The sequence below is a fragment of the Rattus norvegicus genome, chromosome 1 (assembly GCF_021556685.1).
Source record: "Rattus norvegicus strain SHRSP/BbbUtx chromosome 1, alternate assembly SHRSP_T2T, whole genome shotgun sequence".
Lineage (NCBI taxonomy): Eukaryota > Metazoa > Chordata > Mammalia > Rodentia > Muridae > Rattus > Rattus norvegicus.
This window is the reverse complement of record NC_141534.1, coordinates 93,123,153-93,195,241: the sequence shown is the minus strand read 5'-3', so window position 1 is coordinate 93,195,241 and position 72,089 is coordinate 93,123,153. Positions and strand designations below refer to the sequence as shown.

The following is a 72,089-nucleotide window of genomic DNA, read 5'->3' as shown; positions in this document are numbered from 1 at the left end:
ATTTCTGGGTCTTCAATTCTATTCCATTGGTCTATCTGTCTGTCTCTGTACCAATACCATACAGTTTTTATCACTACTGCTCTATAATACTGCTTGAGTTCAGGGATAGTGATCCCCCCTGAAGTCCTTTTATTGTTGAGCATAGTTTTAGCTATCCTGGGTTTTTTGTTATTCCAGATGAATTTGCAAATTATTCTGTTTAACTCTTTGAAGAATTGGATTGGTATTTTAATGGGGATTGCATTGAATCTGTAGATCGCTTTTGGTAAAAGGGCCATTTTTACTATATTAATCCTGCCAATCCATGAGCATGGGAGATCTTTCAATTTTCTGAGGTCTTCTTCAATCTCTTTCTTCAGAAGCTTGAAGTTCTTATTGTACAGATCTTTTACTTGTTTGGTTAAAGTCACACTGAAGTACTTTATGTTATTTGGGATTATTATGAAGGGTGTTGTTTCCCTAACTTCCTTCTTAGCTTGTTTCTCTTTTGTGTAGAGGAAGGCTACTGATTTATTTGAGTTAATTTTATACCCAGCCACTTTGCTGAAGTTGTTTATCAGCTTTAGTAGTTCTCTGGTGGAACTTTTGGGATCACTTAAGTATACTATCATATCATCTGCAAATAGTGATATTTTGACTTTTTCTTTTCCAATCTGTATCCCCTTGACCTCCTTTTGTTGTCTGATTGCTCTGGCTAGAACTTCAAGAACTATATTGAATAAGTAGGGAGAGAGTGGGCAGCCTTGTCTAGTCCCTGAATTTAGTGGGATTGTTTCAAGTTTCTCTCCATTTAGTTTTAGGTTAGTGACTGGTTTGCTGTATATGGCTTTTACTATGTTTAGGTACGGGCCTTGAATTCCTATTCTTTCCAGGACTTTTATCATGAAGGGTTGTTGAATTTTGTCAAATGCTTTCTCAGCATCTAATGAAATGATCATGTGGTTTTGATCTTACACTTTGTTTATATAATGGATCACGTTGATATTTTTCTGTATATTAAACCATCCCTGCATGCCTGGGATGAAGCCTACTTGATCATTGTGGATGATTGTCTTGCTCTGCTCTTGGATTCAGTTTGACAGATTTTTATTGAGTATTTTTGCATCGATATTCATGAGGGAAATTGGTCTGAAGTTCGCTTTCTTTGTTGGGTTTTTGGTGGTTTAGGTATAAGAGTAATTGTGGCTTCATAGAAGGAATTTGGTAATGCTGCATCTGTTTCAATGTTGTGAAACAGTTTGGATAGTACTGGTATTAGGTCTTCTATGAAGGTCTGATAGAATTCTGCACTAAACCTGTCTGGACCTGGGCTCTTTTTTGTTGGGAGACCTTTAATGACTGCTTCTATTTCTTTAGGAGTTATGGGGTTGTTTAAATGGTTCATCTGTTCCTGATTTAACTTCATCACTTGGTATCTGTCTAGGAAATTGTCCATTTCCTGCAGATTTTCAAGTTTTGTTGAATATAAGCTTTTGAAGTAGGATCTGATGATTTTTTGTATTTCCTCTGATTCCATAGTTATGTGTCCCTTTTCATTTCTGATTTTGTTAATTTGTACACACTCTCTGTGTCCTCTGGTTATTCTGGCTAAGGGTTTATCTATCTTGTTGATTTTCTCAAAGAACCAAATTTTGGTTCTCTTGATTCTTTCTATGGTCCTTTTTGTTTCTACTTGGCTGGTTTCAGCTCTGAGTTTGATTATTTCCTGCCTTCTACTCCTCCTGGGTGTATTTGCTTCTTTTTGTTCTAGAGCTTTTAGGTGTGCTGTCAAGCTGCTGACATATGCTCTTTCCTGTTTCTTTCTGCAGGCACTCAGCGCTATGAGTTTTCCTCTTAGCACAGCTTTCATTGTGTCCCATAAGTTTGGGTATGTTGTACCTTCATTTTCATTAAATTCTAAAAAGTCTTTAATTTCTTTCTTTATTTCTTCCTTGACCAGGTTATCATTGAGTAGAGCATTGTTCAACTTCCACGTATATGTGGGCATTCTTCCCTTATTGTTATTGAAGACCAGCTTTAGCCCGTGGTGGTCTGATAGGATGCATGGGATTATTTCTATCTTTCTGTATCTGTTGAGGCCTCTTTTTTGACAAATTATATGATCAATTTTAGAGAAAGTACCATGAGGTGCTGAGAAGAATGTATATCCCATCCTTTTGCTTTAGGATAGGATGTTCTATAAATATCTCTTAAGTCCATTTTGTTCATGATTTCTCTTAGTATGTCTACCTCTGTTTAATTTCTGTTTCCATGACCTGTCCATTGATGAGAGTGGGGTGTTGAAATCTCCTACTATTATTGTGTGAGGTGCAGTGTGTGTTTTGAGCTTTAGTAAGGTTTCTTTTATGTATGTAGGTGCCCTTTTATTTGGAGCATAGATAATTAGGATTGAGAGTTCATCTTGGTGGATTTTTCATTTGAGGAATATGAAGTGTCCTTCCTTATCTTTTCTGATAACTTTTAGTTGAAAATTGATTTTATTTGATATTAGAATGGCTAGTCCACCTTACTTCTTCAGACCATTTGCCTGGAAGATTGTTTTCCAGCCTTTCACTGTGAGGTAGTGTCTGTCTTTGTCTCTGAGGTGTGTTTCCTGTAGGCAACAGAATGCAGGGTCCTCATTGCGTATCCAGTTTATTAATCTATGTCTTTTTATTGGGGAGTTGAGACCATTTATGTTGAGAGATGTTAAGGAATAGTGATTATTGCTTCCTGTTATATTCATATTTGAATGTGAGGTTATATTTGTGTACTTTTCTTCTCTTTGTTTTGTTGCCATTATGATTAGTTTGTTGCTTTTTCTAGGGTGTAGCTTGCCTCCTTATGTTGGGCTTTACCATATATTATCCTTTGTAAGGATGGATTTGTAGATAGATATTGTGTATATTTGGTTTTGTCATGGAATATCTTGGTTTCTCCATCTATGTTAATTGGCAGTTTTGCAGGATACAGTAACCTTGACTGGCATTTGTGTTCTCTTAGTATCTGTGTGACATCTGTCCAGGATCTTCTGGCTTTCATAGTCTCTGGCAAAAAGTCTGGTGTGATTCTGATAGGTGTGCCTTTATATGTTACTCGACGTTTTTCCCTTACTGCTTTTAATATTCTTTCTTTATTTTGTGCATTTGGTGTTTGAACTATTATGTTATGGGAGGATTTTCTTTTCTAGTCCAATCTAATTGGAGTTTTGTACACTTCTTTTATGCTTATGGACATCTCTTTATTTAGGTTAGGGAAGTTTTCTTGTATGATTTTGTTGAAGATATTTATTGGTCCTTTGAGCTGGAAGTCTTCACTCTCTACTATACCAATTATCCTTAGGTTTGATCTTCTCATTGAGTCCTGGATTTCCTGTATGTTTTGGACCTTAGTTTTTTTCTGTCTTATATTATCTTTGACAGATGTGTCAATGATTTCTATGGAATCTTCTGCTCCTGAGATTGTCTCTTCTATCTCTTTTATTCTGTTGGTGATGCTTGTATCTACGGCTCCTTGTCTCTTCTTTTGGTTTTCTATATCCAGGGTTGTTTCCCTGTGTTTCTTCTTGATTGCTTCTATTTCCATTTTTAATTCCTTCAACTGTTTGATTGTGTTTTCCTGGAATTCTTTCAGGGATTTTTGTGATCCCTCTCTATAGGCTTCTACTTGTTTATTTATGTTTTCCTGTGTTTCTCTAAGGGAGTTCTTCATGTCTTTCTTGAAGTCCTCCAACATCTTGATCAAATATGATTTTAAATCTAGATCTTGCTTTTCTGGTGTGTTTGGATATTCAGTGTTTGCTTTGGTGGTAGAATTGCGCTCTGGTGATGCCATGTAGTCTTGGTTTCTGTTATTTGGTTTCCTGTGCTTGCCTCTTGCTATCAGATTATCTCTGGTGTTACTTTGTTCTGCTATTTCTGACAGTGGCTAGACTGTCCTATAGGCCTGTGTGTCAGGAGTGCTGTAGACCTGTTTTCCTGTTTTCTTTCAGCCAGTTATGGGAAAGAGTGTTCTGCTTTCAGGTGTGTAGTTTTTCCTGTCTACAGGTCTTCAGCTGTTCCTGTGGGCCTGTGTCCAGAGTTCACCAGGCAGGTCACTTGGAGCAGAAAAGTTGGTCTTACCTGTGGTCCGGAGGCTCAAGTTTGCTCGTGGGGTGTTGCTTATGAGCTCTTTGCGAGGGCAGCAACCAGGAGGACCTGCGTCGCCCTTTCCAGGAGCCCCCTTGCACCAGCGTCCCAGACGGCATTTGGTGTTTTCCTCTGGAGTCAGAAATGTGGGCAGAGTGTCGTCTCTTCTGACTTCCCAGGTGTGTCTGCCTCTCTGAAGGTTTAGCTCTCCCTCTCACTGGATTTGGGTGCAGAGAACTGTTGATCTGGTCGCTTCAGGATCCGGCGGTATCTGGGGCACAGGGGACCTGCAGCTCCAGTGCCTCATATCCAGTTCCCAGAGGCCATATATAGTTTCTTCTTGGGCCAGGGATGTGGGCAGGGGTGGGTAGTATTGGTGGTCTCCTCCGCTCTGCAGCCTCAGGAGCACCCACCTGTCTGGGCGGTGAGCTCTCTCTCCCATGGGGTTTGGGAGCAGTGAGCTGTGGGCAGGGATCAGCGAGGTTTTGAATCCAGCTAAAAATTGGAAGTGTCTGGTTCTAGAGGAATTTGGCCTCTGTGTGTCCTGAGACCACCAGTCAGGTTGCTTGGAGCAGTAAAGTTAGTCTTACCTGTGGTCCCACGGCTCAAGTTTGCTAGTAGGTGTTGCTTTTGAGCTCTCCACGAGGGCAGCAACCAGGAGGACCTGCGCTGCCCTTTCCGCGAGCCCCCCTGTACCAGGGTCCCAGATGGCGTTTGGTGTTTTCCTCTGGAGTCATAAATGTGGGCAGAGTGTAGTCTCCTCTGGCTTCCCAGGCATGTCTGCCTCTCTGAAGTTTTAGCTCTCCCTCCCACAGGATTTGGGTGCAGAGAACGGTTGATCTGGTCCCTTCAGGTTCTGCCGGTGTCTGGGGTGCAGGGGACCTGCAGCTCCAGTGCCCCTAACTACTGGTTCCCAGAGGTCGTATACAATTTCCTCTTGGACCAGGGATGTGGGCAGGGGTGGGCAGTATTGGTGGTCTCTTCCCCTCTGCAGTCTCAGGAGTGCCCACCTGTCCGGGCGGTGAGCTCTCTCTCTCACGGGGTTTGAGGGCAGTGAGCTGAGGGTGGGGATCAGCAAGGTTTATACTACTTCTTGATGATTAGGGGAATCAAGACCCTTGCATCATGTTTGATCCTTTTGGTCAGGATATCTAAATTCTTTAAATTCCTCTTCTTCCTCTTCCTACTTGTCCACCTAAAACCCCTTCTTTTTTCTTTTCTTGAATTGGATAGTTTATGTATTTACATTTCAAATGTTAACTCCTTTCTCTGGTGCTCCCTCTCCCATGTCCCCACCTCCTGCTTCTATGAGTATGCTCCCCCTCCATCTCACACACTCTCACCTCAACACCCAGGCATTCCCCTTCACTGGGGAATAAAGAGTTTACAGGACCAAGAGGTGCTCTTCCTATTGATGCCAGACAATGTCATCCTCTGCTATATATGTAGCTGGAGCCATAGGTCCCACCACGTATACACTTTGGTTGGTGGTTTTGTCTCTGGGAGATCTGGTAGGATCTGGTTAGTTGATATTTTTATTTTTCCTATGGGGTTGCAAACCCCTTCAGCTCCTTCAGTTCTTTCTCTCTTTCATTGGGGTCCCTGTGCTCAGTATGATGGTTAGTTGCAAGCATCTTAATCTGTATCAGTAAGGCTCTGGCAGAGCCTCTCAAGAGGCAAACAGGTCAGACTCCTGTCAGCAAGCATTTCTTGGCATAAACAATAGAGATTGGGTTTGTTGGCTACATATGGAATGGATCCCCAAGTGGGACAGTCTCTGGGCAGGCTTTCCTTCAGTCTCTGTTGTACATTTTGTCTCCATATTTCTTCTTGTAAGTATTTTGTTCTCCTAATAAAAAGTACTGAAACATCTATACTTTTGTTTCTTCTTGAGTTTCATGTTGTCTGTAAATTCTATCCTCTTATCAGTGTGTACATACCATGTATGTTCTTTTTGTAACTGGTTTACCTCACTCAGGATGATATTTTCTAGTTCCATCCATTTGCCTATGAATTTCATCGAGTAATTGTTTTTAGTAACTGAGTAGTACTCCATTGTGCAAATGTACCAAACATTCTGTATCCATTCCTCTATTGAAGGACATCTGGGCTCCTTCCAGTTTCTTGCTATTACAAATAAGACTGCTATGAACATAGTGCAGCATGTGTCCTTGTTATATGTTGGAGCATCTTTTGGGTAGTTGCCCAGGAGTGATATAGTTGGGTCCTGAGGTAGTACTATGTGCAACTTTCTGAGAAACTTCAACAATGCTTTTTAGACAATCTCAGAGTTGTATTGATTTGCTTTTCCCTGATGACTAAGGATGTTGAAAAGCACCATTTTAGGTGCTTCTTTGCCATTCGATATTCCTCAGTTGAGAATTCTTTGTTTAGAACTGTACCCCATTTTTAATAGGATTATTTGGTACTCTGGAGTCTAACTTCTTGTTCTAACTTCTTTGTATATATTAGACATTAGGCCACTATCAGATGTAGGATTGGGAAAGATCTTTTCCTAATCTGTTGGTTGCTGTTTTGTTCTATTGACAGTGTTCTTTGCCTTACAAAAACTTTGCAATTTTATGAAGTCCCATTTGTCAATGCTTTATTTTAGATCATAAGCTATTGGTGTCTTGTTCAGGAAAATTTCCCCTGTGCCTATATGTTTGAGGCTCTTCCCCACTTTCTTTTCTATTAGTTTCAGTGTATGGTTTTATCTGAAGGTCTTGGGTTCACTTAGACTTGAGCTTTGTACAAAGAGATAAGAATAGGTAGATTTGCATGCTTCTTCATGCTGACCTCCAGTTGAACTAGCACCATTTTTGAAAATGCTATCTTTTTTACATTGATGGAAAAGATCCTTTGTCAAAGATCAAGTGATCATAGGCATGTGGGTTCATTCTGGGTTTTCAATTCTATTCCATTGATCTACCTGTGTGTCTCTGCACTAACACTATGCAGTTTTTTGGTCAGGATTTCTCTGTAATACAACTTGAGGTCAGGGATGGTGATTCCCCCAGAAATTCTTTTATTGTTGAGGATAGTTTTCGCTATCCTTGTGTCTTAGTTAGGGTCTTATTGCTGGGAACAGACACCATGACCAATGTAACTTTATAAAGAACAACATTTAATTGTGGATGGCTTACAGGTTCAGAGTTTCAGTCCATTATCATCAAGACAGGAAAATGACAGCCTTGCAGCATCTGGGCAGGCATGGTACAGGAGGAGCTGAGTCCTACACGTCCACCGGAAGGAAGACAGGAACAGACTTAGTATCTCCAGGCAGCTAGGAAGAGGTTCTCCAGAGTGACACACTTCCTCCAACAAGGCCACACCTTCTAATAGTGCCACTTCCTGAGCCAAGCATATGGAAACCATCCCATTCCACTCTCTGGCTTCCATAGGCTTGTTTAAACACAAGAGTCCGTGGAGGCCATACATAAACTTAGCATAATAAAAAAGTACATTTACTTCAACTTCCAAAGTCCCCATAGTCTATAACAGTATCAACAATGCTAAATGTCCAAAGTTCAAAGTCTCTTCCAAGATCCATCTAATCACTTAACTGTAATCTCAGAGTTAAGACAGGCAACCAGCTGAGCAAACTTCAAACTCTGCGATCTCTATGTCTGATGTGAAAATGGTCTTCAGATCTTCATCTCCTTTTTCATCTTTGTTACTACAACAAATTTCTTTCTCCTGAGCTGGTTCCACTCCCTGTTAGCAGCTTTCCTCAGCAGATAGCCCGTGGCTCTGGCATCATTAACATTTTTGGGTCTCCAAGGCAGCTTCAATGTTACAGCTTTTTTCAATGTCTTGGATCCACACATGATCCTCCAAAGGGATCACTTCTCCAGTTCTGTCCTCTGTAGCAGTTTAACTTCAGGTTGATCCACACTGTTGTTGGATCTTGATCTTAATGATCATCCCATAGTACTGGCATCTCCAGTATACTTGGGTCTTCCGTTGAATCTAGGCTTCACCAATAGCCTCTCCTAGGCTCTCTTCATGGTGCCAACCCTTAACTCCTTTATCTTACATCTTCAGCCCTGGACCATCAATTGCAAATGAGGGTGCACCTACACCAATGGCCTTCCATGGCTTCTCACAGTGCCCAGGTTCAGCTATTCTTCACGATCCCTTCATGACTTCAAAACCAGTACCACCTGGGTGACTCTTACACATTACCAAATCCAGCCACAGCACAAGGTACAATCTTGGCATCTCTGGAACACAGCTCTCAAAAAACATTTCCCAGATGATTTCACCTCAGTAATGCTGATCTCTTTCTTATCTCCAGGTAACCAGCATCAATTGTCCCAGTAGTCTTCTTCTCTTGAATACAAAGCCAGAGACACATGACTATGAATATAGTGGAGCATGTGTCTGTATGTTGGAGCATCTTTTGGGTATATTCCCAGAAGAGGTATAGCTGGGTCCTCAGGTACTGGAATGTCCAATTTTCTGAGGAACCTCCAGATTGTTATGCAGAGTGGTTGTATCACTTTGCAATCCCATCAACAATGGAGGAGTGTTCCATTCTCCACATCCTCAGCAACATCTGCTATCACCTGAGATTCTTATCTTAGCCATTCTCACTAGTTCTGATGACTAAGGATGTTGAACAATTCTTTAGGTGCTTTTGGCCATTTGATAATCCTCAGCTGACAATACTTTGTTTAGCACTGTACCCCATTTTTAATAGGGTTGTTTGGCTCTCTGGAGGCTAACTTCTTGAGTTCTTTTTATATTTTGGATATTAGCACCCTATAAGAAGAAGGATTGGTAAAGATCTTTTCCCAATCTGTTGGTTGCTGTTTTGTCCTAATGACAGTGTCCTTTGCCTTACAGAAGTTTTGCAGTTTTATGAGTCCCATCTGTTGATTCTTGATCTTAGAGCATGAGGTAATGGTGTTTTGTTCAGGAAATTTTCCCCAGTGCCCATGTGTTTGAGACTCTTCCCCACTTTTTCTTCTATTGGATTGAGTGTGTCTGGTTGGATGTGGAGGTCCTTGATCCACTTGGACTTAAGCTTTGTACACGGTGATAAGAATGGATCAATTTGAATTCTACATGCTCACTGCCAGTTCAGCCAGCACCATTTGTTGAAAATGGTATCTTACTTCCATTGGATGGTTTTACCTCCTTTCTCAAAGATCAAGTAACCATAGGTGTGTGGATTCATTTCTGTGTCTTCAATTCTGTTTCACTGATCTATCTGCCTGTCTCTGTACCAATACCATACAGTTTTTATGACTATTGCTCTGTAATACTGCTTGAAGTCAGGGATGGTGATTCCCCCAGAAGTTCTTTTATTGTTGAGTATACTTTTTGCTATCCTGGGTTTTTTGTTATTCCAAATGAATTTTCAAATCGCTCTTTCTATCTCTATAAATAATGGAGTAGGAATTTTGATGGGCATTGCATTGAATCTATAGATTGCTTTTGGCAAAATGGCCATCTTTACTATATTAATCCTGCCAATCCATGAGCATGGAATATTTTTCCATCTTATAAGATCTTCCTCAATTTCTTTTTTCAGAGACTTGAAGTTCTTGTCATGCAAATCTTTCACTTGCTTAGTTAAAGTCACACCAAGATATTTTATATTATTTAGGACTACTGTGAACGGTGCCATTTCCTTAATTTCTTTCTCAGCCTGTTTATCCTTTGAGTAGAGGAAGGCTACTGATTTGTTTGAGTTAATTTTATACCCTGTCACTTTGCTGAAGTTTTATATCAGGTTAAGTAATTCTCTGGTGGAACTTTTGGGGTCACTTAAGTACACTATCATATCATCTACAAATGGTGATATTTTTATTTCTTCCCTTACAATTTGTGTCCCTTTGACCTCGTTTTGCTTTCTGATTGCTCTGGCTAGGACTTCAACTACTATATTGAATAAGTAGGGAGAGAGGGGGCAGCCTTTTCTAGTCCCTGGTTTTAGTGGGATTGCTTCAACTTTCTCTCTATTTAGTTTGATGTTAGCTACTGGTTTGCTGTATATTTCTTTTGCTGTGTTTTGATATGGGCCTTGAATTCCTGATCTTTCCAGGACTTTTAACACGAAGGGATGTTGAATTTTATCAAAAGCTGAGAAACAGCATCTAATGAAATGATCATGTGGTTATCTTTGAGTTTGTTTATGTAGTGGATTACATTGATGGATTTTCATATATTGAACCATCCCTGCATGCCTGGGATGAAGCCTACTTGATCATGATGGTTGATCCTTATGATGTGTTCTTGGAATCAGTTTACGAGAATTTTATTGAGTATTTTTGCATCAACATTCATAAGGGAAATTGGTCTGAAGTTCTCTTTCTTTGTTGGGTCTTTGTGTGGTTTTGATATAAGAGGAATTTTGGCTTCATAGAAGGAATTCGGTAGTGCTCCATCTGTTTCAATTTTGTGGAATAGTTTGGACACTATTGGTATGAGGTCTTCTATGAAGGTCACATAGAATTCTACAGTGAACACATCTTGACCTGGGATCTTTTTGGTTGGGAGACTTTTAATATCTGCTTCTATTTCTTTAGGAGTTATGCAGCTGTTTAGATAGTTTATTAGTTTCTGCTTTAAATTTGGTATCTGGTATCTCTTTAGAAAATTGTCCATTTCCTCCAGATTTTTCAGTTTTGTTGAGTATAGGCTTTTGTAGTAGGATTTGATAATTTTTTTAATTTCTCCAGTTTCCATTGTTATGTCTCCCTTTTCACTTCTGATTTTGTTTCTTTGGACACTCTCTCTCTGGACCCTCTGGTTAGTCTGCATGAGGGTTTATCTATTTTGCTGATTTTCTCAAAGAACCATCTCTTTGTTTTGTTGATTCTTTGTATTCTTTTTTTTGTTTCTTCTTGGTTGATTTCAGCTCTGAGTTTGATTATTTCCTGCTTTCTATTCCTTTGGGTGTGCTTGCTTCTTTTTGTTCTAAAGCTTTTTGGTGAGCTGTCAAGCTGCTAGTTTATGCTTTCTCCAGTTTCTTTTTGGAGGCACTCGTAGCTATGAGTTTTCCTCTTAACACTGCTTTCACTGTATCCCATAAGGTTGAGTATGCTGTGCATTCATTTTAGTTAAATTCTAAAAGTCTTTAATTTCTTTCATTATTTCTCACTTGACCAAGTTATCCTTGAGTAGAGTGTTGTTCAGCTTCCATGTGTATGAAGGCTCTCTTGTTTTTGTTGTTATTGAAGACCAGCCTTAGTTTGCGGTGATCTGGTAGGATGCATTGGATTATTTCAATCTTCTTCTATTTGTTGAATCCTGTTTTGTGACTGCTTATATGGTCAAGTTTGGAGAAGGTACCATGAGGTACTTAGAAATAGGTACATTCTTTTGTTTTCATATGAAATATTCTATAAATATCTGTTAAATCCATTTGGTTAAGAACTTCTGTTAGTTTCACTGTGTCTCTGTTTAGTTTATATTTCTATGATCTGTCAATTAATGAGAGTGGGGTTTTGAAGTCTCACTCTATTCTTGTGTGTGGTGCAATGTATGCTTTGAGCTTTCGTAAGTTTTTTTTTTTAATGAATGTGGGTGCCCTTGCATTTAGAGCACAGATGCTCAGAATTGAGAGTTCATCTTGGTAGATATTTCCTTTAATGAGTATGAAGTGTGCATCTTTATTTTTTTGATAACTTTTGGTTGAAAGTCAATTTTATTTGATATTAGAATGGCTATTCCAGCTTGTTTCTTGGAGCCATTTTCTTGGAAAATTGTATTCCAGCCTTTTACTCTGAGGTAGTGTTTGTCTTTGTCACTGAGGTGTTTTTCCTGTATGCAGCAAAGTGCTGGGTCCTCTTTATGTATCCAGCCCATTAGTCTATGTCCTTTTATTGGGAAATTGAGTCCATTGATGTTAAGAGATATTAAGAAATAGTGATTATTGTTTCCTGTTACTTTTGTTGTTAAGGGTGAAATCATGTTTCTGTGGTTATCTTCTTTTGTGTTTGTTGAAAGAAGAGTACTATATTGCTTCTTCTAGGGTGTAGTTTCCCTCCTTGAGTTGGAGATTCCAATTTTTATTCTTTGTAGAGTTGGATTTGTGAAAAGATATTGTGTAAATTTGATTTTGTCATGGAATACCTTGGTTTCTCCATCTATGTTAATTGAGAGTTTTGCTGGATATAGTAGCTTGGGCTGGCATTAGTGTTCTCTTAGGGTTAGTATGACATCAGCCCAGGATCTTCTGGCTTTCCCAGTCTCTGCTGAGAAGTCTGGTGTAATTCTGATATGCCTGCTTTTATATGTTACTTGACCTTTCTCCCTTACTGATTTTAATATTTTTCTTTGTTTTGTGTATTTGGTGTTTTGACTATTATGTGACTGGTGGAATCTCTTTTCTGGTCCAATCTATTGGGAGTTCTGTAGGTTTCTTGCATGGTCATGGGCATCTCTTTATTTAGGTTAGAGAAGGTTTTCTATTATTTTCTTGAAGATATTTTTGGCCCCTTAAGTTGGGAATATTTGCTTTCTTCTATTATCCTATTATCCTCGGGTTTGGTCTTCTCATTGTGTCCTGGATGTCCTGAATATTTGGGGTTAGAATCTTTTTGCATTTTTTGACAATTGTGTCTGTGTTTTGTATGGTATCTTCTGCCCCTGAGATTCTCTCTTCAATCTCTTGTGTTTCTGTTGGTGATGGTTGTGTCTATGACTCCTGAACTCTTTCCTAGGTTTTCTATTTCCAGGGTTGTCTCTACTTGTGATTTTTTTTATTGTTTTTCTTTCCATTTTTAAATCCTGGATGTTTTTGTTCAATTCCTTGACCTGCTTTGTGGTGTTTTTCTGTCACTATTTAAGGAATATTTGTGTTTCCTCTTTAAGTGCTTCTACTTGTTTACCTGTGGTCTCTTGGATTTCTTCATGAATGTTATTTATGTCTTTCTTAAAGTCCTCCACCACCATCATGAGATATTATTTAAATCCAAATCTTCTATTTCCTGGGATATCCAGGACTTGCTGTGTTGGGAGAACTGGGTTCTTAGGCTGCCAAAGATTCTTGGATTCTGTTGCTTAGGTTCTTGTGCTTCTTCTCACCATCTGGTTATGTCTGATGTTATTTGGTCTTGCTGTCCCCAACTGTAGCTTGTCCCTCTTGTGGGCCTGGGAGCCTGTGATCTTAAGAGTGACAGCACTCATGGGAGGCCTGTTCTCTCTGGGCAGGCTTAGAGTCCAGACAGCCTTAGCTCTAGGTGCAGATGGAGACTCTAAGGATCCTGTTCCAAGTTGCTCTGTGATTCCTATGCCCTGTGTACTCCTGGTGGGTGCTTCTTTGGATAGTTAATAGAGTGAAAGTGGAGTCTCACCTGTTGGCTTAGGAGTGAGAGCACTCCTTGGAGACCTGCTCTCTCTGGGCAGGTTTTGTGTCTGGAGGGCTGTGGGATAGCCTTCATCTCCCTTCTTCTTATTTCTTCTCCATTCTTGAATACTTAATAAGCTGTGACCAACAAAGACCAACCCCCCACCAATGACCCATCCTCTCAGGACCCTAGCATTAATATACCTTCTAAAAAGTCCCCAGAATTCCAAATGTAACATAATTGCAGTAACTATCTGCAGTTGTCATAATCATGCCAAACCAGTCAATTCCTGTGAATAATCTGAAGCAGCCCCATATCCTACACCTGGGAGTCAAACAAAAACGCATTCCCATAATATTTAAGTGTTTTTTAAAGAATCAAAAACTCCAAAATTGTCACTACAGAGAACTCTTCTTCTTGCTCCATTTCCTTGTCAGCATGAAGTGTCATTTGTGTTATAGTTCTTACCCATTCTGAAAAGTGTAAGATAGACCCAGGAAGGTTATGAATAGGCAAAAAGAGAGACAGGAATCTTCCTGGGAGGGACAATAGAATTGACTATATGGGTGAAGAAGTGACAGCAGTGGAAACAGGAATGGGAGGATCAGATGAGGAGGGAAGATGGTTTTGAGGGGTACAATGTGGGGAGAGACAGCTAGAACTAAGGGGCATTTGAAGGGTTATAGGAAACCTAGTATAGTAGAAACTTCCTAAAATATATGAAGGTTATTCTAATGATGTCTCCAAATCATGAGAGAGATGTAGTACCAAATGTCCATTTCTTATCACCAAATGAAGCTACTCATACCAGGAGTTGGTTACATTGAGTTGTCAGCCAATGGGGTCTCATAGAAATCTCCAAACAACCCCGTATATTGCCAAGACAACAGGTTTCTCTCCACAAGTGACAGCAAGGACCCATTTCTGAAAGTAGCATCTTCACCACTCACTGTACACAGGGAGCTGGTGCTTACAGAGAACTATCATCTGCATGCTCTAGTATCCTTGATATGGAATGTTCTTTGCAAACAAATGAAGGAGAAATACACACACCAACTCGGCCATGCAGCTTTGATTAACAGTGGTGTTCAGACTGCAAAATGTGCTTGGTTGAGCACAATGGTGGCATAAACCTTGCAGGAGTAAACATTCAATGTCTTTGAAAAAGAACCAGTGACTCAATAGCCCGGAGACTTAGGACAAAAGCAGGTGCTACTGGTAAAAGAAAATAACAGTAAAATGGATCTTAAAGATATTTTGTTATAATCATAACTTGTTGTCTTATACAACCATCGTTAGAGAGACTTTTGCCTGAAGCAGATGAGAACAAATGCAGAAAACAACAAGACATCACACACACACACACACACACACACACACACACACACACACACACACAGGGGCATGGGAGGGGGGAGAGTGTGAGACTGAACTTGGAACCCAGAGGTCTAAATGGGATGTCTCCATCAAATCCACCCCCTCTGCGCTCAGGGAACCTGAGGACTAGGAGGTAGAAAAAGTGGAAGAAGAGATTGGATAGAGGACTTCATATCTATGTGATCAATGCTTATATGAACACATAGATTGAGGGTACACACAGAGAGCCTCATGAACCTGCACCAGGTTTCTAGTGTACAAGTTATATAATTCAGTTCAGTATTACCATGCGATTGCTGAGTGTATGAATGGGTGGGTAACTAGTTCTTTAGCCTTCTCTTGGGCTCTTTTCCTTTTGTTGATTTGCATTGTTCAAATTCAATTTGATGAGTTCTGTCTTATTGTATTATATTTTATTTCATTATGGCTTGGTCTTATCTCTTAGAAGCCTGTTCTTTTTTAATGAGTAGATCCCGATGGGAGAGAAGGTTAGGAGGAACTGGGAGGAGTAGAGAGAGGGAAACTGTTACTGGGATATATTGTGTGAGAAAAAAGTCTATTTGTAATAATGGGGAAAAAGAAAGACATAAGTCTAAAAGATACAATTGATGATTATGATGCAACTAAAAAGAATTGATGAATTGTTTTGGTCATTACAGTCCCAAAAGCAAAGAAGCCCTCTTCTGCTATTTTTAGGACTTTGAATAGGAAATACTGGTAGGCTTTAAATATGTCATAGGCTTTCTGACAACCAAATACTCTGTGCTCCCATTTCTATTACTCTGTTATTTCTTTTTTGAGCAGTGGTGGAAACCTGAATTTGCACTGAGCTCATTTTGTTCTCTGTAAAGATGCTCTTTACTTGGGAATTTAAACATGATTTCCCCTAATGATAAAAGGAAAAAAGAAATGAGGGCTGGAGAGATTACTCAGTGGTAAAGAGCACTGGCTGCTTTATCAGATGACTTGAGTTCAATTCCCAGCACCCACATGGCAGATCACAGCTATCTCTAGCTCCAATTCCAGGAGACTTTAGACAAACATGCAGGCAAAAAACCATGTACAATAAAAAATAAATAAATAAATATAAAAAGATAAATTCTTCAAAGAGTTAGATGGAAAAATTTGCAAATTCATCTGGAATAACAAAAACCCAGGATAGCTAAAACTATCCTCAACAATAAAAGGACTTCCAGGGGAATCACTATCCCTGAACTCAAGCAGTATTACAGAGCAATAGTGATAAAAACTGCATGATATTGGTACATAGACAGACAGATAGACCAATGGAAGAGAATTGAAGATGCAGAAATGAAGCCACACATCTATGATCACTTGATTTTTGACAAAAGAGTCAAAACCATCCAATGGAAAAAAGATAGCATTTTCAGCAAATGATGCTGGTTCCACTGAAGATCCACATGTAGAAGAATGCAGATCGATCCATGCTTATCACCCTGTACAAAGCTTAAGTCCAAGTGGATCAAGGACCTCCACATCAAACCAGATACACTCAAACTAATAGAAGAAAAAGTGGGGAAGCATGTCAAACACATGGGCACTGGAGAAAATTTCCTGTACAAAACACCAATGACTTTTGCTCTAAGATCAAGAATCGACAAATGGATGTTGGCCATGGCGCAGGGAGCGGATCGGGCGGGCGAGCGGCGGATCTAGAGTGTGGAAGCGGCCACGGGCGGCGGGGGGCTGTTTTGGGGCGGGGTGGGCGCCCATGCTGGGGCCAGGGGCAGTGCGGAGGAGGAGGGGGAGCGGGCCGGCCGTGCTGCACTGAGGAAGGAGGTGGAGGAGGCGGCGGGAGTGCTCCCCCCTCCCCGCCCGCCCCGCCACCGCCGCCCGGGCTGTTCCTGTAAGGCGGGGAGACAATGAGTAAACTCTCCTTCCGAGCGCGGGCGCTGGACGCCGCCAAACCGCTGCCCATCTACCGCGGCAAGGACATGCCTGATCTCAACGACTGCGTCTCCATCAACCGGGCCGTGCCCCAGATGCCCACCGGGATGGAGAAGGAGGAGGAATCGGAACATCACTTACAGCGAGCTATTTCAGCACAGCAAGTATTTAGAGAAAAAAAAGAGAGCATGGTCATTCCAGTTCCTGAGGCGGAGAGCAACGTCAACTATTACAATCGCTTGTACAAAGGGGAGTTTAAACAGCCCAAACAGTTCATTCATATTCAGCCTTTTAACCTAGACAATGAGCAACCAGATTATGATATGGATTCTGAAGATGAGACATTATTAAATAGACTTAACAGAAAGATGGAAATTAAACCTTTGCAATTTGAAATTATGATTGACAGACTTGAAAAAGCCAGTTCTAACCAGCTTGTAACACTTCAAGAAGCAGAACTGCTGCTGAATGAAGACGACTACCTTATTAAAGCTGTATATGACTACTGGGTGAGGAAAAGCAAGAACTGCAGGGGGCCGTCCCTCATCCCCCAGATTAAGCAAGAGAAGAGAGATGGCTCTACCAACAATGATCCTTATGTTGCCTTTCGGAGGAGAACAGAGAAGATGCAGACTCGGAAGAACCGTAAGAATGATGAGGCTTCTTATGAAAAGATGCTGAAGCTGAGGCGGGAGTTCAGCAGAGCCATAACAATTTTGGAAATGATTAAGAGAAGAGAGAAAACCAAACGGGAATTATTGCACTTAACGCTGGAAGTTGTGGAAAAAAGATATCATTTGGGAGACTATGGGGGTGAAATCCTTAATGAAGTGAAAGTTAATAGATCAGAAAAAGAGTTATATGCCAGTCCAGCAACTCTTCATAATGGAAATCATCACAAAGTTTAAGAATGTAAAACTAAGCACCCTCATCATTTGTCTTTGAAAGAAGAGGCTTCTGACGTGGTCCGTCAAAAGAAGAAGCACCCCAAGAAGCCTAAGGCAGAGGCTGTGCTAGCCCCGCCGCAGCCCACTCCTGAGACAGTGCCTGTGATCAATAAGAGTGACATTAAGCAATACGACTTTCAGAGCTCAGATGAAGATGAATTTCCACTGGTACCATCTCCAGCATCAGAACCTGAAGAAGAAAATGATCCTGATGGTCCCTGTGCTTTCAGAAGGCGGGCAGGATGCCAGTATTATGCTCCGCGTTTGGACCAAGCTAATAACCATCCGTGCGAAAGTTCAGAGTTGGCAGACTTGGATAAGTTGAGGTATAAGCATTGTCTCACAACACTTACAGTTCCAAGAAGATGTATAGGGTTTGCCAGGAGGCGAATTGGCAGGGGTGGAAGGGTCATAATGGACCGAATATCCACAGAACATGACCCCGTCCTAAAACAGATAGACCCTGAGATGCTGAATGGGCTTTCAAGCTCTTCCCAAACTATAGACTTTTCTTCTAATTTCTCTCGGACCAATGCTTCCAGTAAACCTTGTGAAAATAGACTGTCCCTTTCTGAAATATTAAGCAATATCAGATCATGTCGACTACAGTGTTTCCAGCCAAGGCTACTAAATGTACAGGACATTGATAGTGAAGAATGTACCTCAAGAAAACCAGGGCAGACTGTGAGCAGTAAAAGGGTTTCTGCAGCATCTGTAGCTTTATTGAACACCAGCAAGAACGGCATATCAGTCACAGGGGGCATCACAGAAGAGCAGTTTCAGACATATCAACAGCAGCTAGCTCAAATGCAAAGGCAGCAACTCGCGCAGCTTCAGCAGAAACAGCAATCCCAGCATTCCTCACAGCAGACACATCCAAAAGCACAGGGCTCAAGCACCTCGGACTGTATGTCTAAAACACTTGACTCAGCCAGCGCCCACTTTGCTGCATCTGCAGTGGTCAGTGCTCCTGTTCCAAGTCGCAGTGAGGGATCTAAGGAACAGAACACTGGCCACAACAATATGAATGGTGTTGTCCAGCCTTCAGGACCCTCTAAAACATTATATTCCACCAATATGGCTTTATCATCCAGCCCAGGGATTTCAGCTGTACAGCTTGTAAGGACAGTTGGCCACACTACTACAAACCACTTGATCCCAGCGTTGTGCACAAGCAGTCCTCAGACACTTCCCATGAACAATTCCTGCCTGACCAATGCAGTGCACCTCAATAATGTCAGTGTTGTTTCTCCTGTCAATGTGCATATCAATACACGGACTTCAGCACCATCGCCAACAGCCTTAAAACTTGCCACAGTTGCTGCCAGTATGGACAGAGTGCCAAAGGTTACTCCCAGCAGTGCCATCAGCAGCATAGCCAGAGAGAACCATGAACCAGAAAGACTGGGTTTAAATGGAATAGCAGAGACAACAGTAGCTATGGAAGTGACATAACGTAAAGTGTGTGGCTTTGACCTGTGTGGACGGTTGCAGTCATTCATATTCCAGCGGAATACAAAGGCGACACTCTGGATCACAGAGCAGAACAATGGACCCAAATGGAGTACAGTATACCGGAAGTTAAGTCGATGTATGATGTATATTTTGTAAAATTGGGAAAATCACTACCTTGTAAAATAGTTTATTTGTATCATCAATATTATTTCTGTTACTTGAATAGTAGATATTCATCATCATGCTTTTGCACTTGAATTTGCAACTGAATGGATTTTAAAAATAATTCTTTAATGGGATCATGAGCATGAAATGGGATCCTGCATCACTTGTTTTAACTATTTATTTTGCCATGTTTACATTTTGTATCTTGTAAAAAAAATAAATCCAACTTTGTGTCTAAAAAAAAAAAAGAATCGACAAATGGGATCTCATAAAACTGCAAAGCTTCTGTAAGGCAAAGGACACTGTGGTTAGGACAAAACGGCAACCAACAGATTGGGAAAAGATCTTTACCAATCCTACAACAGATAGAGGCCTTATATCCAAAATATACAAAGAACTCAAGAAGTTAGACCGTGGGGAGACAAATAACCCTATTAAAAATGGGGTTCAGAGCTAAAAAAAGAATTCACAGCTGAGGAATGTTGAATGACTGAGAAACACCTAAAAAATGTTCAACATCTTTAGTCATAAGGGAAATGCAAATTAAAACAACCCTGAGATTTCACCTCACACCAGTGAGAATGGCTAAGAACAAAAATTCAGGTGACAGCAAATGCTGGCGAGGATGTGGAGAAAGAGGAACACTCCTCCATTGTTGGTGGGATTGCAGACTGGTACAACCATTCTGGAGATCATTCTGGAGGTTCCTCAGAAAATTGGACATTGAACTATCTGAGGACCCAAATATACCTCTCTTGGGTATATACCCAGAAGATGCTGCAACATATAACAATGACCCATGCTCCACTCTGTTCATAGCAGCCTGACTTTTAATAGCCAGAAGCTGGAAAGAACCCAGATGCCCTTCAACAGAGGAATGGATACAGAAAATGTGGTACATCTACACAATGGACTATTACCCAGCTATCAAAAACAATGACTTTATGAAATTCATAGAGAAATGGATGGAACTGGAAAATATCATCCTGAGTGAGGTAACCCTAGCACAGAAAAACACACGTGGTATGCACTCATTGATCAGTGGCTATTAGCCCAAATGCTTGAATTACCCTAGATGCACAGAACACATGAAACTCAAGAAGGATGACCAATATGTGAATGCTTCACTCCTTCTTTAAAAGGGGAACAAGAATACCCTTGGCAGGGAGTAGGGAGGCAATGTTTAGAACAGAGGCAGAAGGAACACCCATTCAGAGCCTGCCCCACATGTGGCCCATATATATACAGTCATCAAACTAGATAAGATTGATGAAGCAAAGAAGTGCAGGCTGACAGGAACCGGATGTAGATGTCTCCTGAGAGACACAGCCAGCATACAACAAATACATAGGCGAATGCCATCATTAAACCACTGAACTGAGAACGGGACTCCTGTTGAAGGAATCTTAGAAAGAACTGAAAGATCCTGAAGGGGCTTGAGACCCCATATTGACAACAATGCCAACCAACCAGGGCTTCCAGTGACTAAGCCACTACCCAAATACTATACATGGACAGACCCTGGGCTCCAACCTCATAGGTAGAAATGAGTAGCCTAGTAAAAGCACCAGTGGAAGGGGTAGCCCTTGGTCCTGCCATGACTGAACCCCCAGTGAACGTGATTGTTGGGGGGAAGGCAGTAATAGGGGGAGGGTGGAGGGGGGAACACCCATAGAGAAGGGAAAGAGGAAGGGTTAGGGGGATGTTGGCCCGAAAACTGGGAAAGGGAATAACAATTGAAATGTAAATAAGAAATACTCAAGTTAATAAAGATGAAAAAAAGAAATGAAAAGGGAGACATAACAACAGAAAGTGAGGAAATTTAAATTAAAAAATATAGGATCCTACTACAAATCCTATACTCAACAAAACTGGAATATCTGGATGAAATGGACAATTTTCTAAAGAGATACCAGGTACCAAATTTAAATCAAGATCAGCCAAAAAATTTAAACAGTCCAATATCTCCTAAAGAAATAGAAGCCATCGCTGAAAATCTCCCAACCAAAAGCAGCTAGAAACAAATGGGTTTAGTGCTGAATTCTATCAGACTTTCAAAGAAGACCCAATACCAATACTCTTTAATTTTTCCACAAATTAGAAACAGAAGGAACACTACCCAATGTATTCTTTGAAGCCATAATTATGCTTGTACCTGAAATGCACAAAGACCCTACAAAGAAATTGAACTTCACACCAATTTTCCTTAAGAATATTGATGCAAAAATACTCAATAAATTTCTTGCACCCAGAATCCAAGAACACTTCAAACTAATTATTCACCACAATCATGTAGGCTTCATCCCAGTGATGCAGGGATTGTTCACTACATGGAAATCCATCAATGCAACCCAGTATATAAACAAACTCAAAGAAAAACCGCACTATGATTCCAGTAGATGTATGAGAAAGTACTTGACAAAATGTAACATCCCGTTATGGTAAAAGACTTGGAAAGATAAGAAACTCAAGTCCCATACCTAAACATAGTAAGAGCAATATACAGCAAAGCAGTCACCACCATAAGACTAAATGGAGTGAAACTTAAAGCAATCCCACTAAAATCAGGGTCTAGGCAGGGCTGCCACACTCTCACTACCTGTTCAATATAGTACTTGAAGACTTAGCCAGAGAAATTAGAAAGTAAAAGAGGTCAAAGGGATAAAGATTGGAAAGGAAGAAGTCAAAATATCACTATTTGCAGCTGATATGATACCACACTTAAGTGACTCCAAAATTCCACCAGACAACTCCTTAGCTGATAAAGTGTCAGCAAAGTAGCTGGATATAAAATTAACTTAAACAAACCAGTAGCCTTTATCTACTCAAAGTATAAGTAAGATGAGAAAGAAATTAGGGAAACAACACCCTTCGCAATAATCATACAAAATATAAAATACCTTGGTGTGACTCTAACCAAGCAAGTAAAACATCTGTATGACAAGAAAATCAAGTCTCTGAAAAAAGAAATTGAAGATCTCAGAAAATAGAAAGGTTTTCCATGCTCATGGATTGGCAGGATTAATATAGTAAAAATGGTCATCTTACCAAAAGCAATCTACAGATACAATGCAATCCCCATCAAAATTTCAACTTGATTCTTCATAGGGTTAGAAAGAACAATTTGCAAATTCATTTGGAAGAGCAAAAACCCAGGATAGCAAAAACTATTCACAACAATAAAAGAACTACTGGAGGAATCACCATCCCTGACTTCAAGCTATATTACAGAGCAATTATGATAAAAACTGCATGGTATTGGTATAGAGACACAAAGTGGAATAGAATTGAAGATCCTGAAATTAACCCACATACTTATGGTTACTTGATCTTTGACAAAGGAGCTAAGACCATCCAATGGGGTGGAGGGAAGCATTTTCAACAAATTGTGCTGTTACAACTGGAGGTCTGCATGTAGAAGGATACAAATCTATCCATGATTATAGCCTTATACAAAGCTCAAGTCTAAGTGGATAAGGACATCCACGCAAAACCAGATACACTGAAACTAATAGAAGGGAAAATGGGGGAGAGCCTTGAACACATAGGTCCAGGGGAAAATTTCCTGAACAAAACACCAATGGTTTATGCTGTAAGGTCAATAATGTACAAATGGGATCTCATAAAATTACAAAAATTCTCTATGGTAAAGGACACTGTCAATAGGCCAAAATGGCAACCTAACAGACTGGAAAAAGATCTTTATTAATCCTACATTTCATAGAGGGTTAATATCCATTATGTACAAAGAACTCAAGAGAGATATTAATGAGCAGTGATTGTTGCTTCCTGATTCTATGTTGTTGTTGTTGTTGCTGCTGCTGCTGTTGTTGTTTTTGTTGTTGTTGTTGGGGGGGTGGGTCGTGGTAGGAGTGATGGTGGTGGTGGTGGTGGTGGTGGTATGTGTGTGTGTGTGTGTGTGTGTGTGTGTGTGTGTGTGTGTGTGTGTGTGTGTGTGTGTTTGCCTTGTTTTTACTGGTATGGAGTTATTTATTTCCTGTGTTCTTAGATATAGTTATCCTCCTTGAGTTCAAGTTTTCTTCTAGTATTTTCTGTTGGGCCGGACTTGTGGATAGATGTTTAAATATAGCTTTCACTTGAAATATCTTGTTTTCTATGGAGAAATAATCCAGAAATTATTAATGTGGTCATTTCTCACTCTCCCATGTTTAGAAATTATGCCTGGTTCTGTCTCCTAGCACTATGCTCAAAGATATAAGTCTCAGATTCCAAATGTATTTACAAATATATTGATCATATAGCTAGGCTCTATAATGACTAGATCAAAACTTAGATGTCCCAATTATTTTAACCTACATTCTGTCACCTGCCTGGTTACCTATCCTCAGGTACCATGTGTCCATCTCTTCACATCTCCCCTGGAAAATACTCATGCCAGACTCAGTTCCTGAATTATTTCTCCTCCCGATGTGTCACCTTCTATTTTTAGGTTATGGGCTATGTAATTGACAGGTGATGCATCTGAACATTAGACAAGATATTCTCTCTACAATTCCTCTTTTTAGTTCAATAAAAGGCTCTTTTTTTAAAATAGAATTTGAATACAATTACAACAATTATGAAAGCTATAAGGTATGATATACATTTACAATGACTAGTCCATAGTAATTTGCAACTTTTGAAAGTTTTCTATTATCTCTCCTATTTTGTTGTCCTTAAAATTTTGTACTTAACTCAATTTCTATCCTAATTTGCATTACGGTCCTAGAAACATATTCTTAGTTTTAATACATCTTCTTAAATCCTAAACAACTTAAGTTTATACTAAGACTATGACTAGTCTTTACCCTATCAGAGACCTGAGAAGGAATAAATATTACATGAGTATGCAGGAAATACAAGGACAGAACTTCCAAAAATTATAGAAATGACAGAGATAGCTGACTACCTGGACAGTCCCCATTATTTTCTATGCCATTGGAGCATCTATCTTCAACCTTCTGTCCCAATATTTCTGACAGACTTTTGTGAAGCAGGAATGATGAAGGGCTTGCTTGCTTTGTCTTGGCAGAGATTAGCAGTTAACTTCCATGTGTCCATTTGTCCATTCTGGACATCATGTCTCTAGTGGAAGGATGGGCATTTTTCTCTGTGCAGTGGCTAGCTTGCCACAATAGAAATAGTGCCATATAGAGGTCATTGGTGTTCAACATCTTCTTTGAAATGAAATGAAGGTATTGTGATGAACAGACCTGTCTTTTATTCAAAACATCTTTTAATAATGAAATAATTTAAAATGCCATATTCTGTGGATTTCTGAAAATTTTGAAGACAAATTACCTATTAATATTATATGTGGCTTATAAAACATTTTTATTTTTGGGTATTTACTATGTGAATAACCTTGAAAATATTTTATTGTTATTAACTAAACTAGTATCTAATATGACCACGAGTGACTTTAACTTTGTATTTTTTTCTTTCCTTTATAGGATATTTTCTTTATTCACATTTTGAATATTATCCCCTTTCCAAGTTTTCCTTCCAGAAAGCTCTTATGCCATCACTCCCTCTCCCTGCTTCTATGAGGATGCTCCCACTTCTACCTACCTATACCCACATCAATGCCATGGTATTCCCCTACATTGGGGAAATGAGCCTTCACAGGACCAAAAGCTTTTCCACCTATTAATGCTGGACAATGCCATCCTCTGCTACATAAGTGACTTGAATCATTGTTTCCTCCATGTGTACTCATTGGTTGGTGGTTTAGTCCCTGGGATCTCTGGTGGGGTATGGTTTGTTATAATGTCGTTCTTCCTATAGGGTTGTAAACCACTTTATCTCCTTCAGTCTTTCCTCTAATTCCTTTATCGCAGTCTTCTTTTTCAGTTCAATAGTTAGCTGCAACCATCCTCATCTGTATTAGTAGGGCTCTAGCAGAGCCTCTCAGGAGACACCCATATCAGGCCCCTGTCAGCAAGCATTGTTTGGCATCAGCAAGTGACTGGGTTTGATGGCTGCATATGAGATGGATTCCCAGATGGGACAGTCTCTGAATGACCTTTTCTACAGTCACTGTTCCACTCTTTGTCTCTGTATTTCCTCCAATGAGTATTTTGTTCCCTCTTCTAAGAAGGGATAAAGCATCCCCATTTCAGTCTTTGAGAGAGGAGGGGGTTTGGGAGAGGGAAGAAAGGGGTTAACATTTGAAATGAAATTCATAAAAAAGAATGGAAAATACAGGACAAACACTGAACTGGCCACTGTTCTTGAAAAAGTAAAAACTACAAATATGAGCAACTCAGGACACATAACAATTGTAATACAACCTGCTCATAATGTCAGGCTAAATACAGTGGCTAATTCTGCTTAGGAGATTTTATGTACTAGAAGTGATGTCAATCTGGACTTGACTGCAGGAACTTAAGGGGTTTGCAACTCCATAGGAAGAATAACATCAACCAACCAAAACCCCCCAAACTTCTAGGGACTAAACCACCAACCAAAGAGTACACATGCAGGGACCCATTGCTCCAGCTGCATATGTAGCAGAGGATGACCTTATCTGTCATCAGTGGGAGGAGAGGCCCTTGATCTTGTGAAGGCCTGATGCTCCAGTGTAGGGGAATACCAGGATAGTGAGGTGGGAGTGGGTAAATGGGTACCCTCTCAGAGCAATAAGGGGGAGGGGGAATGCAATAGGGGATTTGCAGAGGGGAAATTGGAAAAGGCGATAACATTTAAAATGTAATCGAACACAATATCCAATAAAAAATAAAATGACTATGAAAAAAAAAACAAAAATGTGGGGGAAAGATCACTAAAGACCTGTGTTGTGGTGCCACAAAAGGCAGTCTGACCCTGGTTCCCACAGCTGGCTTGCTAAGTTGACCAAACCCATTTTTTTCTGAAAATGACTGGAGCTACCACTCATGTTCAACAGGGCATCCACCTCTGTCGCTGGTCTGTAGAATGACAACTGCCCCAGTCTCACTTAGTTCCCTTTTGCAACATGAAAGGAAAACACTAGAGACATATTTAAACCAGCTATATCTGTACCAATAAATCTTCAACCTGAATATGTCCATGCAAAGAACACACAACTCAGTTATACCATTGATAAGCTGCACACCTAGGTTGGGCAGATTTACCACTACACCCAGGTATGAGATCCCTGGCTCCTTGTGCGTCCTCCAGGCCACGTGTGTCTGCTGCATCTTCCACCTCGTCTTCCTCCATATTCTTACCTCTCAGTTCTCCCTTCTACTTTCTCTCCTTCTTTCCTCTCTCTCTGTCTCTAAAATTTCTAGAACAGCCTTTCCCTTCCATTGCCCAATCACAGGCTGTGGCCTTTGTTTTCAGTTAAATTGGGGAGCAGGTTCACATGGAATTACCTGAGTATTTGATTCACACCACATTTCAAGCAGGATTAGCATCAAAATACAATCAGCATCAATGCAATCCACAGCCTGGCAGACATGTCTCTGACATGTTTTGCCATCTCCCCTGTCCCTATTAACCCTTCGCTACTGAAGATTGCATTCCTAAAGCTGACCACTAAGGTCTATTCCCTCATCTGGCCATTTTCTACTCCTGAAATCGAAAAGGTCCAGCTATCAAAATGCTATACTGACCAAACTCATCCAATCAAAATTAACCAATTTTCCTAACACTGTGTTTCCTCCCTTCTCTGTATAAACTTCCATTTGCCTGGGGCAAATCCATCTGCACTTTACACAGAGGTAGTCCCTTGCCCCTGCAAATATCCCTTCCCCATCCCCCTTGTCTGCCATCCCATGTCTTTGTCCTTCTAGGGAAAATGATTTTCCTTTGCTCTTGGTATGTCCTGTGGGGACTCGTAATGTTTCAACTTGACAGAAGCTGGAGTCATTTGGTAAAATTGACTTTCAATTGAGAAAATTTTTCCATACCCACAGAAAAAAATATTTATTCTGACATTCCATCTTCAGTGCCTGACAACTGTGATGGAATTATATGTGCTTCAGGGATGAGAGCAGGCCTGTCAGTTCAGCTCTTCAGCTAAACATTGTGACTTTTCTCTTAGATTGGCTTCTCTTGGTCCTCTCAAACATATCCAATGCTTTGGCATCTCTGATCCAATTTAGGCTTTACCCTCTTGACTTCATATAGCACCTTCTCAGGCAGGGTCTCCATAAAGAGGATCTAGCCATGCTGGTTGGTACTAACCTCAACAATTTTATGGAACTTTGATATGAGCCTCCAGGAATCCATCAATCTTGGAAGTTTCATGTCTGAAGAACCTACACCACATGGATGTTTACAGCCAAGTTTTACTGCTAGAAAAATATACGCTGCTCCTGTGGCCTGAAGAGCTATTGGCTGCTGTGACCCTGGGTACAAAAAATATAGTCACTTACAGGGTGACTATATTTATTTAGAAAAAATAAGATCAAATAAACCTTGCTTAACACAAAACTGAGCCTACAGTGGGTGAAGTCTTGCTCTTGGCGCAGCTTTCCTATTGTCCCAGTTCAGAGCATAAGTTTCTATTTAATGGTTCTCTTTACCTTAACAATTACAGCTTCTTCCTATGAACCCACATTATCTACAACCTTAAAGTTTCTCTTATTGTTTTCTTTTCTGGTTTTTTAATTGGATATTTTCTTTATTTCCATTTCAATGTTATTCCCTTTCCCAGTTTCCACTCCTGAATTCCCCTAGTCCATCCTCCCTCCCCTTCTTTCTATGAGGGTACATTCCCACCAACCCACCCACTCCCTCCTGCTCCCTACTCTGGCATTCCCCTACACTGGGACATTGAACCTTCACAGGACCAAGGGTCTCTCCTCCCACTGATGCCCAACAAGGCCATCCTATGCTACATGTGCAGCTGGAGTCCTGGCTTGCTCCATGTGTACTCCTTGGTTGGTGGTTTAGTCCCTGGGAGCTGTGGGGTGTCTGGTTGGTTGATATTGTTGCTCTTCCTATGGGGTTGGAAACCTCTTCAGCTTCTTTAGTTCTTTCTCTAAATCTTCCATTGGGAACCCTGTTCTCAGTCCAATGGTTGACTGTGAGCATCTCCCTCTGTGTTTCTCAGGTTCTGGCAGAGTCTTTCAGGAGACATCTATACCAGGCTCCTTTCATTCTCTTATTCTTTTCTTGCTAAATTACTCCCAATTTTCCTAACCATTTTTGCTCCTTCTCTTTCTAGGCTTGAATTAGAGCAATGAGTAGTAGCCATGTCACAGCACTACTACCTCTTGCCAATAAATGTCCTCCACAAAACAAAGGAGTCCATTCATTTTTAATTCAGCTTCACACAAGTTCCTTGGACACAGACAGAACAAACGAGATTCTTTCCCAGAGAGTGTGGATGGTGTTTAGCCTTGTTCTCATAGAGTCCTACTATTGTTTGCAATTCTCTTACTATCCTGTTCTTTCAAAGCCCTATCAGAGCACCCCAAAACAAGTCATTTTAGGGCTTCTTTAGAATTCTACATTCTTTTCATAAATCAGTTTTAAAAATCTGGGAACCACAAGGTCAGGTTTATCACAGTGGCAAATCCCTGGGTATACAAACTTCCAGTAGGAATCACTTCTTCACTGTGGTGAATAAGTGCCTGACAAGTGGCAACAGGAAAAGGAGAGTTTGTTTTGAGGGTTCCATCCATCATGACAGGCAGAGGTGACATGAGCATATAACAGATTGTCAAAGTGTATCCACAGACATGTGCCAGAGATAGACATGTGCTGTGTTCATCTTGCATTCTCCTTTTTATTTTGTCTGGGGCACACATTATCAATGATGGTACCTATCTACATTCAAGGTATGGATCCCCTATTCAATGAAATATTTGTGGAAATGATATTTAAAAAGCATACCCAGAGTCATGGTTCATGTGATCCTAAATTTGACTAGATTTAGGTATTTGTGTAAGGCTCAAAGTGAGTCTTAGCTACTGGGAGACCCTCAAGTGAGACATGAGAATGGAGTTTGATGCATGCAAGAGGTTTATTTTCTGGCACATCAGGGTTGACCTTCAATCAGTCCCTCATGGTGAGTGACCAGAAGGCGACCCTGAATGGCTATAAAAAGCAGTTTTTATATTCTTTAGGGGTATAGATTATATCAGCAAGGTTACAGTTTAAACTTATTGGCTAAGCATATTGACCTTTGAATCTATTGGCTAGCAAGCACATGGCATGCATTTAAATGCTATCTGGAAGCAGAGGATCAGGTGACTATCAGTCAGTACATTCTGTGTTTTTTCTAGAATGTCCCTGCTCCTCCCAAGAACTGTGGGTGGACAATGGAACTTGGCCTATCTTTGATCCAAGGAAGGAAACTGGTACTTGGCCAAATCTTGTCCTGAGGTGGTGGGTGTAAAGCTCGTAAAAGCCCTTAGGGTCCTTCACAGGAACTCTGTAACCTACCTACTTTTTACAAGGCTAAGCCTCTTAATAGCTTTTACATTTCAGTAAAAACTAGGGTCCTTCATCTGAAAATCTGCCTGAAGGGCAAGACTTCATTCATTGTAGGCTTAAGTTTTGTTAATATGAGCTGCTCAACAATGAAGCTGAACCATCATAGCCCAGTGGATTCCATCAGATGCAGGTACTGAGTGACCTTTCCAACATTTTCTTCCTAAGTCCCTGAGTATCTGGTCTTTCTATTTTTACTTTCTTACTTTCTTGTTCTGTCTCTCTCAGACTTGTGGCTTCTTCCTTCCTCCCTTTCTTTCTTTCTTCCTCCCTTCCTACCTTTCTTTCTCTCTCTCTCTCTCTCTCTCTCTCTTTCTTTCTCTCTTTCTTTCTTTCTTTTTATATTCTCTCTCTGTGTATTATGAATCTCTGTGATTAATCTGTCTTTTGTCCCTACTTCTTTATGTATATGACATAATTTCCCCACACACCTTTCCCTGTATTTATCTTTCTTCATAGATATTTACCTAGGACGTCAGATATGCTAGCAAAGTCCCCTAACACTAAAGCACATCTGGGATGCTTCACCTGTGACTGGTGGAGGCCAGGCTCTACTACCTCTATGGTACATAAACTAGCCTTTTTAATAGTTTTAATTTTTAGGTAGGGTCTTGCTAAGTTACCCAGGCAAGGAATGATGCTTAATCTCAACCTCTTGAATGCTAAGATGAGAAGCATGGACTTCTATGCCCATCTTGGTACCTCTCTTTTTAAAAGAGACTTCACGTCTCTTTGCTGGAAAAAGAGATGGCATGAGGGAGATAAAGTAGTACCCTTCTTGTGGAATTCAGCCAATGCCTGTCCTATCCAGGATGGGAACTGGACATCAGGATTATACTATGATTACTAAGGAGGAAGTGGAGGGGACATAGTGATTTTCAGACACTGTACTTTCCTAACCTTGACACAATGCTTCCAAGCAATCAACTCACACCAGGACCCTGCTCCTGTGAAGGTGGGTGATCTGGTTTTGAATTTGGGTCATTATTCCAGCCCAGAATTTCTATTCCTGGTGGATGCCATGAAATGCATTCTATGCATTCTATGTAGTAACTGACATAGTATTCACACTTTGGGGAAATCTGTTGCCTTTCCTTATTGGTAAAGAGAGAAAGTATAAGGGTTTTAAGAGAATTAACTAAGGACACAGAATGGATTAGAACTACATTGTGTAATATGATAGCTGCTTTCCAAACATGTAATTAAGCACCTGTAAGTTGCCAGACATGGTGGCTTGCATCTGTAATTCCAGTACCAGGAGCCTGAGAGAAAAGCATTGTGAGTCTGGGATGCATAGGAAGAACTTGTCTGAAATAAACAGACAAATAATCCAATTAAAATGTGCTATGGATAATCAAATTCAAACTTCAAATTCTATGGGATAGTTAAAGCAGCAGAGTTATGTGAATGATTTTCTATACAAGCTAAAGATACCTGAAAAATGTAATTGTACAAATTAAGATATATTATCACTTTGGAAATACACACAAGTTTTCAAACACAGTTGGAACACAAACAACCTATAATCACTACCAACCTTGTGCCCAAACCTCCTGGCATCAGCCTTCAATTGTTGGTATTGAAAGGAAAGACCAGAAGTTCACAGTCAGACTGGGCGGCAGAGCAATCTTCAAAATGTCATTGACACATGTTGGCACACAAGGGTAGTCCATGTGCTAGTATGTGGAGGCAGGAGAAACAGGAGCTCATGTTCAACCTGGGCTACATAGTTACATGTTTCTTCCAAACCAAACCAAACAAGACCATACCAAACCAAACCAAGCCAAGCCAAACCGAAAAAATATGGTTGCTGGGATTTAGCTGAGTTGATGGAATGCTGGATTGCCTAGTGTATATGAAGCCCCAAGTTTAATCCCTAGAATTGTATAGTATGGCAAAGATGGTTCACAATTGTACTCTCAGCACCAACACAGGAGGCAGAAGTATCAGGTGTATTCAGTCATCTTTGGCTACCTTATGATGAGACTTTCACATCAAGAGAGGAAAGAAGGAAGTTTTAGGTTCCTTTTGACCTGCTTGTCTATCAGGATAATCATATACATTGGTTGATCCTTGACCACTGGAATGCAGTGAAATGTGAGGAGTATGTGATGGTGATGCTTTGGGGTCTTATAGGACTGATATTTCTTGTGTTCAAAATACTATTGGAAGGTCATTGTAACTGTGAACCTTATCTAGCCAAGAATAACCTTAGGTTGCAGCTCCACCCTCAGGGTCCTGAGATTACACTCACTTTATGCAGTGCTGAAGGTGAAATCTGAGTCTTCATGTATACCAGGAATGTACTCCATCATCTGTACACCATCTCTAGCCATCTGTATTCTATAATGTCTATGTAGCTCTGTAGAAGTGAGTGTTGTCAAGATGGCTAGCTCTCATTCATTTTCTCCTCCATCTTCCTCTCTTCTCTACAGAGGACTCATGTCCTTCCAGGTTTTTTATTTTTCACCCCTTTTCTTGTCAAATGTCCAGATAGAACTTATGCCATAGAGAATGAAGAGCCAAGATGACCCTGGTCAATACAATTTATACCAGTATGTTGTAATATATATTTAATGAAATCCTATTGCAGGATTACTTCCCACCTTCAACCATTTATGTTCAGGATGAATGTTACACACAACCTTATATTTTAAAATATGTCTTAGGCACCACAATACCTGGGCAACTGTCTAACCTCCATGGTGTTAGAATCCATTTTCTCATTGATAAGTCTGAATTACTACTTACTAATTTCTATGTTCTGTTTGGGATGCTCCTAACTCCAAATGATCAGCCCATATGGCCACATTTTTATGGCTCAGCTATCTCATTGCAGCTCTATCTCCTGCCTGTACTTTCTTCCTTTCACATGGTGGTTTCTTTTTCTTTTCTCCTGCTCCTTCCTCCTGGTCACTAGCCTAGGAAGCCTAAACCCCTGTCAACCCCTAACCCCATTTATGTCTCTTCTCCCCAACTATTGGCTGCTGGTCTTTTGATTTACCAATCAGAATTAACTGGGGGCAGGGTCCCTCAGGTTATGTGCAGACTCCAAATCTTAGAGGCCAGCACCTAGCATTACAATAAACAGTAAGACAAAACCTCAACTATATGTAGTTCACAGTGGAATAATATCCAACAAAGTTGATAAAATATGTGGTGTACTATGGGAAAGATTTTTGAAATCAAAAGTTTGGAGTATTAGGATACATTGAATATCTTTTCTTTGAGAATAAGGCATGAGTTATTTTTATCGGAGAAAGCATGCCCAAGTGTTAATTACTGAAGATTTCCTCTGAAATCTATGCTGAAATGAAAATGGAATGGAGGCAGGTGGAAGAGCTGAACTCTAACACTAAGCCTCAGCTTCCCTCTACTCCAGAATGAATAAGTCCTGGCTCACTTGAAGCCCAGGAAGCCTTGCACTATAACTGCATTAAAAATGATATATGAATTGGGAAGGTTGTTCAGCAGTTAAGAACAACGTTGTTTTCTCAGAGGACCTGGATTTAGTTCTCAGCACCTACATTGTGGCTAAAAACCATTTGTAACTCTAGTTTCCAGGCATATAGTGGCCTCTCCTCGCCTCTTGGGCACCAGACATATATATCTGTATGTTGAGATGAAACACCTCTACACATAAAATGAAATCTAAACAAAACTAAAACAAAACTAAAACAAAACAAGCAAAGCTCTATGGCTTCAAAATGGTTGTTTTGACTGAACAAATGTTCACTGAGATGTACAGACCTTGGCCCTGATAAATTTTCAAATTTTTGAAAGAACACAGTTCACCTAGTAAAGCAATGAAATAAGAAATGAGATGTTTAAAATGTGATTAGGTCATTCTGGTTTTATCTTTAAAATGTCATTTGGTTGTGGAATGCTTCTTAACAGTTTACTTGTTTGAACAGTTGGTCTTGGTGGTGATATGTTGGACAGTAAAACCATCTCAGGAAGTTTGTTAAAGTAGAGCAGGTTGAGATCCAGAGAGTTGGTGGGTACATACCTGAGAGTGAGATGATGACCTGCCCACTGCCAGACACCTGGTCTGGAACACATGCCTCTCTCCTCACATAAAGAAACATGCCATATGGTCACATAGGCTCAAAAGAGAGTTCTCCATGATAATCAGGTGCCTAGAGGCTGGGAGGACTTAACCAATAAGCTTCCCTTCCCAGATATTCATCCCTGCAAAAGGTATTTAATCTCAGGTCTACCCTGAGAAGTGGGTATGGTACGCTTTCCATTCATTTTCCACCATGAACAGCCAATAAACTGTTTAGAATAATGGACTGTCTTTTCCATCAAGATATACCAGGGGGAACCATGGAGTAGGCATTTGACTACAGAGCTACAACTTAATTCTCCTGTAAAAGGCCTCTCTGCACTCCTTTCTGCAACTGCCACAAAGCCTGCTTATGACAAGGTAAGGGCAACCACCCCTAGGACAGGCCAGAGATGATACTGGCCTGAGATAGGTACTGTCCCAAGCCTGAGGGTGCCCGACTCTATTCTCTGCACTTCTGTAACTCCCAGTGGCATGTGGATGTTCAAGAGTCTGAGAACCCTGTGGCCCTGGTCTTGTTTTGGGCCTGGGGAACTCCTGAATCAGCTCTGGCTTTCCCACATCTCAGATTGTGCTTTCCCACCAGGAGCCATGTCTTGGCGCTTCCATACAGCCTGGCACCTGCCCTGGTGGAGGCATGGGACAAACATAGTCAAACTGCCCACATTCTGCCTCCCTAAGAGGCCATGTGAATGTGGACTGAGAGTGATATTTTTGGGAGTTGTGAAATATTTAAGAGAGGGCTATGGTAGTAAATTACTTATATTGGGCTTACAGGTATAGCCTGGCTCGATCTCTTCCTTGCATTTACCTTTCTTTGCTTCTTATTTGTGATCAGTCACATTTTTCCATGTCAATGCTGGAGCCAAAACTACACTAGATTTTAAGCCAATCACATAACACCCCTACTCCTGGTACTGATTTTCTGCTTTAGTTGTGTTTTTCATCACTATGACTAAATGATCTTCTCAGAAATAAATGTGGAAAAGGACTTATTTATGGTCAGTTTAGTGGCAAGAAGGCATGGCAGGTGAGTACTGTGCTTGCTGTGTGAGTGTAAGGCATCTAAGACGGAGAGAGAGGAGGATGAGAGGGGGAAGGTCCCTCAATAAACATACTTCTGTCTGCCAACTCTCCCATATTAAATGCCACAGAACCTTCTAAGAATACTGTTGCTTAGAGATCAATAGTTCAAACACATAGAGTCATGGGAAATATTTCACATTATAACCATGGCATTCTGAATGGATTGATGTCACTGTTGTAGGAGAGTGTATTCTATGGGCAAAATGACAGGGTCCAGGAAGATTTGGTGCTGAAGAAGTAGCTAAAGTTCTATATGTTGGTTTAAAGGCAAGAGAAGGGCCTGGCTTCTACACTAGGTGGGGTTTGAGCATATATGATCTCACACCCCAACTCTACAGTGGCATGCTTCCTCTAACAAATCCATACCTCATGTAATAAGGCCACATCGATTAACAGTGTCAGTCCTTGTGGGCCAAGCATTCAAATACATGAAGGACATACCTATTCAAACCACCACAGCTCTCATCTGTGGCTGTCACAAGCTAGAGAGTGAAATGGGGACTCTAGAACTATCACATCTGTACTGGGGTTGGGCTTTGTCCAAGTACATTGAGACTCACATAGTAACATGTAACTCCATTCCTGTCATTCAGACCCCACATGAAACTATGAATATACAGAGTAGCTTGACATTGGAAGAATAGACATGCACATATATGTTTAATCACAACATTCCCAAAGCAAAGGCAGGAGGTTCTTTGAGTTTGAAGCCAGAATAGTCTATAGAGCAAGTTACAGGACAGCTATGGATACACAGAGAAACTTTGTCTTAAAAATCAGCCAACCTAGAAACACATGTGCACATGCAAACATATCTAGAGGAACACAGAAGTACACACGTGCACATCCAAATTTGAAATGTCCTTCACATATGCATCACACACACAGATGCATGTCTGAGTAAATAAACAAAGTTGAGCAGAAAAGCACACACCCATTCCCAGAAACCAAGAGACATCATTCCCAATGTCCTTTTGTCCTGTGTATCTATTTGAAGGTGTCCTTGACAATGACGGTGTGGGGGTAATAGTATATTTAGTGAGCAGGTCACCAGCAGCCCAAACAGGAAGTATGCTATTCACACACCTGGACAATGAGAGACAGGGTGTGGAATAGCTGAAGTTGCATAAGTGAATGGTCAGACTGGTTCAGCATAAAAGATTCTGCTGGAGTGTGCAGTGAGGTGGACAGTGTTTAGTCCAGGACCATGGATCCCAGTGTCCTGCTCCTTTTTGCTCTTTTCACAGGCTTCTTGCTACTCTTGATCAGGGGCCAGGGAAACGGATATGGCCATCTTCCACCAGGACCCTGTCCCCTGCCCCTCTTGGGGAACGTTTTGCAAATGGACAGAAGAGGTCTCCTCAAGTCTTTTATTCAGGTGAGAACTATATGAGGCCTTAATGTGGGCTTCCCCCTGCTTTTGTCTTTGGAGGTCACTTAGCAGAAGAGCAAGGGACTCCTTCTAGGGTATAGGTTCAGAAGGGAAGGTTGCGGAGGGGAGGGTGAGATGCAGAATGGTGATGGATGCTGACCCATGCTGAGACTGACAATTGAGTTTTCCTGTGTCGGAATTGTGAGGGGGGAACTGTGCTTGGAATGTGAGAGGTATAGAGTTATTGAGGTTTTGATGTGTAAGCATGCAGATCTCACTTTGTGGGGCTTATCTGTTCCAGAAGAGAAAGAAAAATATCAGAGGCATCAACAAACAAGGTTTGCTCTGCCAACAAAAGAGATTAGCCTGAGGTGTTCCAGGACAAAGAGAGGCAAGGCAGGAGGTTAGGTGGTTAGGTAGGTGGGTGGGTAGGGCTAATCGGTTATAAATAGTGTGCCCCATCCAAGCAGCTGGTCCTGGCATCTTTACTAGTCTTCATAAGTGGGATTTCATGTTTAATTAGCACTTACTCATTAATAATCAATAAACATCCATGCCCCCACCTTCCATTGAGGAGCTGATACAGTGGCAACAATCCCAATGTCCTTCTACCCCTTGGTTTTTAATAAATCACCCTCCTGGATCAATGGTGTATTCATTTCTAAAATTAGTTTTTGAGATAAGGTCATCCCACTATTTGGAGGCTAATGATCCACTTGACCTAACATCTCATGTGCTGGAATGACTGATGTGGGGAACTTCTGGCCACAACTGTTTTAAAAATGTGCTTCCTACGTGTTGGAAATGTCAAGCTAACATTCTATTTAATTTATTTTAAAAAATGTTCTCTGAAAATCTAATTCCTTCCTTTCTCATTCTCATGTCTACCTGTTCTTTTGAAGTTCCTTCCTTCTGGGAAGCAATTATGGTTACTTGAATGAGTATGCATGAGGGGACTATTTATTAGAATATGAGTGACTTATGAGCAGCTGTACCACTGAAGAAAGTAGAACCCTCCCCAAGCACTCTAACTTCCCATAGACTTAGGATGAGCGCTGGGGATATCGTGTCATGATAGCATGATGTATTGCATCTTTTCCTTGTAGAGACATTCAGAATGTCATAAGCAAACAAGGTTCCCAGAAGCTAGGCAATGTGTAGTGAAAAGGAAACTGCTACTTTCTACAGGAAGCTTTAAGTGGCTACACATATCTTTTTTTTTCCGGAGCTGGGGACCGAACCCAGGGCCTTGCGCTTCCTAGGCAAGCGCTCTACCGCTGAGCTAAATCCCCAACCCCTTACAGGAAGCTTTAAACAACTGTTCAAATCCATGTTGTAAGTATGTAGCTGTGTCAGAGAACTAAGCTGCATTCCTTGGCCCACAGGAGCTGAGAGTCTGGTTGCAGATATAGAACAAAATTAAAAAAATTATCAGTCAAGTTACTTGTTAACCTGGTGATATTGGATAAAAGCAAAGCATTAGGAGTTTTAAGGTCACTTGAGAATTGATACAGACTTACATAACCAGCAGGACTTGCCAGAACCACAAACACTTCCTTAAATGAAGGTGAGTATTAAAAAGAAGCCATTCTTGAGCATCAGTTGGTATAAAGGTGAAGCCAGGTGCATGATGTTATGATGTAATAGGAATGAGGCAGGTGTCGAATTTTCAGGTGATGGGGATGAGCCCGCTTGACTGAAGCCAAAAATGGTAAGAACTGGAGTGACTCAACTAAACAGGCAAGATCAAGTCTCCTGGTGTCTTTAACTGTTTTCTGTTGCTATCATAAAAGTCTTTTTAAATTAAAAGTTCATCCTGCTCCTAATTGTGCAGTTTGGCAGTCTGAGATCAAGCAGTTGATTTTTCCAGACTCTGGTGAGGAGTCCTCTAAAGTGAGTCACATGCAGAAGAGGCTAATCATGTGGAATGGTCTTGTTTTATAACAATCAATTCTCCAAGGATCCAGTCCTCTCTGCTTGTTCAGTATTAAGGTATTTTGTGGATCTACCCTGAAGACCCAATGCCTCTCACTAGGCTCCAGCACTTGAAGGTTCAACCACGTCTCTACACAACTACTCTGGGAACTGAGCCTCCGGCATATGAACCCATGGAAGATAGTTAAACTATTTTAACATCATAACACACAGAAAAGGCAAGAAGAAAAGGTTAGCTGCTCAAAACAGGTGGCTCTGGATACCAACTGGTGGTCATGTCCAATGGTAAAGCCCCAAAGAAGCTTTACCAAGACAGCTTGGTTTTCTCAAGTATAGTCTGCACGAACCTGCAGCCTGACTCAAACACAGCTGCTAAAGGCCATGTCAGCTCCATGATATTTGGCTTGATTTCATACCCACATGCTGATGAGCCCTCTGGAATGTTTTCTGGAGGCTTCCATGGTGGCTTAGATCCATTCCATTAAGCAGCTGTGTTGATCTAAGATGGTTGTGTGGGCTTTAATCATGAAATCATGATGTGTCTGTTATAAAGGTTGAGGTCTTAATGATGACATTATTTTGGCTAGTAGTAGAGAAGCAAAGACAAGCTTTAGCCTCAACTGTCAATGTTAGAACTAAAACCATGAAGTTTCTATAGTTTCAGATTAACACTTTAATTTTTTAATAAATAAATTCTATTATGCATGGGGGATTATTTCAGTAGTGTTTTTAAAAGACATTTTTAAAGCTATTTATACTCATGCATCATATCCTGTTATAGGGTATAAGGGAGGAAACTTGGGGTTTCAGTCATGCCAGACAAGCAATCTGCCAACTGAACATATCCTCAATCCCTAGAGGAGGTACCTTCAAAACATTCTTCCCCACCCCCTTTTGTTCTGGTCTGTTCTTTGTCTTACCATCATCATCTTGGCATCATTTTGTAGGATCCATGTTCTGTATAAGTAAGGACACAGAGGCTTCTAATGTAGTTTAAAGCTTGGGCCTTTAGCTAGGGCTGTCTCTTAGCTATCTTCACTAACTTAACTATAGTATCTTGTCTATGGCCTGCCACTGGTGAGCGCTATATCTTTCTCACCACTACACCCCTTGTCTGTTGCTTTATGTGTCTACTCTCTGAATCTCCTGTTATGCTTTCCTCGGCTGTCTCATCCTTCCTAACTGAAAATTGTCCCCAAATACTCCCTGCCCTACCAAAAATAACAACCAGTAATTTCTTTATTACAACTGACTGGCAGCAAGACAACCTCTGATCCCATTCTAGATTGCCTTTAGGTAGGTGAGGAAGGATGAATTTTTATAAAATAGAAAACCCAGTGGTGGACCATAGAAATGACAATACCAGAATCCTGCCAATATTTAGCTCTCTGCTGGTACATAATTAACAATCGAAAATACAGAGTCACACCTTTACACAATGTAAGAAACATTTTCCCAACGATCACTCTTGTTTCCTTTTTTCTTCTTCTGAGATCTGCCTCACAAATGCATTAATGTATCTGTCACAAAAGTGGGTTTGCTATCAAAGTGAGTTCAGCTCCCTCCTTCTCAGCTTCATTTCTTCATCTTTTTTTTTAAACATGAATGGCATGGGAAAAAAGACCTTGCAAATGCATCAATAATGACCTGGAAATCTCCAGTCTCAAGAACCATAAGGAAGAAATCTTTGTTCTTTAAAATTTTTCCAGTCTCAAGCATTTGGAAAGTAAATAGAGATAAAGAATGAGGTTTTACTCAGGGAAGGTTCATCTGTACAGGTACACAGATGGTGAGAGGAGAGGCTGAAATCTAGCAGGTAGAGGTCTGAAGGTCCAAGTCTCTGAAACACTCCTGGCATAAGCCTACTGAATGATGGAGATGTCACTAAATCTTTTCAGAATCTGGTTGAAAGTGCAGGCAACTTTGTTTTTAAATATTCACATAGAAATTTATATAAACTTTTGAGTAGTTGCCAGGTCTAATGGCACACACACATAATCCCAGAACTTGGGAAGTGGAAGCAGAAGGACAAAGAGTTCAAGGTCTACAGAACTCGAGCTCACCCAAGGGTACAAGAGATCCTGTCTAAAAAACAACTTGCAAAATTATTTTGAGAATTTATAGACATCTTCCAGGCCTTTTATGACCATATAGTTACACAGGATACCACATATATTTTGAGAACATAAATAGAACATATGTGCATGTCCTGACAGTGAGGAGGAGGGGTGATGCCAATAGTTCTCTGTCCTGTCAAAGTCATAGAACTGTGGGATTATTCTTGAGTTTCAAGTCTTCCCTCTTCTGGTGACAACTAGGATGCATGATGATCAGTTTTTATCAAATGATACCTGCCTTGATCCATACATTCACTCATTTTACAACTCATCGATAAGTTATTTGTTTCCCATGTCCTGGAGAACATTCAAACTGTGGCACCTCAGAGGCATAAAAGTTCACAATGCCAGTGGGACGTTAACCTGGGCGTGATAAACAGTTGTAAGCAGACAGAAAGGAATAGTGAATAAAATAAGCAATGTGCTACTTTAGAAAGTGAAGGGAGTTGAGGGCAGGGCATCTTCCCATGTCTGTGAACAGACACTCTGAGAGATACAGGTGGTGTTATCAGAGAAAGACAGTATTGCTGAAAGAACCTGAAGAGGAGCAGGGTCAGGGAGCCACATGGGCCTTGTGTCAGTGAGGAACACTCTGGGAATGGAGCAGTAGGAGAACAGATAGGGGCTGTGTGAAACATGGTAGACTTTGATCTTATTTTTAGAGGCAGTGATACTATTCAGGGCTTGAGGAAGATTAAGGATATTAAATACCACGTGCCTTTAGTGAATGCTCTGGCATGGGTTATGGTCAAACTTTTCTTACAGATGTTAGAACAGAAGCAGGGAAAGCAGCAAGGAGTTTGCAGAGGAAGGTGCCTACCATTTTAAAATAACCATAACTGTAACTAAGTATGTATGTATGTATGTATGTATGTATGTATGTATGTATACATATATGTGTTAATATATTTTTAATTGTGTGCACACACCTATTCATGAGGCAGAGGGCATAGGATGGAGCCATGTGTCCTCTTCTATCACTCTGCCTAGTCCTTTGAAGCAGGGTCCCTTGGCAAGTCCCAGCAATCTTCTACATTCATCCACCAATACCTTAATCGCAGGTCATAGGCACATATGAAGGCCCTGGTTTGTTAGATTGATGCTCGGATCCAACCTCTGGTCATCATGACTGTGCAGAAAGTGCTCTTAATTGAAGAGCCCCCATTATTATATTTAAAAATGGTACCTATCTATTAATCTATCTATCTATTATCTATCATCTATCATCTATCATCTATCATTTATGTGTTAGTCATGTAACTATCATCTATCTAGCAACAACCTGTCTCTATCAATTATCTGTCTGTATTTGTTTATCCATCATCTGTGTATTTATTCATCCATCCATCTGTTAATATCTATCATCTATCTATCTAATCTATGTCTGTCTCTGTCTCCATCTCCATCTTCACACACACACACATACACACACACAAACACACATACACACACACAAACACACACACACACACACACACACACACACACACACACACACACACATATATATATATATATATATATATATATATATATATATATATATATATATATATGATAGGGTCACCTGTGGCCCAGGCTGGCCTCCAACTAGATGTGTAGCAAAGGATGATTTTACTGATTCTCTGGCCTCTATCTTCCATGTGGTTGGATTTCAGGCATGTGTTGCCTTTACTCCCCTACTCAACAGTAGTACTGGTGTGGCAGTGATCTGACTAGGGCATCCTATTAATCAACACAGACCCAGTGGTGAAATAACCCTTAACTCTTAGGTCCTTAGAAGAGGAAGGGTTGCCAGGAGAGGCTTTTTACCAATCTGTTTCTAAATGTTTTAAAAATTCAACAACAATATCTGTTCTGAGTAGCCACAATTTTGGTATCCTTACACTTGGCAGCTTCGTGACAAATATGGAGATGTGGTTACAGTGCACTTGGGACCAAGGCCCATAGTCATGCTGTATGGGACCGAGACCATAAGGGAAGCTCTGGTGGACCATGCTGAGGCTTTCTCTGGCCGGGGAACAGTTGCTGTGGTTCAGCCAATTATACAGGACTATGGTGAGATATGGGACAATGTGGAGAGGAGGATGTGGCCCAGGAAGGTGAATCTGAAAGTTGGGACCCAAGCTGTATGGAAGGACTTGGGATTCTCTGAACTTCCAGTGTTACCCACCAACCCATGCTTCCCCTACTTTCTTAGGTATGATCTTTGCCAATGGGGAACGTTGGAAGATCCTTCGGCGATTCTCTCTAGCCACCATGAGAGACTTTGGGATGGGAAAGCGAAGTGTGGAGGAGAGGATAAAGGAGGAGGCCCAATGTTTGGTGGAGGAACTGAAGAAATACAAGGGTGAGTCTTGGAGAAAGGGCATAAAGAAGACAGGAATGCACAACCAAAGACTAAGAGAGACACCACACATACAAAGGTAGAAACACACATACACACATGTACTCACACACACAATCACATGAACACACACATGGTGGATAGGGAGGGTGAGATATGGAGCTCCAGAGAGAGGGCAACAAGGGCTCAATACTGTTGGACAGACAACAGACTTCCAACCACCAGGGTCCATGACAAAAACTGGCATACAAAGACAACAGGCAGCAGGTTCTGATAGATTCTTAAACACCACAGAGTCTAGAAGTCTGAGAAGAGAAGGAGAAAGACTGGCAGATGGGAGTAGAGTTTACAGAGCTTGTGAACCCATACAAGCAATCCCTGAAATGTTCCCTGCCCTTTCTTGTCACTGGGAGTTAACTATCAGTTCAGAATCAGAATGGTGATCAGGAGAGGCAGGGTGGAGACCAACTACACACACTCTATCTCTGAGTCCCAGAATCCTCGTCCCAGTCATGATTAGTTTAGTTCCTTAGTGAAGTTAGCTTCCATGACTGTGCATAAGAATAGTATCACATCTTCTGTAAAGCATTGAGGGAAGTTAAATAAAATGGTACATGCATCACTGAGTGCATCATATGTGTCAATGGGTGAGCAGGTGTTTCTATTCTTTGACTAGTAAAAGGGGCAGCCTCACAGAGATGGAGTTGAAGCAAAATGTTCCTCAGGTCCTTGGCCCCATGACTCATGGCTTGCCTCCTTATCATCCAGGAGCCCCACTGGACCCCACCTTCCACCTACAGTGCATTACAGCCAACATCATCTGCTCCATTGTCTTTGGAGAACGTTTTGACTACACAGACCACCAGTTTCTGCACCTGCTCGACCTGTTCTATGAGATCTTGTCACTTGTTAGCTCATTCTCCAGCCAGGTCAGTGCACTGGGGAAAGAGGAGTGTCTAGGGTAGAGGAATCAAGAGGCTGCTTTGTGGGTGAAAGATGTAGTACTTTAGGGCTGACAGAAAGGCAGAGACAACATGGAGAGACAAGGAGGCTGAGATGAAGCAGGGAGAGAGAGATGGTGAACAGAGAGGAGAGACCTGAATGTGGAAATACAGAGCCATACACATACATATAAAATGATGTTGTGGGTGATGCAGCCAAAACTCAGAGGTTATAGGACTTGGTTTCTATGCACGAGGCCCAGCACTCGTTATCCTGGTTGAGGTGGAACAGAATACATGCAATTCCAGCACATGGAAGCAGGGAGAATAGAAATTTAGTGTGATCCTTGGCTACATATTGAGTTTGAGGCCAGTCTAGCACACATGAGACCCAGTCTTTACAAATCTAAATACCCCCCCCACAAATTAAAACAAAGACAATTCATCAAAGGAGATTGGGAGGGAGAGAGAGAGAGAGCAGAGGAAAGGAAAACGGAGATACATAGAATGCAAGACAAAGGTTAGGGACAGATTTAGAGACAGTTCAAAAGCATACATGTGAATAGTGTACATGTATGAGAACTGTCTATATTTTTGTGTGCCTGTATGTGTGTGAGTGTGTGTGTGTGTGTGTGTGTGTGTGTGTGTGTGTGTGTGTGTGCCCCTGTCTGTATATTTGTTTTGTGTGTTTCTTCATGAAGTATATGGAACTAGTCTAAAGTTGACTGGCCTTGGAGTCAGCACAGGACACATTCATATACCAAGTTCTTGGCACAGAGGAGATTTATTCCCTGGAGGTGGCAAGCAGAAAGGAGGCCACTAAAACAGACAGAAGCACTGAAGAGGTGTTTCTGTAGGAGTGGAGTTTGATGGGGAAAAGTGGAGTCTGTCCTATAGTGAATTGATAAATCCTGATGAGAAATAGCCAAATAATGAATTTTGATTGGTGTATTATAATGTTTAGTCTCAGGAATGAATCAGTAGCCAAATAAGGGGAATGCACATGGAGACTATCTTTAGAAACATAATAAAAAATTTAGCATGGAGAGAAGTGTCAAAGGCAGAACTGGTTGCCATGTTTGGCATGTTCTGGCTTGACAGAACCTCTTATTCTGACCTCTTTGTTTTATCATTGGGTCACAGGTTGTTGGGTACATGGGTATACTTTTCTCAGGGTGCTTCCTGGTGACATTGCAGCATTATCGTTTTGGACACAAAGAAGGTGAGATGTTGGTTAAGGTTGAGAAAAGGCTGTTTATTATTTGTTGTCCAGGATCTGATGAACCACGTGTTGCTAAGCAAATGCAGTCTCTGAGACAGGATCAGGATATAGATTCTGATGAAATATCTGGGACTGGCAAGTTGCCAGAGCAGTCTTTAGTTGATTTGAAATGTGTTGGGATACAATAGGGACAGAGATACAGTTAAGGAGTTAAGGAATTTAGGGAAAACTTTTTTAAAAATCTTGCATGTTTATTTGAAACTTTTAGTGGTAAGGTCCTGACAGGTGTGGAAGAGGAGTCCCAAGGAAAGAGGAATTGAATAGATAGGTGGGGAAACCTAGGCTTTTGTTTGCAGGAGTACTTATCCAAGTCACTTTAACCTGTGAGAGGCCTGCTTAAGTAGATTTCCTGAAGTTTATAAGAACTTTTAAGGTTCATTAAGGAGATAAACGTTTTAGAGCTCTCTGCTCCCAAACACCGTGGGAGAGAGACCTCACCGCCTGGTCAGGTGGGCACTCCTGAGGCTGCAGAACGGAAGAGACCACCAACACTGCCCACCCCTGCCCACATCCCTGGCCAAAGAGGCAACTGTATAAGGCCTTTGGGTTCCCGTAGGGGAGGGCCCAGGAGCGGCAGGACCCCTGCGCCTGAGACACCGCCGGAACCTGAAGGAAACAGACCGGATAAACAGTTCTCTGCACCCAAATGCCGAGGGAGGGAGAGCTAAACCTTCTGAGAGGCAGACACGCCTGGGAAACCAGAAGAGACTGCACTCTGTACACATCTCTGACGCCAAAGGAAAACACCAAACTCCATCTGGAACCCTGGTGCACGGAAGCTCCCGGAAAGAGCGGCTCAGATCTTCCTGGTTGCTGCCGCCGCAGAGAGCTCGTAGGCAGCACCCCACGAGCAAACTTGAGCCTCGGGAGCACAGGTAAGACCAAATTTTCTGCTGCAAGCGACCTGCCTGGTGAACTCAAGACACAGGCCCACAGGAACAGCTGAAGACCTGTAGATAGGAAAAACTACACGCCTGAAAGCAGAACACTCTGTCCCCATAACTGGCTGAAAGAAAACATGTAAACAGGTCTACAGCACTCCTGACACACAGGCTTATAGGATAGTCTAGCCACTGTCAGAAATAGCAGAACAAAGTAACACTAGAGATAATCTGATGGCGAGAGGCAAGCACAGGAAACCAAGCAGAACCAAAGCAACAGAAACCAAGACTGCATGGCATCATCGTAGCCCAATTCTCCCACCAAAGCAAACACAGAATATCCAAATACACCAGAAAAGCAAGATCTAGTTTCAAAATCATATTTGATCAGGATGCTGGAGGACTTCAAGAAAGACGTGAAGAACTCCCTTAGAGAACAAGTAGAAGCCTACAGAGAGGAATCGCAAAAATCCCTGAAAGAATTCCAGGAAAACATAAATAAACAAGTAGAAGCCCATAGAGAGGAGTCACAAAAATCCCTGAAAGAATTCCAGGAAAACACAATCAAACAGTTGAAGGAATTAAAAATGGAAATAGAAGCAATCAAGAAAGAACACATGGAAACAATCCTGGATATAGAAAACCAAAAGAAGAGACAAGGAGCTGTAGATATGAGCTTCACCAACAGAATACAAGAGATGGAAGAGAGAATCTCAGGAGCAGAAGATTCCATAGAAATCATTGACTCAACTGTCAAAGATAATGTAAAGCGGAAAAAGCTACTGGTCCAAAACATACAGGAAATCCAGGACTCAATGAGAAGATCAAACCTAAGGATAATACATATAGAAGAGAGTGAGACTCCCAGCTCAAAGGACCAGTAAATATCTTCAACAAAATCATACAAGAAAACTTCCCTTACCTAAAAAAGAGATACCCATGGGCATACAAGAAGCCTACAGAACTCCAAATAGATTGGACCAGAAAAGAAACACCTCCCGTCACATAATAGTCAAAACACCAAATGCACAAAATAAAGAAAGAATATTAAAAGCAGTAAGGGAAAAAGGTCAAGTAACATATAAAGGCAGACCTATCAGAATCACACCAGACTTTTCACCAGAGACTGTGAAAGCCAGAAGATCCTGGACAGATGTCATACAGACCCTAAGAGAACACAAATGCCAGCCCAGGTCACTGTATCCTGCAAAACTCTCAATTAACATAGATGGAGAAACCAAGATATTCCATGACAAAACCAAATATACACAATATCTTTCTACAAATCCAGCACTAGAAAGGATAATAAATGGTAAAGCCCAACATAAGGAGGCAAGCTATACCCTAGAAGAAGCAAGAAACTAATCGTCTTGGGAAAAAAACAAAGAGAAGGAAAGCACACGAACATAACCTCATATCCAAATATGAATAAAACAGGAAGCAATAATCACTATTCCTTAATATCTCTCAACATCAATGGCCTCAACTCCCCAATAAAAAGACATAGATTAACAAACTGGATACACAACGAGGACCCTGCATTCTGCTGCCTACAGGAAACACACCTCAGAGACAAAGACAGACACTACCTCAGAGTGAAAAGCTGGAAAACAACTTTCCAAGCAAATGGTCGGAAGAAGCAAGCTGGAGTAGCCATTCTAATATCAAATAAAATCAATTTTCAACTAAAAGTCATCAAAAAAGATAAGGAAGGACACTTCATATTCATCAAAGGAAAAATCCACCAAGATGAACTCTCAATCCTAAATATCTATGCCCGAAATACAAGGGCACCTACATAAGTAAAAGAAACCTTACTAAAGCTCAAAACATACGTTGCACCTCACACAATAATAGTAGGAGAGTTCAACACCCCACTCTCATCAATGGACAGATCATGGAAACAGAAATTAAACAAAGACGTAGACAGATTAAGAGATGTTATGAGCCAAATGGACTTAACAGATATTTATAGAACATTCTATCCTAAAGCAAAAGGATATACCTTCTTCTCAGCTCCTCATGGTACTTTCTCCAAAATTGACCATATAATTGGTCAAAAAACGGGCCTCAACAGGTACAGAAAGATAGATATAATCCCATGCGTGCTATCAGACCACCATGGCCTAAAGCTGGTCTTCAATAACAATAAGGGAAGAATGCCCACATATACGTGGAAATTGAACAATGCTCTACTCAATGATAACCTGGTCAAGGAAGAAAGAAAGAAAGAAATTAAAGATCTGTACAATAAGAACTTCAAGACACTGAAGAAAGAAATTGAAGAAGACCTTAGAAGATGGAAAGATCTCCCATGCTCATAGGTTGGCAGGATTAATATAGTAAAAATGGCTATTTTACCAAAAGCGATCTACAGATTCAATGCAATCCCATCAAAATACCAATCCAATTCTTCAAAGAGCTACACAGGACAATTTGCAAATTCATCTGGAATAACAAAAGACCCAGGATAGCTAAAACTATCCTCAACAATAAAAGGACGTCAGGGGGAATCACTATCCCTGAACTCAAGCAGTATTACAGAGCAATAGTGATAAAAACTGCATGGTATTGATACAGAGACAGACAGATAGACCAATGGAACAGAATTGAAGACCCAGAAATGAACCCACACACCTATGGGCACTTGATTTTTGACAAAGGAGCCAAAACCATCAAGTGGAAAAAAGACAGCATTTTCAGCAAATGGTGCTGGTTCAACTGGAGGTCAACATATAGAAGAATGCAGATCGATCCATGCTTATCACCCTGTACAAAGTTTTGGTCCAAGTGGATCAAGGACCTCCGCATCAAACCAGATACACTCAAACTAATAGAAGAAAAACTAGGGAAGCATCTGGAACACATGGGCACTGGAAAAAATTTCCTGAACAAAACACCAATGGCTTATGCTCTAAGATCAAGAATCGACAAATGGGATCTCAGAAAACTGCAAAGCTTCTGTAAGGCAAAGGACACTGTGGTTAGGACAAAACGGCAACCAACAGATTGGGAAAAGATCTTTACCAATCGTACAACAGATAGAGGCCTTATATCCAAAATATACAAAGAACTCAAGAAGTTAGACCACAGGGAGACAAATAACCCTATTAAAAAATGTGGTTCTGAGCTAAGCAAAGAATTCACAGCTGAGGAATGCTGAATGGCTGAGTAACACCTAAAGAAATGTTCAACATCTTTAGTCACAAGGGAAATGCAAATCAAAACAACCCTGAGATTTCACCTCACACCAGTGAGAATGGCTAAGATCAAAAACCCTTGGCAGGGAAGAGAGAGGCAAAGATTAAAACAGAGACTGAGGGAACACCCATTCAGAGTCTGCCCCACATGTGGCCCATGCATATACAGCCATCCAATTAGACAAGATGGATGAAGCAAAGAAGTGCAGACCGACAGGAGCCGGATGTAGATCGCTCCTGAGAGACACAGCCAGAATACAGCAAATACAGAGGCGAATGCCAGCAGCAAACCACTGAACTGAGAATAGAACCCCCGTTGAAGGAATCAGAGAAAGAACTGGAAGAGCTTGAAGGGGCTCGAAACCCCATATGTACAACAATGCCAAGCAACCAGAGCTTCCAGTGACTAAGGCACTACCTAAGGACTATACATGGACTGACCCTGGACTCTGACCTCATAGGTAGCAATGAATATTCTAGTAAGATCACCAGTGGAAGGGGAAGCCCTTGGTCCTGCTAAGACTGAACCCCCAGTGAACTAGATTGTTGGGGGGAGGGCGGCAATGGGGGGAGGATGGGGAGGGGAACACCCATAAAGAAGGGGAGGGGGAGGGATTAGGGGGATGTTTGCCCGGAAACCGGGAAAGGGAATAACACTTGAAATGTATATAAGAAATGCTCAAGTTAATAAAAAAATGACAACTAAAAAAAAGTTTTAAATATGTTAGTATTACCATTGTTGGTAATCTGGTCTGAAATCTATATTGTAGAAAGTGCAACAGATTCATATCTTTGAATCATAGTAAAAGCTTGGGGACCTAAACAATAACATAGAGAAGAAAAATATCTGTAGCACAATTATGTCTAACTTAAGTTATGTTCTCAGGCCCATAAATTGTTCTCTCAAACCCTTGCCACTTATTTAAGCTCTTATATACTCATACCTTAAATTGTTTTCTTATTACTTGCACTTACAGACTTTTATAGTTTATTTAAGCTTCCAGATCCTTGGATCTTTACAACTTGTATTTACAAACCTTAAAGCATTTTCTTAGACTGCCACAATTTCATACCTATGTTACTTGGTGAGTGGGGAAGGCAGAGCATTAGACAGTGGAGGTGGAGTTAGTTCTCTGACTACATTGTAGGTTTTGGTTCAGTTTTGTACCACAATGTCGTATTAGTTGAGGTGAGATTAAGAGGGATTGGAGAGAAGATAGAATTATGATTTAGTATTAAAGTGAAATATTAATAGCAAATAATGTCTTGTATTGAAGGAGGATTAAGTATGTTGACATGTGAGTTATGTAGTAAGGTAGTCTGGAGGGTAGGATAATTCATAAGTGATAAAAGATCAGTTTTGCAGCCTGCCATGTCAGCACAATTATTGTCTTCACAAGTAAGAAATACAAGTAATGAGTTTTTTATAAGAGAAGTTTGGAGGAATAAAATCTGAGACAGTGGAAGTGAGTCCCTAGGTGTAAAAGTTTGTGACCTTAAATTAGAGGCGGGGGGGATAGATTGCAAGGGGAATTTTGCTACTAAGGAACTGAGTTAGGAAAAGGTTGTTTATAGTGAGGTATTTATGAATTGGTGTGAGAGAGAATCTGAGATAAGTGACTTGGAAAGAGGAGAGTTGAGGTTTGGAAGGCAAGAGCAGGTAATCTTTGGAACTAAGGAAGTTGAGTTGCTGGGTAGAGTTAAAATGGCTACCAGAGATGGAAGGACTGCAACGGGGAAGATCATCTATATACTGAAGCAAGCAGGAAGCAAAGGAGGGATGCGGGCCAGTTTCATAAGAAGGAGGTTGGTCTGTTGTTTGTTGTTGTTGTTGTTGTTGTTGTGGTGGTGGTGGTGGTAGAGGAGGTGGTGGTGGTGGTAGTGGTGATGGTGGTGGTGGTGGTGGTGGTGGTAGTGGTAGTGGTGTCTAGGAGGTATAAGGGTGGCTATTTGTGATTGGTAAGAGAATCAGTAATGTTGGTGGGTTGTGTTGGAGTTTTTATTCTCGATGGAGGGAGTGAATCCCATAACTATTGATGGCTGACAAGTCAACATCCAGAGCCAGGATATCCCCTGGGCTTCAAATGGCTGATAAAGAGGCATCTGTGACAGAAGGGTTATCACCTAAGCTCTATCACCAAAACAAGGATTCCTGTGTACAAGGAAAAATCTGGCAACTTTGCTTTCTGGATAGTTAGGGATGGACGGACACTTGAATTTGGCTGAACAGCCATCAAAAGCAAATGGAAAACTTCCAACCTGAAGTTGGGTCCCACTGACCCACCCCAGTAATGATCCTTGTCATGGACACCGATGTAAGGGTGAGTGGCCTCCTTGGAGTCAGTAGAGGTCAGAGATGGAAAACAAACTCTTGGGACAAAGAAGAGTTAATCAGGCAAGTGGGGAGGTACTAAAGTCAGATACCAGCAGCAGTAGCAGCAGCAATAAGAGGAAGAGAATGGTGATGATGATGATGATGATGATGATGATGATGATGATGATGATGAAGATGACGACAACAACAACGATGATGAGATGATGATGATGATGATGATGATGGTGATGATGATGATGATGATGATGATGATGATGATAAGGAGGAGGAGGAGGAAGCAGAATGAAGAGGTGTTTGTTCAGGAGTGGGAATTTTAAGAGGAAAAGGAAGAGTCTATTCCAGGGTGTGTTGGTGAATACTGGTTGGACACATTAACCAAATAATGAATTCTGATTGTTGGATCATGGTGTTTAGTCTCAGGAATGAGTCAGTGATGGAACTTGGGGACTGGCTTTAGAAATATTATCTAATGATTAAGTAAGTAGGAAGGGTCAAAGGTATAACCTCTTGGCACCATATTTGCCATTCTTGGGCCTGTGAGAACGCTTCAGCTAGGAGCATGTGGTAGTTTTAATGAGATTGGCCTCCATAGATTTGTGTATTTACACACTTGGGCCACAGTTGAAGAGCTATGAGAAAGGATTATGATTTGTGTCCCTGTTGAAGTAAGTGTGTTGCTATGGGTGTGCTTTGAGATTTCAGAAGCTCAACATTTGTCAATGTTGTTCTTCCTTCCTGTGTATTATGATATTATATTTCAGCACCATGCCTACCTGCCTGCTGTGTGCTTGTCCTGATGATACAATACTGAACTGGCACTTTGAAACAGTAGAAGCCCCCCATGTAAATGATCTCTTTTGTAAGAGTTGCCTTGTTTGTAGTGTCTCCCATAGCATTAGAACAGTGACTAAGATAATGATCTGGTCACTTCTTGGGACCTGATAGCTATAGGTGACCTCCTGGGCCCTTCTTTCTTACAGGTGTTTGAGCTTTTCCCTGGCTTCCTGAAGTACTTTCCTGGCACCCACAGACACATCTCCAAAAACATAGAGGAAATCCTCAACTTCATTGGCCATTGTGTGGAGAAGCACAGGGCCACATTAGACCCCAGCACTCCACGAGACTTCATAGATACCTACCTTCTCAGAATGGAGAAGGTTAGTCCTGCATGAATGAGAGAGGGGGTGGGTGAGAGTGAAGGACAGAGATGGTGTCAGAGGAAAAGAGGGTAGTGGGCTGGACAATGGTGAGGAGAGGTAGAAATAGAGTGGAGGAGATGCAGAACATCTGGAATAAAAGAGAAAGTGGGAAGAAAATGACATAAGGAAATAGAGAAGGGGTGTAGGTAGGGATGAAACACAAGGATGGTGTAAACAGCAGAAAGACCATAGAGGAAGGATCCTAGGAGATAAAACATGATTAGCCACCGAAGAGCAATGTATAGAGATAGAAGGCAGAAGAAACCAAAGGGCATCGTCTGTGGCCTAGCAATGTTCAGGGATCAATTTAGTATAAGACTCACAAACAGAAGGCCATGCCCAGAGATATGTGGCCTTCACATATGCATCTCATTGCAAAGGTGCCATCACCCCTGACCAATCCTTCTCTCTCCCATTTGGGACCAGGAGAAATTAAACCACCACACAGAATTCCATCACCAGAACCTCATGATGTCTGTGCTCTCTCTCTTCTTTGCTGGCACTGAGACCAGCAGCACCACACTTCGCTATGGTTTCCTGCTCATGCTCAAGTACCCCCATGTTGCAGGTAAGCCATGGGTAGACTGATGGGGGCTCTTCCACCCCGTCTTGGCTGCATGAGTTTGTTCTGTACGAGTGAGACATGGACCACTTCCATCTGAAACTCTGAAGGTTTTGCTCTACTTGTAAACCAAGGTAGTGTATGAATGAATAATTGGATAACCTGTTTTCTACAATGACTTAGAGTTTGATACATCCATCAATCCATCTGTCCTTTTATTCCTCCTTTCCTTCCTTCTTTCTGTCCTCCTGCCTTACTTTCATACTTCTATCCATTCATTCTTCTTTCTATCCATCCATTTCTTCATCTGTTTACCCATCATCTTCATTTCCCCACCCATTTATTTATCCCTTTTCCATGTATACATTTTTAAATTGATTAAAATAATGGGTGGCATGTGGAAGACATACATACAGTTTTTAGTTTGTTCATTTCATCACTTATCAATCTTTCCTTTTATTAATGGACTCATCCATTTCTTTCACGTAAAAATTTTAAAACAATTTAAACTTATTGTGAACATGGCTGCCACAGATCATCCAAGGACATAGCTCCAGATTCTTAGCCCAGATTTAAAATTCTATTTTAATTTAATATGCATTGGTATTTTCCTGTCTGGGTGAAGGTGTTGGACTCCCTGGACTAGGAGTTACAATGTGAGCTGCATGTAGGTGATGGGAATTGAATCTAGGTTCTCTGAGAGAACAGTAATTGCCCTTAATTGTTGAACCATCTATCCAGCCCCTAGATTTTATACATAAATTCCATACAAAGAGGTGTGTGTGTGTGTGTGTGTGTGTGTGTGTGTGTGTGTGTGTGTGTGTGAAGATGCGTACATGCAGGAATACAATTGATAACATTCATTACATTCTTGCCAACCTTCCCTCAAGCCCTAACTTTCGATTGACAGTTGAAATGTCCCTTTACTTGATTTTCCTTTTCTCTCTTTTACAAGCAAAGTTAGAGCTTTTTGAGAAGAGACTCTAACATGCTCTACACATGGTTAGAGAGACAGGTTCCTGAGAGAAGCACAGGTGTATGCACCCAAGAGGGCACCTTATCTTTCTTAGCAGAACAGCTCTGAACTGTTCTTGGGTTATTGGATACCAGAAAACAACATCACTGTGCATCATATTTGAGAAATAAAAACTATTATTGTCTCCCATTTCTGTGCAGAGAAAGTTCAAAAGGAGATTGATCAGGTGATTGGCTCACACCGGGTCCCAACCCTTGATGACCGCATCAAAATGCCATACACTGATGCAGTCATCCATGAGATTCAGAGATTTTCAGATCTTGTCCCGATTGGTCTGCCACACAGAGTCACCAAAGACACATTGTTCCGAGGGTACCTGCTCCCCAAGGTGAGTCCAGCTGTGATTCGTCATTGCTGCTCCTTGAGTGTCCTCCATTTTCCTATTCACCAACCTCAAACTGCCTGTGGTTTCCCAGCATTCCATGTTTCATAAGGACTGACTGTTTTGCATGTAACAGTCAGGGTATGTTAACCTCTTTACATCTCATAACTTCTCCTAGAACATTGAGGTGTACCCCATCCTGAGTTCAGCACTCCATGATCCACAGTACTTTGAACACCCGGACACCTTCAATCCTGAGCACTTCCTGGATGCCAATGGGGCACTGAAGAAGAATGAAGCTTTTCTGCCCTTCTCCACAGGTGAGATAGCCCTGTGATTCCTTTCCCAGACACAAGAGGGCAGTCCCACCCTCTGAGACACAAACAACAGTAAATTCCGTCCTTACTGGGTCTATCCCCATTTCCTTGCCTGGCTGGTCCCATTCAGGCTGGCATCAGTCCTATGTGGGTATTCTTGAATTGAGGGAGCATCCCGGTCAGGAAGACTTTGGGGGAAGTATTTGAAAGTCTCTGAACTTGAGCAAGTTCAGTTTCTTAGTTTTTATTTATAATTAGTGGACACCCTTTTTTTTTTCCACGATTTTTTCTCCATCCTTATTAAATTGGCTATTTCTTATTTACATTTCAATTGTTATTCCCTTTTCCAGTTTCCAGGCCAATATCCCCTTAACTCCTCCCCCTCCCCTTCTATATGAATGTTCCCCTCCCCATCCTCCCCACATTAGTGCCCTCCCCTCAACAATCCGGTTCACTGGGGGTTCAGTCTTGGCATGACCAAGGGCTTCCTCTTCCACTTATGCCCTTATTAAGCTATTCATGGCTACCTATGTAGTTGGAGCCCAGGGTCGGTCCATGTATAGTCTTTGAGTAGTGGCTTAGTCCCTGGAAGCTCTGGTTGGTTGGCATTGTTGTTCATATGGGGTCTCAAGCCCCTTCAAGCTCTTTCAGTCCTTTCTCTGAATCCTTCAATGGGGGTCCCGTTATCAGTTCCGTGGTTTGCGGCTGGCATTCGCCTATGTATTTGCCAGATTCTGGCTGGGTCTCTCAGGAGAGATCTACATCTGGTTTCTGTCAGCCTGCACTTCTTTACTTCATCCATCTTATCTAGTTTGGTGGCTGTATATGTATGGGCCACATGTGGGGCAGGCTCTGAATGGGTGTTCCTTCTGTCTCTGTTCTAAGCTTTGCCTCCCTATCCCCTCCCAAGTGTATTCTTGTTCCCCTTTTAAAGATGGATTGAAACATCTGCATTTTGGTCATCCTTCTTGAGTTTCATGTGCTCTGGGCATTTAGGGTAATTCTAGCATTTGGGCTAATATCCACTTATCAATAAGTGCATACCATGTGTGTTTTTCTGTGCTTGGTTTACCTCACTCAGAAGGATATTTTCCAGTTCCATCCATTTGCCTATGAATTTCATAAAGTCATTGTTTTTGATAGCTGAATAGTATTCCATTGTGTAGATGTACCACATTTTCTGTATCCATTCCTCTGTTGACGGGCATCTGGGTTCTTTCCAGCTTCTGATTATCATAAATAAGGCTGCTATGAACATAGTGGAGCACGTGTCTTTGTAATATGTTGGGGCATCTTTTGGGTATATGCCCAAGAGACATATAGCTGGGTCCTCAAGTAGTTCAATGTCCAATTTTCTGAGGAATCTCCAGACTCATTTCAAGAATGGTTGTACCAGTCTGCAATCCCAGCAACAATGGAGGAGTGTTCCTCTTTCTCCACATCCTGGCCAGCATCTGCTGTCACCTGAGCTTTTGATCTTAATCATTCTGACTGGTGTGAGGTGGAATATCAGGCTTGTTTTGATTTGTATTTCCCTTATGACTAAAGATGCTGAACATTTCTTTAGGTGCTTCTCAGCCATTCGATATTCCTCAGCTGTGAATTCTTTGTTTAGCTCTGAACCCCATTTTTAATAGGGTTATTTGTCTCCGTGCAGTCTAACTTTGTGAGTTCTTTGTATATTTTGGATATAAGCCCTCTATCAGTTGTAGGATTGGTAAAGATCTTTTCCCAATCTCTGGGTTGCCATTTTGTCCTACCAACAGTGTCCTTTGCCTTACAGAAGCTTTGTAGTTTTATGGGATCCCATTTGTCAATTCTTGATCTTAGAGCATAAGCCATTGGTGTTTTGTTCAGGAAGTTGTGTTCGAGGTTCTTCCCCACTTTTTCTTCTATTGGTTTGAGTGTATCTGGTTTGATGTGAAGGTCCTTTATCCACTTGGACTTAAGCTTTGTACAGGGTGATAAGAATGGATCGATCTGCATTCTTCTACATGCTGACCTCCAGTTGAACCAGCACCATTTGCTGAAAATGCTCTTTTTTCCATAGGATGGATTTGGCTCCCTTTTCAAACAACTAAAAATGTTTGTCTTTAATCATGATTAAATGACTGACAAAAGAGAATCTTTACAGAGAACAAAATGAGTTCAGTGGAATGGAGGAATTCCACCACTGTTTCTGAAATAACGAGTAGGTTGATAGAGGAGATGCGGGCACAGAGTATTGTCTGCTAGCTCATGACATGTTTAAAGCCCACCAGTAGTTTCTATGCAAAGTCCTAAAAATAACAGATGACAGCTTCTTTGCTTTAGGAACTATAATAACCAAAATGAGACATCAGTTCTTTTTAGTTGCCTCAAAATCATCAATTGTGTCATTTAGACTTATGTTTATTTCTTCCTTTCTCCCCTATTATTACAAATAGACTCCTCTCTCACACAATATATCCCAGTAACAGTTTCCCTCCCTCTACTCCTCCCAGTTCATCCCTACCTCCTCTCCCAACTGAACCCACTCATTAGAAAAGAACAGGCTTATAAGAGATAAGAACAAGCTAAAATGAAATAAAATATAATACAACAAGACAAAACTTATTACATCAAAGTTGAACAGGGAAAAACCACCAGAAGCAAAAGAGCCCAAGAAAAGGCACAAGAATCAGAGACCCAGTAATTCACACAATAATAAATCACATAAAAATATTAAACAAAATTACAATAAATGCACAGAGAACCTGGAATAGATCAGGACAGGCGCTGTGCATGCTCTTTCAGTCTGTGAGTTCATAAAAACTTTGATCATGTTGATTTAGAGGCCATGTTCTCTTGGTGACCTTTACCTCATCTGGCTATTATACTCTTCACCCTCCTCTTCCACAGAGTTCCCTGAACGCTTCGAGGAGGGATTTGATGGATACATCCTATTTAGATTTGTGTGTTCCAAGTCCTCTCTGTGAGCAATGTCTGGGTGTGAGTCTCTGTATTTGCTCCTATCTGCTGAAGAAGGATGTCTCCCTGATGATGGCTGAATAAGGCAATAAGCTATGAGCATAGCTTATTTCCTTTAAGATTTATTTTAGTATGATTTTTTGTACCAGTAGCATTTGGTTTTGTCCTATGTCTCTGGGCAATCTAGTCAGTAGTTCTTTATCAAACCAGACACTGGATGGCTACTCCCACAAGATTTGTGCCAACATTGCACCCCAGAATATCTTGTGGGCAGGACAGCACTGTACATCAAAGATATCATGGCTGGGTTACTGTATACATTTCTCATTAAGTAGCCTGCAGAGCACCTTATGTATCAAAGGCACTAGAACATGAGGTTGAAGGTTCTATGTAGGCTCCAGTGTGACCTCTCCATATTTGATGAATTGTGTGAGTATTATCTTCATCAATATGGCCTTACTGTTGCCAATACAGAGCAATCTATTTATTGTGCTGTCAACAACCTGGATTGTTTGGGGATTTCAACTGAGGTCACTTTGGCTGACAACTCAGTTGGCGTAACCCAGTCCTGTTTCTAAAAGCTTCATTAAGAGACAAGAGTTCGTTATTTGGGGCTATATTTCTGATTTATTTGGATACTTCATGAGGACTATCTTCATATCTTTTAGGAAGTTTCCATTGCACTATGATTCTCTAACACCTCTCAAATTCCTCTCTTATCTAGCTGTCTCTCCCCACATTTTATCCTTCAAACCCTTCTTTCCTCCCCACTTGATTCTCTCATTCTTGTCTTCTCTGTTGCCCCTGGGTCACTCATGTAACCTATTCTATTGTTCCCTCCAAGGAAGAGTCATGTCTTCCTCCAAGTCGCCTTGTCTCTTCATAACCTTTTTCAGTTTATGAATTGTAGCTTGATTATCATTTATTTAATGGCTAATATCTATATATCAGGGAGTACATTTTATATTTGTCATTCTGTGTTTCAGTTACCTCACTCAGGATGATTATTTTCTAATTCCATTAATTTGCTGCAAATTTCATGATGTTATTTTTTAAAAGCTGAAAAAAATATAAAGTTACCACATATATTTTTTATCTGTTCTTCTGTTGAGGAACATGTATGTTGTTTCAAATTCCGGTTATTTTTAATAGAGCAGCAAAGAGCATGGTTGATCTAGTGTCCTGGTGGTAGGATGAACCATCCTTTGGGTATAAACCCAAGAGTGATTCTCTTAGTTAGAGCTTTATTGTTGTGAAGAGACACCATGACTTATAAAGGACAACATTTAATTGGGGATGGTTTACAAGTTCAGAGGGTCAGTTCACTAACATCAGGGCAGGAGCATGGCAGACTCTAGGCAGGCATGATACAGGCAGAGCTGATAGTTCTACATCTTCATCTGAAGGCTGCTAGTGGAAGACTGACTTCCAGACAGCTAGAGTAAGGGTCTTAAGCCCATGCCTCACAGTGACACACCTACTTCAACAAGTAGGTGCCAGTCCCTGGGTCAACCATATACATACCATCACAGTGCTATAGCTGGATCTTGCAGTAAATTCCAAACTTTCCCAGGAACTGCTACAATGATTTCCATAGTGGCTATACAAGTTTATACTCCCACCAGCAATGGAGGAGTGTAGTTGTCCTTTACTACTTTATGAGTTCTTCTTTCTTTGACCCTTCTCGACCCCTTTTCTTTCTTTCTTTTTTTTCCTTTTTTTTCTTTTGTTTTTTATTTTTTTTATTAACTTGAGTATTTCTTATTTACATTTCAAGTGTTATTCCCTTTCCCGGTTTCCGGGCAAACATCCCCCCAATCACTCCCCCTCCCCTTCTTTATGGGTGTTCCCCTCCTCATCCTCTCCCCATTGCCGCCCTCCCCCCAACAATCTAGTTCACTGGGGGTTCAGTCTTAGCAGGACCCAGGGCTTCCCCTTCCACTGGTGCTCTTACTGGGATATTCATTGCTACCTATGAGGTCAGAGTCCAGGGTCAGTCCATGTATAGTCTTTAGGTAGTGGCTTAGTCCCTGGAAGCTCTGGTTGCTTGGCACTGTTGTTCATAAGGGGTCTCGAGCCCCTTCAAGCTCTTCCAGTTCTTTCTCTGATTCCTTCAATGGGGTCCTATTCTCAGTTCAGTGGTTTGCTGCTGGCATTCGCCTCTGTATTTGCTGTATTCTGGCTGTGTCTCTCAGGAGAGATCTACATCCGGTTCCTGTCAGCCTGCCCTTCTTTGCTTCATCCATCTTGTCTAATTGGATGGCTGTATATGTATGGGCCATATGTGGGGCAGGCTCTGAATGGGTGTTCCTTTTGTGTCTGTTTTAATCTTTTCCTCTCTATTCCCTGCCAAGGGTATTCTTGTTCCCCTTTTAAAGAAGGAGTGAAGCATTCACATTTTGATCATCCATCTTAAGTTTCATTTGTTCTATGCATCTAGGGTAATTCAAGCATTTGGGCTAATAACCACTTATCAATGAGTGTATACCATGTGTGTTTTTCTGTGATTGGGTTACCTCACTCAGGATGATATTTTCCAGTTCCAACCATTTGCCTACGAATTTCATAAAGGCATTGTTTTTGATAGCTGAGTAATATTCCATTGTGTAGATGTACCACATTTTCTGTATCCATTCCTCTGTTGAAGGGCATCTGGGTTCTTTCCAGCTTCTGGCTATTAAATAAGGCTGTGATGAACATAGTGGAGCACGTGTCTTTTTTATATGTTGGGGCATCTTTTGGGTATATGCCCAAGAGAGGTATAGCTGGATCCTCAGGCAGTTCAATGCTCAACCCCTTTTCTATCCTTTAATTCTCTAACAATTGATAAGAGGAAAGAAAGGATAGATAGGAAGCAAAACAGATCCCTGAATAAGGTTAGAGGATGGAAAGAAAGCAATATTATCATTAGACTACTTTCTGCTGCTTTGGAGCACTGAGGTCCTTGGGGGCAAGTTTGATTTACTCTGTCAGGATATGTAATTTCTTCATGTTACTGTCTGTGTATCACAACTGAGTGCTTAATGAACTAAAACCAACAACCAAAACCTACCAAAAACCCACTATCAAACCACCCACAAAACACTGACCCCACCTCTTAGTAGATTTACCATTTATATAACCTCTGAAATGTTCCCAGAATTCTAAACTTCACACATGTGCAGAAACTATGTACAGCTGGAAAAATCATGTCATTGCTGGAGCACAAGAAAACCACAGTCAGTGCCTGTGGACAAGCTCAAACAGCTCTGTATCCCACACCTGGGGTTAAAAACAAAAACACATTTCTGTAAAATTTCTGTGTTTTTCAAAGGAAGCAAATTTCAAAAATTGTCATTATATAGGACTGTTCCCCTTGCTCTACATCCTCACCAGAATGACCTGTAACTTGTGTTATTCATCTTAGACATTCTAACATGGGTAAGATGGAGTCTCAAAGCAGTTTTGCCTTGTATTCCCTTAATGGTTAAAGATGATGAGAATTCCTTCAAATGTTTCTCAGCTAGGACTGGGAGAACAGAGGGACAGTTGAAGATCTGTAGTCAAACAAACCACCTGGTTTTCTGTGAGTTAGAAGAGAGTGCATATTCATTTTCTGCCCTGACCCGAAGGGCAGTCGACCAGGGTCTGGGGTCCACCTAGGAGAGAATGGGGGACAAGAGACACAAAGAACGGACAGCAAGTCAAGAAGTCTGATCAAGCTGACAATTTTTAATTTTTCTCAGGCTGAAGATATACTGATAGAAGCAAAATGTGGGGAGGGTTTGGGTGACCATAAAGAATGGGCCTGGCTTAATAACCAGGATATTGGCTGGGTAAATCGGCCAAGTGGGGGAACAGCAAGGTGGGTTGCTTAGTGACCTGACCATCAGTGCCTGACCACTGGTACTCAGTGATCTGACACCTAGATTTATGCTATCTATTGAATTTATGTAGAGCTGCAGGTGCTGCTTTGATCTAACCTAAGGCTATTACTTTTTGTTCTATCATAAGGCTAAAATATAATTGCTTTTTAACCTGAAGACTATTGCTTATTATTCTAGCATAATGCTAGAATACAATTGCTTTTTAACTTGAAGGCTGCTTTCGCCATCTCAAGGCTGCTCCCAACAATTTTCTTAAGAAACAGCAAGAACAACTGACATCATCTATGAACACTGCCATGAGCTAGATGGGCTCATGACAGCTGGGTAGGCATTGGCTTTTTCTGTGAACAGTAGCAATAGGGAGATGTCACATGTCTTGATATGCTTATCCCTTAATACTCTTTGGTCTGTCAAATTGTAAGAGAAAAATCATAAGCATATGTTTGAAACCATTCATGATGGAAAATAGCTTTAACAGCACCTGTCAGTATTGACAGGTAGTGTCTATAGACAAAAGAGGGAGATGTGCAGACAGCTTGATTGGTGTCAGTTCCCTTTCAGAGTTACTTGACCATACTGGAGAAGTTGGCAGCCTGGGATTGGTTAACTGCTATGAGTGCCTGAGATGTGTTCTTCATTGGAAGAATATTATCTCAATTTACTGGGTAGTCCAGTTGTTTTATGTGGTTATTTTGTTATATACAGAAGCCACCTTCAGCTCAACTCAGTCAATTTAATGGACTCTATAGGATGTAAGTATGGAAGCTTTGTGCTCAGGTTTCTTATTATTTGGAGAAATGGATGCTCTAGAAACAATTCTTTAGCCTTTGGTCACCAATCTCTCCCTTTGCCACAACCCTCATGCTAGAGATGGAACCCAGGGCTGTGTGGATGCTAAGTAAGCACTCTTGCAAACATTCCACAGCTCCAGTCCCACACTGGTACATACTAGAAGGTTTATTCCTGGCGAGTCTTTCTGCCCTCATCCCTCACTGAGGGCTTTTAGGCTAATACTCTCTTGCTAAGCCACATCTCAGTTAAGAACTGTGTAGTGTTGAGTGTAAGTAACTTCAGTCACCCTGAGCTCAGCTCTGCTCCTGGCTCTGATGGTATAATGCCTCATTTTCATATTTCATCTTTTGAGTTGTATAAATACAACAAATGAATGGTTCATATAACAATTCCATATTTAGAGAGGCAGGCCTGTGGACAAAAGGGACACAGAGAAATGAACAATAGAGAGATAAAAAATTTGAAACCTATCCCAAAAAAAGATAGGCACACAGAGAGACATGGCAGCTCCAACAAGAGGAGACATTTTGTAAGAACCAGAACCAGGGAGTGAAGTTGAGACAGAAGAAAGACAAAAACTAGAAAGAAAAAGGCAGATTGGGGGAGGAAAGAAAAGAAAATTTGAGAAAGGCACAAGTAGTAATAAAGGAACATGAGAGAGAACAGAGAAGGAACATATGACAAGCTGTACTTAGAGAAGGGGTTGTTAGAACTCCATCTAAGGAATTGAGAGAGACACAGAGAGAACAGATCAAAGGACATGTGGTGATAAGTACAGACATGGGTTCAGGTAGACTGTCAAGGGTAAGAAGAGAGGGAGGGAAGGAGAAAGGGAGAGAGTGACAGAGATAAAGATAGAGATAGAGATAGAGGGAGAGGGAGAGGGGGAGGGAAAGGGGGAGGGAAAGGGAGAGGGGATGGAGATCCATAAAAGATACCCAAATCACCAGATCCAGAGAAGGAGACATTGTGTTGAGACTGAGATAAATTATTGTTCTGGGAAAATCGGTCACCGAACTAGTTCTAGGAGAACCATCTCAGAGAAGTACTCCATAAATTCACAAACTCTGGAAAAGAGATGCCCAGAAGAATAGGGTGCTTTTTCTAAATATTCCTACACAGGCACAATTTTCCTACAACCTGGAAGGCATGGAGATTGTGGGGAAATCCCTCCTGCACCTAGAGGGCCCAGGCAGTCACTTGCAGATAAAGAATCACTGAGGTAGAGATACAGCAGTGGCTGGCATAGGATTTCAGGCTCTTACTGCTGTATGGTGCTCCATACTTGAGGTTACAAATCAGCAAGCACCCCTCATTCCACTGAAAACCCAGTGTACATCATGTGCCCATTCTCTATTTTCTGAAATATTGTGTTTCTGAACTTACTTGTTCAAGTCCATTAATCTCAAGGTATAGAAGAATAAGGGACAGAGAGTAAGAGAGAGAGGGATGAGAGACAGAGACAACAATGAAGGAGGAGAGACACAGAGGTCTCTCTTTGTAGCCCAGGGTATTCAGAACCCATCATCATCCTGCCTACGTCTATCAAGTGCTTGGAATACAGGCATGCTCCTCCTTGCCAAGTTTATATAGGATTCTTTCAAAACATTACCTTTTCCCTTGGGACAGCCTTATGATTTGTGTATCAATTTTCTCATATAAGAATTTAGGGATGCCAAAGATCCTACGTTATAAATGAGTGCACACACTTCCAACATGTTCTAATGGGAATAAAGAGATCTGGTAATCTAACAAAAGCTACAAATCTACCAAAAGTGACCACAAGACTTCCACAAAAATTCCTCCTTCATTTTATGATTTATTTATTATTTACATAATAGCATGCATATTCATATGTGCTATGGGATTTATGTATGTTTATATTGGAGGACATTTTGGAGGAGTGGTTCTCTCCTTCCAGCATGTGTGTCCAGGGGATTGAACTCATGTTCCCAGGACCAGTGGCAGGCTCCTGCCTATGTTAAGACATATCACTGGCCTATGCACCAATTCTTTCATGTCTGGGAACCTCTTAATAGTCTCATATGAACTAGAGGCTGAGAGTCAAACTTATTGTTATTCATTGCAATGGTCAGAGTTATCTCAATTGAATTATGTATGGGGCAGTTCAACTGGCCAGGGACTCACATGGCTCACTTTCTCTGCCCACAGGAAAGCGTGTTTGTCTTGGTGAAGGCATTGCCCGCAATGAGTTGTTCCTTTTCTTCACAACCATCCTCCAGAACTTCTCAGTGTCCAGCCCTGTGTCTCCTAAGGACATTGATCTCACTCCCAAGGAGAGTGGCTTTGCCAAAATACCTCCAACATACCAGATCTGCTTCTTATCTCGCCAATTGGGCTGAGGCAAACAAGTATCTCATCTGTTGAGAATAGCTTTATCTTTGTGCCTCAGAGAGAGCAGCTGGAATCCAGGCCCAGGGTCACTGCTCACACCCTTACTCCTACTGCAGTTCTCTAATCCCCAATGTGTGTTCATCTCCTGTGAATGGAATGGAGAAATCAATCAACTGTCTTTCTTGGTGTATGAACAGAGACTTCTGAAGGTCACTTCTCATCCTGAATCACTTCCATCTTCCTCCCAACAGCCCAAGACCTCACTTATCATCTCTCCACAGTTCATGGTTTATGCTAATTCACTCTGTATAAGGTTTGGATTCTATGTCTACAATCTTGCCTAGTATGTACAGTTCAAATAAACAGAATCACCGAGTGTGTGATCTTTGGTGTCTTGTGCCTTTACTTCGCATAACATTATCTTTTTTTCTGTGTTCTACAGGCCACAGTCACACATATTCATGGATTTTTCTCATGCTACTTTTTTCCTGCACCTTCATTCTAAGCAGAGACCCCCTTAGCTCATAGCCCCTAAGCCTCATGTTTCTGAACATGGACCTCAGATTTTTTTGTTTCCTTCTAGCTCTCCCACGAATCACACTAATGCCTGCATTAGTAAGGATTTTCTAAAAGAAGATGACTGACAGAATCAATCAATTAACCAGTCTATATGCCATCTATCTATCTATCTATCTATCTATCTATCTATCTATCTATCTATCTATCTATTTGTCTGTCTATCTATCTATCTATCTATCTATCTATCTATCTATCTATCTATCTGTCTGTCTGTCATCTATTTATGGGACTTGTTAGAGTAGTTTAAAGTCTATAGCCAGATAGTTCATCAATGACTGTCCCATAATGGAAAGACTGAGAATTGGGTAGTTGTCCACCCATGAGCCTCTACCTCTCATCTGTGTCAAGCAGTGCTGCACTCCTGGAAGATGCCTGGAGAACTGCTGGTATTTGTCTTTGTTGCAATCCACAAAAAGTTGGATTTAACACCAGCCATAGCAACAGATTAGGTGAACTTGCCAGGGAGAATGAGGGCAGGCAGAAAACAAGCACAATTTCTTTCTCTCCTGTGTCTGCCAACAGGAGGTGTGAACCAAGTTCAGGGAGGGTCTTCCTGCTTCAAATAGCTTGATCAAGAGACTTCCTCACAAGAGCAACCAGCAACTTGGGTTTTAGATAATGCCCAGATATAGTGTAGGTAACATCCAAGGGCATCCTTAACAATGCTGAGACCCCTCACCTAACTGATATTTTTACATGTCACCTCATGATAGGTACCTAAGACTTTTCAGAAGAGCACTTTGCTGCAAACTCCATCACCTCCATACCAGGTTTGTGAAGGGACATTCCTTTCCTTGCTTATTGCTCTGCTATGAGAATCTCAGGCTGCAAGTGTCTAACATAAGGCATTTAAAGTGGGGTAAGACAAAGGAGCAAAGACACAACTTGTGGGAAAGCTCTACTAATTAAGTTCGGAAGTCCACTAATGACCAAACAGCCTTCTGAGGCTTGGTACACAACGGAGGATTCCCTTTATTAGCAGGACTTCTTCTTGTTTGACCTTGTCTAGGGAATTCTAACCTCATATACACATCTACCTGAGGAATGTCACGTAGCCTTAGTTATGTGGAGAAGGACAGGGTGAGGTGGTAGGAAGCAGGAGGAAAGGAAGGGTTGGTCATAGGTGAAGAGTTTTGAGTCCACAGCTGAACAGGTGTCTCCAGATCATTTTGTGGATTCTTTCTTTCCAAGTATGGTGTGGAAATAGAAAAGCTTCTAGAATTCTTATGAGAATAAACCTGAGAAGTAAGTAGGGGAGATAAGATCTGATAGAAGAACTGTGGTCTGCATGTGAAGCAGCAGCAGTATGGAGTCTGTAAAACTCAAAGTCAAAAGCTGGGAAGGTTCTTGAATAAACTTGGACTAGATCTTCAGAAAAAGGCATGAGAGAGCAAGTTGAGTGAAGACACAGACCTCAAGTCTTGGTTATTCCCTCATGACACCAAAGCAACACCACGGACTGAGATCCAGGTGCAGGAAGAAGGACCCACCCCTAGAGTAAGCTTGTGCAGCTCAAGGGGAGACATGGGATTACAGTTACACTCTACATGGGTGCTCATCCTATTCTAGTCCTCATGGATATGGTGACATGGGAGGCTCTAGTGGCTTGGGCTGAAATTTTCTCTGACCCACTGCTCATGGTCATCATTGATCCATCTTTCTGGAAGTTTTGGGTGGTGTATGGTCCTCAATGTATGGGGAGGGAAGATCCTGTGAGTCTCCACACCTTCCCACCCAACTCCACTATGGAACAATTTTTTTTGTCATTTGAAAGTCTTGGAATAACCTCAAGTGGCCCTTTCTGCCGCCATGAAGGGCTTCAAATGGGAAAATGAAGCACAGAATATAAATAAAGATGTAAGCACAATGTCTGACTGTGGAACTCAAGAAAACCTGGGATGAGCCCTCGGGTTCTATGCAGGTGATCAACATGGTAGGGGCACAAAGATGGAGAGCGTGGTTGCTAAAGATCCAGATAGGGTAAGGAAGAGACAGTTTCAGGGATAGAGAGGAGGATAGGGTGGGATGAAAGGCTAAAGATCCAAGGAAACTTTTCTTTTATTATTATTCTTTTTTATTTTTAAGCTTTTTATTGGTTCTTTGTGAATTTCACACTCCAATCCCACTCATCTCCCCCTCACCTCATACCCACCCTCCACTCTTGCAACCTCATGACCAGCAGAGAAAAGGAATCTCAATGTGGAAGTTGTACTGTGTCACAGTGTGTCCCACAGTGTACGCTTTTGTCCACGCTTCCTTGTTTTAAAATGCTGATAACTCATTGATCCGGTAAGAGGTCTCTAGCTTCTGCTACTCTGTCAATACTGGCACATCACTGGGACTCCTTTTAGATATCCTGTTGTTGCTCTGTGTCATATAGATCCTGTAGGTTGGACTTGTAGGACCTGCCCCTTCATGCACTCCAGCATTTCATTGATGGTGTAGTTGTGGAGGTGGGACAATTCAAAGCCCTGAATCTAGGACAGAGAGGTATCTGAATTTGTCAGGCTGCTGGATCTCCCATTCTAACACTTTAAGGGCTAGGTCATCAGCAAACCCTTTAACCAGGGCCAGCTCAACCATGCTGCCCAGGTGATGTGCATGGTCCTTTCTCTGGAGTGTCCTGCTGGTGAGGTATGTGGCTATTTCTTTCACTCTCAAGACCCTTGAGCCAGCTTTCCCATATGCCATAGATAGGGAGGAATGAGGCAGAGGAGGAGGGAATCTCTCCCTTATCTGTGCCACTGCCCAACAGACAACAGAAAAACATGGCACTCCTGAAACATACAGAGACAGCTCTACTGTGCTGCCCAGGTGAGGTGCCCTGCCTACTCTCCTGAATTCTATAGACAGTGAGGGACAGGGACAACCCTTATCTTGCTCTCTTGACCTCAGAGACAGCTCCCAGTCCTGTAGTAGGTGATAAAGGGCAAGGGCAGAGGAGAATATCTCTCCTTTGCCCAAGATGCTGCATGGCAAATAAATGCAATGATAGCTCTCCCATACTCACCTTTGAGCTGACTTACCTGCAACCCCACATCCAAGTTCAGTTCTATTGTGTTGCCCAGGTGAGGCACATGGCCTACTTTCCTGAGTGCTGCAGTAGGCTAGGGACAGGACCAGTTCCTCTGTCAGCTGTAGGTGGCAAGGTGTTGTGGCATCTCTCCCTTATCCATGTCTCTGAAAGGGCCAGTTATCTCACACCCCCTGGACTACCTCACTTGCCATCTGGGTTATATCTCTACTGTGCTACCCAGGTGAGGGACAGGGACAGTTCTCCTTATCTTATGAACCCAGGACCAAGTCTTCTGCCATCTGGGGATGGTAAGGGTCAAAAGTTGAGGAGGATATCTTTCCCTCAAGCAGGCCATCTCACAGAAGACAAATGGTAGGACCAACCCTCACATGCTTGTCTCACCCTCAACTCCTGAAATACGCAAATTTTCTCTCTTTAGTACAGCCACTGGCTAGGAGCAGGGCCAGCTCTCCTGCTCTCACACCTCCAGGGCCAGCTCTCCATCAGTGCCCAGATGAGGGTTGGAGCCAGTTATGAACATTGCTCAGGTATCAGTACATCCCTGTATGAGAGTACAGGCCAGAAACTTGTGCATGGCCTTTTGTTGCAGAAGCTCTTGTTGCTGCAGGGCCCCAGCACAGGTCCCTGGTGGCAGCATAGGCCAGAACCCAACCATGGTCCAAGATGATGTGACTGGCTACTAACATTAGGCTGTTCTTCACTACCCTCAAGTCTCCAGTTCTGCTTCTTTTCATCATGCCTACATTCAAGGAACACAATTTAAAATAGAAATTTCTAAGAGAAAAATTAGAAATAAGGTAATGAATATAAGAAATAATAGAAACATAAAGTGTCGAGGCAGGAAGGACAGATGTATATGATACTAACAGGGATGTATTAATTTGAATGAAACCTATTGGTTCTTACATTTCAATATTTTGTCCCTGGTTGGTGGAGATGTTTGGGATGGATTAGGGGATGTGACCTGTTGGAGGAGATATGTCACTGGGGATGGGTTTGAGGTTTCAAAAGCCTGTGCTTTTCCCGGTTAGCTCTCTGTCTGCCTCCTGCATCATTACTAATTACCTGCTTCCATGCTCCTGTCCATGGTGGTGATGGCCACACCCTCTGAAATTATAAGCTCCAATAAATACTTATTTTCTGTAAGCTTCCTTGGTCATGATATCTGGTTTTATTTTGTTTGTTTTTGTTTTTAAAGATTTATTTATTTACTTTATATATCCTAGTACACTGTCTCTGTCTTCAGACACACCAGAATTAGGCACCAGATCACATTACAGATGGTTGTGAGCTACCATGTGGTTGCTGAGAATTAAACTCAGGGCCTCTGGTAGAGAATCCATTACTCCTCATCACTGAGCCATCTTTCTAGCCCCCAGCTCCTGGTATCTTAACAGAGCAACAGAAGAATAACTAAAACAAAGAGCGTGAAATATGAAAAGACTCTCAAAAAGAGAGTCATAGAGAAGACTAGAGAGACACAGATACACAGGGAGTCCTGAGAAGACAAATGCCTAGAGAATAACAGACATAGTGAGATAGGTATAGTGGCCAACATAGAAATGGCACCATCCAGGTGAAGGTCAGCCTGAGGGACAATGTAATGGAAACCAAGATCTATCTGATACACCTCTAATCTGAACCCATTTTCCTTTTTCACTCTGCCATGGCCAACATCATCTCTTCCATTGTTTTTGATGAGTGCAGGATTCCAAATTCATATGTTCACTAAGTTTACTGAATAAACTACTCACTACCATTATCTCTTTCTACAAAAAGCTGAGGATGAGATCACACAATGGGCCAGAAATCTGTGTGGGTGGATCCTGGGGAAAGACCACGTGTTTTGCATTTAGAATTTACAGCCATGAAAGCCCCCAAAGGTCAGATATTCAGAGGATTGGAAATTACTTCAGTCTCTCCATGCTTCTGAGTATGACAAAACTCTACATGTAATTATCAGTATCCATGTGCATGGGTCTCAGAGTTTGTGCCCAGCATGTATGAAGCCCTGGATCTGAGACTTAGCATTTCATAAGTTGTTGGTGCAAACCTGTTATCCAAGTATTTAGAGGGTTGGGGCTCAGGAGTTCAAAGTTATCCTCATTTCCTTACATGGAGGCCAGCCTGGAATACACGAAACCCTATTTAAAAAAATTACACAAAACGTATTCCTGTCTCAAGGAAATGTATCATTTACTTGTTTCCAGACATCCAAGATAGCATAGTTTTGATTTGCCCATTCACATTTCCCTAAACTCCAAGGAACACACCTTATCTTTCCAAGTGAGGTAACAAGTCACTTTAGGCATAGATATTAAGCACCCAAAAAAGGATGGGTTCTGAGAGAACAGGTTTTACTAAACATTTAGTGATTTTTTATAGCCCAAAGTTGTGGAGGTAGTGGTGGAAGTAGCGCTCTCTCTCTCTCTCTCTCTCTCTCTCTCTCTCTCTCTCTCTCTCTCTCTCTCTGTCTGTGTGTGTGTGTGTGTGTGTGTGTGTGTGTGTGTGTGCAAGTGTGTGTGTACCCTGTGGAGCTGGTAGCTGGGAGTCAATCCACCTCAAGATTCAGAGCTATAGCACTCTTGGGCACATATACCCAAAGGATTCTTCACACTACCACATGGACACTTGTACAAACATACATCTGCTCTTCTCATAATAGCCAGAATTAGAAACAACCTGCATGATCCTCAACAGAAAAAATAAGAGGCACATTTATAAAAATGAGTATTTCTCAGCTGATTAAAAATGACATCATGAAATTTGTAGGCAAATGAATGGGACTAGAATAAATCATCCTGAGTGAGGTAACTAAAACCCAGAAAGATAACTGTAGAATGCTTCCACTCATATGTGGATATTAGCCATTAAAGAAACAATAACCAAGCTACAATTCATAGACCAAGGAATAAGCCAAAGTCATGGATCTCCCTGGGAGGGGAAAATAGAATAGATTACATGGGGTACTAGAGGCAGCAGAAGAAACAGGAGTGAGAGGGCTGGATGAGGAGGGGAGATGGGTGTGTTTGCTAAACAGTATGAGACAAAATCCATCAAAATGAGAGCCAGACTCTCTTTCCTACCCCAGCCTATAGGTGCAGTAAGATACCCTAGCAGGAGTTGTCAAAAACGGCAGCCCCTGTCAAAATAGCAGCACCAGGACATTTCCTCAGACTGCAGCATTCAGAAAGATTGTCCAAAGTGGTGGTGAATCAACTTATCTTCCTCAATGGGAGCTGAACCTCAGGGTCTGTCCAGGATGGCAGCACCTTCTTTTCTGCCTCAGAAACTCTGCTGAAGGAGCTATTCCTCAGGAGCTGTCCACAGTTGTAGCACCTCCCCTTCAGTCTCCCTGAGCAGTCCCATAGAAATGGGGCCTCAGCCAAAGCTGTCTGCAGCCAGGAAGGACTTCCCATCCTAATTGATGGATCCAATGCAGGGAAAAGGGGGTGAAAAAAGCCACTAGTCTCTGAGCAGGAGAACCCATCAATCTCTAAGCTGGAAAGCCACTAATCCCTGAACACAAACATACCATTCCCTGAGCTCCCCGAGGCCAGAACTTGAAATCCCACCAATCCTCACTTTGATAATTTCTTCTCTGAAAAGTTCTGCCCCCTCAGAAATCCAGTATAAGCCCTTCCTTTTGTCCAGCTCCCTGTTGCCCACTCCTAGAAACAAAGGGCAGTTATCCCTGGATTCATGCTTCCATACCCTGGACTTACCAGTAAATCTCTTCTAGAAGTTTGCTGCCTGGTGTGACTCTCCCATTGGAAGAGGTCAAGAAGCAAAGAAGAGAAGTGAAGAAGAGCAAGGCTA

At 41.4% G+C, this 72,089-nt stretch overlaps 2 protein-coding genes across 4 annotated transcripts; both read left to right on the top strand.

Annotated features, from left to right (window-relative positions):
• Nucleotides 1–16,432: 16,432 nt before the first annotated feature.
• Epc2l1 (enhancer of polycomb homolog 2 (Drosophila)-like 1) lies at nt 16,433–19,151 on the top strand. Its single transcript, NM_001408769.1, is given in 1 exon segment — nt 16,433–19,151. A coding segment is annotated over 1 exon segment (2,427 nt). The 5' UTR covers nt 16,433–16,671; the 3' UTR covers nt 19,099–19,151.
• Nucleotides 19,152–34,003: 14,852 nt separating this feature from the next.
• Nucleotides 34,004–65,037, top strand: Cyp2b21 (cytochrome P450, family 2, subfamily b, polypeptide 21). Of its 3 annotated transcripts, XM_087652900.1 has the most exons (10): nt 34,004–34,120; nt 36,094–36,224; nt 42,166–42,328; nt 42,471–42,620; nt 43,386–43,546; nt 52,237–52,413; nt 52,882–53,023; nt 54,194–54,381; nt 54,554–54,695; nt 64,472–65,037. In XM_087652900.1, exons 2-10 carry the CDS (start codon nt 36,189–36,191, stop codon nt 64,660–64,662), a joined length of 1,350 nt encoding a protein of 449 aa, XP_087509026.1. In that variant the 5' UTR covers nt 34,004–34,120; nt 36,094–36,188; the 3' UTR covers nt 64,663–65,037.
• The last annotated feature ends 7,052 nt before the right edge of the window (nt 65,038–72,089 follow it).

What these genes read in the sequence shown, in the direction of transcription:
- Cyp2b21 (XM_087652900.1), top strand. Translation starts at nt 36,189, where the DNA reads ATGGACAGAAGAGGTCTCCTCAAGTCTTTTATTCAG. An exon ending in ACCTTCTCAGAATGGAGAAG is followed by an intron (nt 52,414 to 52,881) that starts GTTAGTCCTGCA and finishes ATTTGGGACCAG; the next exon opens with GAGAAATTAAACCACCACAC. An exon ending in TTTTCTGCCCTTCTCCACAG is followed by an intron (nt 54,696 to 64,471) that starts GTGAGATAGCCC and finishes CTCTGCCCACAG; the next exon opens with GAAAGCGTGTTTGTCTTGGT.